This window comes from Apium graveolens, chromosome 7, assembly GCF_009905375.1.
Source record: "Apium graveolens cultivar Ventura chromosome 7, ASM990537v1, whole genome shotgun sequence".
In the NCBI taxonomy this organism is placed as follows: domain Eukaryota; kingdom Viridiplantae; phylum Streptophyta; class Magnoliopsida; order Apiales; family Apiaceae; genus Apium; species Apium graveolens.
Window position 1 is genome coordinate 8,352,765 of NC_133653.1, and position 62,914 is coordinate 8,415,678.

Consider the following 62,914-nt stretch of genomic DNA (forward strand, 5'->3'; position numbering starts at 1 on the left):
AAGAATTTACATTAAGCGTACCTGCCACGACATCCGTATCCTGGATCGCATCCTTCACCGACATATCAAAAACTCTAGCCCTCGGAGTCTCATTCACTGTTGGGGTAGATCCCATAATCCTTAATGCATTACTGACTGGGGTTGGTGTCTTGCAATCCCTGGCCATATGTCCTGGCTTTCCACAGTTGAAGCATGTAAATCCAATGGCTGGAACCTTCACTGCTGGATTTCGGATAGGTTGATCCTTATTTGCTGGCTCTCTTGCTGGCTGATTTCGGCACTCCCTCGAGTAATGCCCTTTCTGGTTGCATTTAAAACATACCACATTCAACTTGTTACAAACTCCTCCATGCTTCTTTCCACATACTTGACAATCTGGAAAAGTTAATCTCAACTGATTCGGCTGATTCACATTAGCTGGACGATTGCCCTGGCCTGCCTCCTGCATTTTGTCTCCTGAAATTAAAATTTCTCCCTGGCTGAAACTTGCCCTTCTTAAAATTTGGAAACTTCCCTGTTTGTGACTGACCCTCACTTCCCTCAACTTTCCTTTTCTTACTTTCCTTATCTTTCTGGAACATCTCACTCTCTGTCTCTGCGATCATAGCCTTATGTACAACCCCGACATAGGTATCCAATTCAAAAATAGCTTCATTCCCTCTGATCCATGGCTTCAAGCCTTGCTGGAATCTCTTAGCTTTCTTTCTATCAGTATCAACATACGACGGCACATACCTTGACAATTCCTCAAACTTCCCCTCATAATCTGTTACCGACATGTTCCCTTGCTTTAATTCTAAAAACTTCAGCTCCATTTGATCCTGAACAAACTGAGGAAAATACTTCTCTAAAAACAATTCCTTAAACCTTTCCCAAGTAATAACATCTGTGCTTTCCAATGTCTTCACCATCTCCCACCAATAGGTGGCCTCATTCTTCAGATAGTAACTTGCAAATTCAACCTTCTGCTCCTCTTTCACTTTTACCAAGGCAAATGCCTTCTCTATTTCCTTTAACCACACATTTGCTTCAATTGGCTCTAAGGAACCCTTGAATTCTGGTGGGTTTACTGCCTGAAAAGTTTTGAAAGTTACCTGGAGATTGGTCTGTCTCTGCTGTTGTTGTGCCAGGTGAACTGTTTGTTGGGCCAAGATTTGAAGAATCTGGGCTATTGCTGGGTCCATGGGTCCTGGGTTCACATTCTGGTTTGTATCATCTTGGTTGTTATTGTTGTTGTTGTTTGGTTTCTTCATTCTGGGTGTTGGTGCGGGTATTTCTTCTAGGAGGCATTTTCTGTAAAGAATCAATCAATTTATTTAGCTTTTGAATCAAATCTTTGTATAAAAGAAAAGTTTTGTAAAATAGGAATATCTCCTTTGAAAACAGTTGTAACTAAGTAAATTGCATGCTTCTTTACAGAATATAAACAGTTATGGAAAATAGGGTATACTGGTGCAATAAAGTAAATGACAGTGTTGGAAAGGAAAAAGGTAATGATATATAGATCAAAAGTTTTAGGTAGTACAAGCGTAAAGACGCTTCGAAAGTAAAAGCAAAAAGGGTACAACCACCTACTCACTAGTCAGCATCGCTAGTCTATAAATATAACTCAAAAGTCTACTGATACACACTACACATTACTGTACATACTACATAATCATAACAACACTGCTCAACATCTCCATCTCAGAATCTCTAACTCAGCTCCAAGGAAACTCTGTTCATGCCAGCCTCTCAAAGTCCTCCATCACCTCAGTAGCCCAGCCCAGCAGTGCATCAGGGCCTCTGCCAGGTAGTGTAGCTCCATGTAGCCTAGCCTCAAGAACCCTCTGTGTCACATGAATCTCCTCTCGAAGCTCCCTCACACCACGATCAACATCTGTAGTCCTGATGATATGCTGTAACTCTCTAATCTGAGCCAACAAGGAATCACGCTTCAATAGAAGAGCCTCATACCGGTAATAAGGAACTGGGGGCAATGTAGACTGGAATGGGGCACTCGCTACTGAATGCTCAATGGAATCTGAATCAGCTGGTGGGGGTCCTCTGACAGGTGGCCTCATGCCTGGAGGTGGAATTGCTTGCAATGGTACGGGCTGCAACACCGGTGGAGGTAGAATAGCCAATGCTGGTGGAATAACAGGACGTGGATCCGATGCTGGTGCTCCAACTGAAGGCTCTGAGTGATCAGCTAATACGGGAATAAAAAAGTCGGCCATCTCTGCTATCTGAAATCATGTCGTAATATAAGAATCTCATACCACGACGTAAACTATACTAATACCGGTTATACCATAACACTCAACCTCTCGACGTTCTATCATCCTATACCTTACTTCTAATCATATCCCTCTACCCATTCCCATCAACCTAGGCTTGTGTCAGTGACTTATAACCTGTAGCTCTGATACCAAACCTGTAGCGCCCTCCAAACCCGGGTCAGAAGTTTGGGGTCCACACACACACCTTAATTATAACCTGCTTATAACAATAATAAAGATAATAATAATATATGCAGTGACCCTACTTACCAACCACCACGGACCGCAACAGGTTAAAGTATGCACACAAGCCAAACACACTAATATATTACAAACCGTTCAAATCCCAACTATTTCAAACTTAAACTGAGTATTAAACATTATTACAAACTTTTACAAACTTAAATTATCCCAAAAGAAGCCTACTAGCTCAGCTTTCTCAACCTGAACCCCTAGCTCTCGCGCTGGACTGGGGATCCTCGCTACCAATTGGTTCCTTTTTAACTGGAAAGAATATAAACAACATCGCACAAATGAGCTAACTAGCTCAGCAAGTCACAATGACAAAACTGAGAATAATGATCATCAAGTGAATATGATTATGATATCAAGTGAACATTGGATTATGATTTAGAATTGGATATTATACTTTTAATTTAAAAACCAAGGTTAGGCTGCTGATCAGTCACACACTAACCCCGAGCAAGGCACACATCATTGCTCTAACTACTGGATCCAAGGCACACATTGACCTAACTTGACCATTATATGGTCTGACCACGAATCCGGTCCACAATTTTATAAAAATAATCCAATTCTAACATAATAACAGAATATGCAATAATAAACAATAACCGAAATCATTAACAACAATAAATGTTTAACAATAAAAGGGTTTCAATCCTTGTAAGGATCAATAAGGCAATTTAAAAGCTTGGATGTTGGGTAATGAAAGAATTGGATAACAAAGAAATTAACATTTCAGGGTTTCAAAGATTTGGGCTTTCAATGCATAGGATACAATGATTGAATGTACAAGTAATTCAGTTCAGTGTTTGGGATTTTGTTTGCATGTATTTGTGGAGTAGTATCGTATACTTGAGGTTCGTGTTTGGGTATACAACAATCAATGGTCTAGAAAGAATAAGGTTCATGGCTCAAGAACAATAACTGGAATCAGAGTTTAGGTTTTAGTGCTTCAAAGCACTTGCAATATCAACAAGACTATCACGTATTACAATATTTCGAGAAAGTTCGGAATACTTGCCTGATATTAGCTTACTACACCGCACTCGCTTCCAATCACAAGCGTCTTACTCCTCAACTATCTGTTTCCCTTTCCTACGTCTTGCCTCTTCTGCTCACATATCATAAGCATCTATCAATAATTTACTCATGGAATTCTATTCAACACATACTTCTATCTACCCTTCGTTTTACCCAAATCCGATTAACGGATTGAAAGTTATGCAATAATCAAGTAAACACAGAATATATAGACCGATAGTCAATTAACAAGTCACATATAGCATATAATACATCATGTAATCAATGATATATCATTTATAAAGAAGTCCCGGGTCATAAATAGGCTTTCTGGTATTTAAAATGATTTTTAAAACATTTTTCGGAATTAAAACGGGTCGTTGGATCAATTTCGGGTTAATAAACAGGGTTCGTTTGGCCAATTCTGGCTCCGAAATAATTTTAGAATAATTATCGAGCCTTGGAAATAATTTAGAATAATATTTTAAAGCTCGAAACTATTTTTCAGAATTTTTAAATCATTTTTAAATAATTAAATCTAATTAAATAATTAATTAAAATCAATTAATAATTAATTAAATCAATTAATCAATTAATTTTCGAATTAATTGACCAATTAATCAATTAGAAATTAACTGAAATTAATTAACTAATTAATTTAGATTTATTTGTGAATTAAAAATAATTTTCAGAATTAAAATAATAATTTTTAGAATTTTCAGAAATTAAAAACGAATTTTTATAATAAAAATAAATAGGAAATATGATTTTTAAATATTTTTAAAACAGAAATCCAATTTTTGCAAAGTCTGGAAAGTACAGGGACCAAACTGCATCGTTTTCAAAACTATAGGTACTAAACTGTAATTTTCCAGGGGGTCGCCGGAAAACAGTTGGGGATGGCCGGAGAACACGTTCCCGGCGTCCTCACCCCACCAACACCTCCAGATCACATCTACAGGTTACCCGGAACACAACCATGCAATCAAAACAACCTAACAATCCCTGAGTTGGCCGGAATTTGGCCGTGAAATTTTCCAATTTCCGGCGAACATCGGAAAACTTCAAAACACAACTCCATTCTCTACAGACCTCGTTGGTTCATGAAACTTATACGACTAGATTGCAAATTTCACAGAGAACACAACCCACTATAACACAACATCAATCTATCACAGAATAAGAAACCCCCAAATTTCAATTAAGAACATTCATACGGGTTATAAACCCTAATTTTAAAATTCGAAAATCAAACTCAAATTTGAACATGTTATTGAACTCCAAATCAGACGTATGACATATGAAAATAATCAAGAAAACAAGCTCTACAACATGCAATTATCAAATCATACAAACAATCATCCGAACAAAAATTCATATTTTTAATAAAATAAATTCGAAAATAAATAAATTTTTAGAAAAATAACCTTGATTTTTGCAGGTGTATGGATTACAGAATCTGGTAGAGCTCTTCAAGACCTTCAGATTGGTTACTCGAGCTTTCCAAACCGAATTCAATAACACCTCCAAATGCTTGTTTGATTCTTAAAACTGTTTTAGGAAATTAGGGTTTTTCTCTGAAAATTCTATAATTATCTGTCTGCAATTGATTTTGATACGAAATAAAATACGGTAAAAGGCTATTTATAATTACGGAAAATTAGTATCCCGTTGGATCATTCCGGATATAAAACGGTACGTTTATTTGTAAAAACTGATCCAAACGGTATCAGTTTTCGGGATAATTATCCAAATCAGTACAATTTGTACTGCGGTCTTGGTCTCAGCGCCTGGTTACACGTATTACGAAGTGATAATTATGATAGTTTAATAAAAAGCTCCCGTTTATCGAAAATACGGGTTTTATTGATTTACCGAAACGAATATTGTATCGAAAATGTTGCGCCGGGACCCGCGCAGGACAAACCGTACGCCGGATCGAAAAAGTCGAAACATGGAAAATGCTCGGAATATTACAATTAGGTTAGGAAGGAGTTCTCGAAAGAGTTTCGGGTTCCAAAAACGTAACAACGGTTGACGTCGGTTGGTTCCCGTTTTTATAAAATAGATTTTAATTACCCGGAAAAAGATTTTAGAAATTTCAGATGATTCTTATAAATCCATAAACCAACATAAAAATAATTAGGAAGATATGACAATTATCTATATTTTATTTTGGACATATAAAAATTAAAATACTCAATTAATATTATTTTTGAATAACCAAGTACAGATAACACTTTAACAATTAACTCACATAATAGATATTGAACACATAATAATTATATAATAGCAAAAATAATTACACGATATATCCCGGATATTACACCTCTTCCCTCACGAAGTCATTTCAAACCTATTGAATGTGATCTATGATGAGGATATGCCCTCGGCTATATTTCATATGGTTTTTCAATCCCTTCTTCAGGTGTTTCAAACTATCTATCGCAGAACTTTTCGCCATGCCCGATCATGCCACATATGAAGAAGAACCTGGATACCCCCTCATACTTGAAATTCGCCCAGCACCAAACATTATCACTCTTTTTTAACTTCATCCTTCGTTTGAAGGGTATCGACAATGGTATCCGCAATCTAATTCGTAGATATTCCTTCAATACTCCCACAAAGTTATTCACATCCGACTTCACGGAGGTGCCTATGTTATTCCCAACATCCCTCTCTGACATAAAGCTTGTAGTCATGTCATGGATTTGAACCCACAATACAATTTTATTCAGCTCTATTACTCGTGGATCTTCTCCCTCTCTTAATCTATCCAATACTAGATGAAACCTCCCAAATGTCCACATACTACCTTCCAAGACACGTCTAATATCCAGTTCATGGTAAAACTGGAACAGGTATTTGCCTCCGCCTAGATCCTTGACATATAAGCCCATGTCGGGTCGCCACAAGGATACCATCTTATGCTTAATGGCTTGGAAGTTTATTGATGACTTCGTTAAAAACATGCCCACCAAACATTATCTCGTATCTATATCCAACAATTATCATGTATCTCCCTGCATAAGATATAACCCTCTCCGATCTTCCTCCTCCAATATGATATTGGCAAACTTCTCTCCCGTCTCCTTCAAAGGATCCATGAACCTCTGATGGAAACACGAAAATAATAACTACAAACAAAACCTTTTAAGGACGAAATAAAGATGTCAAAGACACCAACAAATCAAACCATGTCAGATGACAAGACTAACGAAAGTTGTTTTTAGTGTTGATAGTTGTCTTGTTAATAACGATGAGGATGGTTGGATTCTGGGATCAAATTATTTTTTTTGAAACAAATTAAAAATTTGACCAAGTTAATTCTCTAATATTAATATTTGGGAGGTAACTTTAAAATAGTTTTTTGGTTCAAAAATTAATTTTGAAAAAAATTAATTTGAGGAGTTTTTTAACTCATGTATATGAATTAGCTATTTTAACAAACAGTTTTATTAAAAACAACTAAATTTAAATCATTAGTCAAAGCAGTACCAATTTAACGGCCACGGGTAATGCCAAACATATCATAGTTTACTAATATTTTCTATAATCACACAAATTACAATTTATCAATATTTTAATTTAAAAAAATTGGAAGAATATTGGAATTATGACATAAATAATTGATATCTATAATTTTGTATCATATATAGATCAAATAATAAGCACGGTTGTCCACATAAAAGAATTTTTTATTGAAATTGAGAGGGTGTTTTGGTTTGTTTCCAGGCATTTCAATTCAATTTTAACTTTAAAAAATTAATTAAACATTTAAGTGAAAAAATTAATAACCTTATTGATAAGTGAAACCTCTTTTTAAGTGTTATTTTGGTTTCACTTATTTACACCACCTTTTGGTTTCACCTTTATGATTCATGTTATAACTTTAAGTGTATTATTTTTATCCTTTTTGATTTCTATATGACTTATAATTCTATATGTATTATTTTTACCAATTTTTTGAATTTTATAAGCCATGCTTATTTATTATTTTTATAGGTTTGAATCTTATTTTATTATGTTTTAAAATAAATGGGTTCATAATTACTTGGCCCAATTAAATAACTATCGAAAAATATAAACCACGACCAAGTAAATAGATCATGCGTTTAAAATGGAATATTTTAATTTGAAATTTTTAATTTGTTGGCGAGATTCCATTTTAATAATATGACATGGATATAATAGAAACTGTACTTTGATTTCACCTATAGAAAATAATAATATCGTTCAAACCGTAATATGATTACGATTCTATTTTCGTAGAATTCTAAATCATTTGTTGATAGGGTATTTGGTTTCATCTCATCTTAGTACGGTTACGTCGCATTTTGGTTTCACCCTAGATTTCTATTTTTCATGTAGAGTTTTATGTTGATTTTTAACAAAATATAGATTGTTAAAATCATATAATAATTAAGATATTTCTATTTTTCGTAGAATTCTTTTTTATTTTTTATTAAAATAATAAAATTGAATCATTTATACATTGTTATTAATAAGGGAAATCATCTTTTTAAGGGATATTTTGTAATTTCTAGATTCATACCTATTGAATTCTATTTTAACATCAAATGTAAATTTATACATACATAAATAATATTTTATTAAAAAAAAATATGCGATTACATACTATATAAAACACAAATCCAGCCAATAATAAGAAATATAATATGCAATTATTTAAAAATGTTGACGGGTTATCAACTAGTATAAATAAAAGCGGAAGTACATTTTCTATGCTAGACATGATAAATATGCATGTTCGAATTTAGCAAAAAAAAAAAAAAAAATATGCATGTTCGTCTTATAACGAAATGGCAATGCAATGACATTCATTAACTTAATGAAATGTTTTACTATAGTATTTTTGTTACTCTCTAACTTAAAACAGAGATTTTTCATTCTTTCATATTGTTACAGGCAACTGTAAACCGTACAAGATAAGCATAATTGTACATGCAAAATCCAAGACATAAAAACATATTACACAACCCACAGTTAGGGAGGATTTAGGAAGGGATACGGGATTTTACGTTTTTTTATCATTAAATTTTACGAAAATTTTAAAAATTACCCCCGAAAATTGAAAAATATAAAGATGTAAATATGGCCGTGTCCCCTAAGTTTAAATCCGCCCCTGGGCACGGTGACACAAGAATCTTATGAAACCCAGAGAACACTACCCCTTTCAAGGAAATGACAAACAGAGACGCTGCTGCCAGGCTTAACATGGAGAACCTGGAAGGCTATATGTTTAGGATTCCAAGACGACGTATTCAAGTGACAAATAACAGCTGCTCTAGTTTTCGATCCATCGTTTCCAACAAGTGAAACTGCAAATGCCTCAACATTGTTTAAGTTATGGCAATAAAACACGGCATATGCATAGTTTTCCTTGTGGCACACCACAGTTTTTTCTCCCAATTTTTTTATTCCAAGAATTGTGTACTTCTGCAGTTTACTTTCTTTTTCAACATCTGTTGACACTGCACTGACCTTTTTTCCCAGTTTTGAAGTTGTGAAATCGATCATATTCTCTAGCGATGTTGCACAGTACTTTTCTTCGCCTTTGTTAGCAGGCGCTTCACATTCATCAACCGTTCTCTTCATTATTTTGGATGCCAGTGTGTTCTGTTTGACGGAGAACTTGATTAAAATCTCTGGTAGTTTTTTGGACGAGAATGGAATGGAATCAGCAAGGTTTCGAGGCATGAAAGGTGTTGGAGTAGTGAACTTGGTGAAATGTATGTTCATGTTTGTTCCTTGCTGTAAATCTTTTTGTAAGAAATAGAAGACTCCATCGATCTTACTACTAGATGCAGAGGAATCATATCTTTTGTTGCCACTGCCATAATCCGTGTTGCCACTGCCATAATCCGCGTTTTGTGCATACCTGTCTGTTATGACACCGGCTGCAAAGGCACAATATTTTTTGTCGCCATAAGGTTTGTCGCAGGAAACCTTGTCTATGACACCACCAGCTGCAAAAGTATACAAATTACAAATGTACTTTTAAAATTTTATTATCTCGTGTTTTAATACAAATTAATTAAGAAATCCGAGGATTGTACTAACCAGCTGGAGATGGAAGAAGTTCACTAATGGATTTAGGCATGGGAGTGTTTGGCAAAACTGATTTCCAGTAATCTTCAGATGATACAGCTGCATTACTAACGATAAATGCTACCTGAAATATAGACATCGAAGAAAAAGTTAACAAAAAATGTCGGAATTGAGTCTCAGTTGCTCAAAACCTCTGAATGGAGTCTCAGAAGAGGAAAATAGGTTATAGTGGAACATGACTCTTCGTGTAAAGTAAATGAACCTAAATAATGTCGGAAAATGGCAATGAAGCTAAACTTACCGAAAGAAGTGCAAAGAAACGGAAGAGAATGAACTCCATTGAGACCAGAGTGTATAATTTCTTGCTGATTGAGTGTATGACAAGAAGTAAAGTGAACTCTGGTATTTATAAGCAACGGATCAGAAACTGGCGACTCCTTTAAAGGCTATTGGCTATTACTGAGTCCCACAGATAATATCCCAAGTGCAGAATGTGCAAATGGGCAGACATTTTACTTCAAGTCTGCAAGTTGGGTATGCTTGAACTTATCTACAGAAAGATTGTCTTATAGTGTTTTCGGTTTTTATTCCAAAATTGTCGTGCTTAAAGGTAATCTCAATGTCGACCAACTTCAGTTAAATTGGAGGGTGTTCAGAAAAGATAACCGGCTGCTCTCATGTATCTGGTCTAGTAATGATAGTTTATCTGAATGTCGACTTGATTTTACTACAACAGTCACCAGCATTATTGCTCCGCGAGTCTGAGCCCCAGTGACATGCCTCACAGGCTGAACCTCAAAGGCTTAAACCCAGCCACTAGATAATATCCAGCCCCACTTCAACACAATCATTCAAACTCTTTGAGGCTTATCCTACAGTCTTTCAATCGCGATCACCTTGCTAACTACCAAACAAAGAACTATATTCTGATAATGTTTCAGGCAAGTATTTAGATTTATTAATAACAAAACTACACAAGTTTCCCTCTTCACATTGAATTATTTGAATGCTACATGCTTGTTTAGAGTCCGCAAGTGAGTTGAATATGAGGACCAACTTGACAAAAAATCCAAAGTACATTTGTTCATTATGGGGTCGTTTTAACTTCTATGGTACCCTATTCACACATATTTTGACACATTTTCTTAACCTTTGAATTTGGCTGAAACGAGTAATCGATATCTTTCTGCTCTTCTACGGTAGATAGAATTATGTGTATTGAGTATTGAGCTATACATTTCAGTCAAACTTTTCAGGGTGATCTTTAACAAAAGAATTGTCTAGTTGCTCCATGGTTTATGTTATATAAACCATACTTCTGGTTTTTTTAAACGAACTACTAATAAGAATGTGCTCATTTGAAACAGGAAATCAAATGCCTGAAATATTAAGCTGCGATGAAACAAAAAGATCGCGAGAATATGAAACTTCAGAAGGAACTGGAAGGGAAGACAAGATTTCTCGGATTGGTAATCTGGCTCTGCAGTTGAAGGAAACTTAAAATCAAAACCTTCAGCTAGTTACCGTTCTTCCTGAAATGGAGACCATTGGAAAAGAGACTGTGGAAATCGAGAATCTCTTGATGCCAAAGTCAAAATATGACGACACAGAATTTAAAAATTATTCAGAGCATAAGCTCATTGAGAAGTTAGAAGTTCAATCAGGCAAGTTTCAATGGAGAAATGATAGAGTTCTTGTGATTCAGATCCGAGAAGTAGTAAGTTACATATATAGCAACATACGTTATTCTGTTATCAATCTTGTACGATAAAGATATTATTATATATATATTGAATATATAACTAATTCATAAAAACATTGCTAATTCTTAAATCACATAAGCATATAAGAATTAACAATTAAATTAGGAGAAGGGTTTGAGAAAACAAACAGAGATTGGATTTAATCTCGAGTCCAGAAAACTGTCTCCTTAAAGCAGTTTCGCCCCGCACCATCCGTGTTTAGCGACCTGCTTCCCAGGATAAAACGAGATACTAGTATAATCGATAAATCGAATATACTCTCAGCGAACTTGAACTGAGCCCAAGAACTATCACCGGAATATTGAAAAAATTTAAGACTAAAGAGACCAAGAATGAAAAAGATGACTCTTATTTTCTTGACTTAATAAAACTGGTGCCCTAAGACTCTATTTATAAAGAGAGGCTTGAAAGCACTTGTTTTTCTTTTCGATGTGGTACATGGTATTTATAAGAAAAACTAAGAAATAGGTTTGTGCTACTTTCGATGTGGTACAAAACCACTTTTCATATTAAAAGGTAAAACTTTGGAATATCAGTTCTCATTCACCTTTTACTCATTTTGAGCGTGTTAATATGCGTTGGAATCCCCTCGAAGAGAAGAATACGTTCCAATAAATACACACCACTAACACATAATGTGTCTCACTCATATAGAGTCTCAAAATGATTCACAACTTAGTCTAAAATACTAAGTTTGTCCAACAATCCCCCACAAATGAGATTGATGGTCCAGTAGCACGCACCACATAGACACCACATAGACAGACAGACGCGGAGCTTGACTTGGTGATAGTTCCGGCGGTCAGATATAGCATACGATAGGTAGAGAATGCTCCTTGAACCTTCGCTCGAATAAGTATATCGACTTTACTGGTAGACAGTATGACGCGATGTCCCTGAACTGTTCGACCGTTTGTGTAAACGATGACATACTCATCACTATATCTTTCCTGACTCATTCAGTTCTCATGATTATGTCCATTTTGGCCCTGGAACATCGTCCTGGTTCTGCAAGAGTTTCTAAAGTATTGTGCCTCGCAATTCTCCTTTGAAGCGGCCATACTTCTCTCTTACATAGGTGATCTTTATCTTATAGAGTAACCCGCGTTTACTCAACCGAATATTATGTATTCAAACTTGAAATCCTTGTATTCGTCAAAGATCATTAAAAGCATAAAGCTTAACCTCATACCTTACGGGTCTCACTGTTTCATCATCATAGAAATAGGCCAGGGGTTACCCCCACAGTGATTTAGTCATCATGATTTAGTTGTCCCATTGAACCAAGTTCTTGGGATCTCCAGTCAGCAAGGTTGGGTGTCCACCATGACGCCGTTAAGCAATAGGCAAGGCTCATTCCTCTCGATGATTTGACAACTATCTCTCGGTCTAACCAGATTCTCTTGTCTTAAACAGATTCGCTCAGTTTAACCATCTGGTTAGTGGATCCAAACATCATTTGACTTTACATAGTCAATCATGATAATTCTCGTTGAGAGTAGTTGTTTAATGGTATTATGTCCTCATCATAGATGTGAGACATACCATTTCATACACAATAATGTGATCTCCCAATTTGCATATTGATTACACGATATATGCATATTGAAGACACATTTTCCTTGTCATTTAGGAATATCCTTACAAAGTGGCTACTCAGCCTTTTAACTGCATTTATTTTATGCACCAGACTCGTATTCCATCATGAATCGAGCTAAGTTTAGGATTTCCATGACACGACTGCTAAGTGTGAAATGTATTCTCGAATGACTTTTAAGTTCTTAAAGTCAAATATCTAATTTACATACTATATTCACATAGTACAATTAGATATCTTTCGTATTGCAGTCCAAGCTCACGAGCACATATCATACACCTTAAATCTCATTGCAATCACTTCCAAGTGACCAATTTTCATTGTACTCGTGCATCTACCCAGTTTACCAACTGTGTAGCCTATGTCTAATTTTGTACAATTTTAAAAAGTACAACAGACTTGCAATCCTTCTTGAGAGATCCTTGTTCATCTACGCTTGGATAAATATAAATCCATTCCAGTTATGACAACTTTAGCTTCGTTGATCTCTTCAAAATTCACATCACCAACATGTGACATGTATCATCTAAAACTTTTAAAGTCACGAAGATTGTAATCTTCAAATTAAAACTTTTCAATCTCATCAAGATTTTCAGAGATGATCCTCTTGTCATTACTTCTCGTAATGATCAGATCACTCACATGCAATCAATTATGACTTGCATATCATGTGTAAATAACACATGCACACTTGTCAATTCTCTGATTTTGAATCAGTTTGACATCTCATATTGACATATTTCACATTTATGAAATAACTTTACTAGTTATTACTTAAGGCTTCACTTGTTATTGATATTACCAGCTTTTAGCGTCCCAAAAACCAGCAATTTCAGTTTGCATCATTACCGGGTTTAAGCGTCCTTAAACTGGCAATCCTTATTCACATAGCAACCAATTTTGAGCGTCCTCAAGATGGCAACCATGTCATTTATTTGAAGCCATTACTTATCATAGCAATATCAAATTTAATATGTCATTATTTCGTGTCAATGTTGTTTCACTCAACATGATCACCGAAAATACAGATTTTCTACTCTTGCTTTATCTAGAGCAACCCTCGGGTTCACGTAAATAGATATTTCTCCAAATATCTATTTAGAAAGACCATCTCAATGTTCATTGATGCACTTTTAAATTTCACAATACGATAATTTTAGTATCATCTTAATGAACCTTATTCTCAAAACTTGAGAATATTTCATAAATTATATAAGGTCATCACTTTCGACTGTAATATTTTTGTATCAGTCTGACCTTATACTTCCTTCAGACCCAGATATATTTTCCCAATTTAAAAATTCATTTGGGTCCTAATGCTTCTATCTCGTAAGAAGATCTATATATTTTTTAAACAAGATTCTGTCAAACAGAACCACTCTCTCTATTTCTTAACATCCTTTCCCCCACAAAGGACATAGAGAGAACATGCACAATCCATTTTCTAGTACACGTGCTAGAAAATCTTGATTTATTGACTCTTAGTAATAGTCAAATTTTCTCTTGATATATTCACTTATCAAGAAATTATACGAGAAGCGCATTGCTTCTATTAAATTTACGAGTTCACCTTCAAGCAAATTATCAAGACATTCGGGACTAGTAATTATCCAAGTCTTTTGCTCTCTGCAGGTTCATCATCACATTCATCCAATAACTCGTAAGTTCATTTAGATGACTTTTAATTACAGATCTACTAGGATCTACTAGCTTATCGCATAAGCATTCCTAAACTCTGTAATAGTATTCTTACGAATCTCAAAAATTAGATTCATATATCGGATATTATTAGACTCAACCATTGTCTATGTATCCATCCAAAATATCTCAATTGATTTTGGATCTCATGCTACCAACAGAGGTATTGGTATCAAGTTTCGAGATACCCCCACATTTCAATTATTTTCAAGAATGTTTCATTACATTCCACTATTCATAGAAAATTCAATAATTTTCTATTTTAGATACCCCCACAATTTTAATATTTTACAGAATGTCAGAAAATATTCCAAAACTAATAGGAAATTTAATTATTTCCTTATGTGGTATCATGTTTAAGGAACGATTGACCCTTCGTAACTAATATCCTCAAATTCAGTGATAGTCTGAGCTGATCACAATCGTTTTGCATCTCTCTCAGAGCGCAACTCAAGCCTGCATCTACTCCATTTATTTAATGCGAGTAAGGTGCAACGACCTCATGAATATTCACGTTGCAAACAGAATTTGCCCGGTGATTATTCATCATCAAATTTATTCACTACCATCTTAATTATCTGTATTAAGTTGGATTTACCCTTGAGTTTATAGAGCACACATCTCTCTATTTAGCTTCAATATTGACTCGACTACGAGTACGAGTGATAAATGTTTTACTATCAAACCAGACAGTAAACACGTATCGTGTCACTACCTCTCATCTGAGCAGGTTTTACGTCATTCATTAAAACCTATAAGATTTTAATATCATGTTTAAAGAACTTCCCGTGGTTCTTATCATTTAAAATTCAATTACCGAATTTCTCTAAAATATTTACATGGTTCACACGAACCTACATTTCTGGCTCACCTACTGGTACAACCATAAAAGGCCCAAGGAAGAACATAAATCTTCAATAACCCCACATTCAGTGATCCTTGATCAACTGATGCGTTAGGGTTAACAACTTTTCGGATTCTCTCCGAAATTCAGCATAACTACTGATATCAATATTTGCCGTATTAAGTATCATATGGATCACTATAATAGGCTCGTGTGTCACTGCCGTAGCAGACCGACACCAACACGTAAAATTACTATTTAACTGGAGGAAAAATCCAACCAAAAAAATATAATTTATGTGCCGACCCATAACCTGTACTCCAGGCCCATTAGGTTTTTTTAATGTGGGGAATCCTGAGCAATTGTAAATCTGGTTCACTTCAGCTGCCCACCTCGTCACATTATTTAACAATGATTAAAAAAATATTAATCACCAAATAATCAAGTTCCATCATGAAGGGTCACATTTATGTAGCCATATCATTTAATTGCATAGCAATATCATGTTATGAACTTGCAAACACGCATGTAAACTATAGCATATACGATTCTTGTATCAGTGTACTAATAATTCCAAAATCAATTCAGAATTAAGAAATCAATCACCATGTTAACAAAACATAATAAGCTATCCATTAATAGCGAAAACATGGACGAATTATAAATTTGGGTTTAATCTACCAATTTATAATGATCAACCAGAGAGAGATGTCACCAAATATGTCCACTTTAATATAAGTTGATCATAAATCAATAACCATTAAATCATCAATAGCCTTATAAGAAACCAATTATCCAACAACTTTGTGCTTACTTTTGCCTCGTACCTGTTATGCTTAAACAAAGCACCACTTAAAATCAAATTTATATTAATTTCAAGCACATGGCAACAAGTGATCAAAGAAATTAACACACTAAATTTAATTTAATTAATGAGGCAAATAATGGCCACTCATATACCCATAAATAAATCCAATTTAAACAATCAAATTGACTTCTGCGTCTACTCACAAGAAAGTATGAAAATTGAAGTAAACTGCTTTAAGATTGTTATCAATCTTGTACGATAAAGACATTATTATATATATATATTGAATATATAACTAATTCATAAGAACATTGCTAATTCTTAAATCACATAAGCATATAAGAATTAACAATTAAATTAGGAGAAGGGTTTGAGAAAACAAACAGAGATTGGATTTAATCTCGAGTCCAGAAAATTGTCTCCTTAAAGCAGTTTCGCCCCGCACCATCCGTGTTTAGCGACCTGCTTCCCAGGATAAAACGAGATACTAGTATAATCGATTGATCGAATATACTCTCAGCGAACTTGAACTGAGCCCGAGAACTATCACCGGAATATTGAAAAAATTTAAGACTAAAGAGACCAAGAATGAAAAAGATGACTCTTATTTTCTTGACTTAATAAAACTGGTGCCCTAAGACTCTATTTATAAAGAGAGGCTTGAAAGGACTTGTTTTTCTTTTCGATGTGGTACATGGTATTTATAAGAAAAACTAAGGAATAGGTTTGTGCTACTTTCGATGTGGTACAAAACCACTTTTCATATTAAAAGGTAAAACTTTGGAATATCAGTTCTCATTCACCTTTTACTCATTTTGAGCGTGTTAATATGCGTTGGAATCCCCTCGAAGAGGAATACGTTCCAATAAATACACACCACTAACACATAATGTGTCTCACTCATATAGAGTCTCAAAATGATTCACAACTTAGTCTAAAATACTAAGTTTGTCCAACATATTCATTATAAATAAACAGAGCTTAAGACACTCCAAATATTACGAAATCTAGCAGTAACTTTAGTTTGAAACCCAAATGACATGATCCTCGGGAAGAAAAAACTTCCGGGCTTGACATTGAGCAAATGAAAAGCCATGTGTTTCGGATTCCAGGACGAGGTATCCGTGTGACATATAGCTGCTGCTTTAGCTTTCGTTCCATCATTTCCAACAAGCGAAACTGAATAGGCCTTAACATTGTTTGTATTATGGCAATAAAACACAGCATATGCATAGTTTGTCTTGTGACAGATAACAGCTTTTTGTCCGAGTACTTTTAATCCAACAATTCTATACTTCTGCACTTCACTTTCTTTCTCGAATTCTGTTGACGCTGCATTGACCTTTTTACCCAATTTAGAAGTGGTGAAATCGATCATATTCTCTAATGACGTTGCACAATACTTTTCCTTTTCTCCGCCTTTGACTCCTGGTGCTTCACATTCATCGATTGTGTTCTTCATTGTCTCGGATTCCAGTGTGTTCTGTTTCACGGAGAATCTGCTTAATATTTCGGGTAGTTTGTTGGATGAGAATGGAATGGAATCAGCAACATTGCGAGGCAAGAAAGTAGTTGGACTCTTAGACTTAGTGAAATGTAGAAATATATCTTTTCCTGGGAGCACATCTTTTTCTAAGAAAAACAGGGCTGCATAGGGATTGTCATGAAGCTGAACTTCAGAGGCAGCATAACCATAGATGTTCTGGACTCCAACATAAACTGGCTTTCCTTCGTGATCTGAATCGAATACTATGCCCCCTTTGCCAACATTGACGTTTGTTCTTTTCGCGGCCTGTCCCGTACTGATTCTGAGGCCAGAAGTGCTTTTGTCATCAATCCATCCTGCTTGTCCAAGATTACTGAATCTCATCACAATCTATTCATTTTTAGAATCATTCGCTTATGTTTTTTTGGGATTTGGTTAGCTAAATAAAGTTTATCATTTGATTATCATGTTAAGTAACAAGTCCATCTAAAACCTTAATATATCAGAGAAAATCCACAACAAGATCTTATACTATTCAACAGATCGAATACCGTATGATGTACCGGGAGATGGAAGAAGTTGGCTAATGGATTTAGGCATGGGAGTGTCTGGCAAAACTGATTTCCAGTAATCTTCAGAAGAAACAGCTGCATGACTTGCCACAAATGCTACCTGCAACATAAAATTTGTTAATCGATAACGTTTGCGGTACTCGAAGATGACTATATCCGTATCTGAAAAATAATTTACTTAATAATGTAGTTCAAGCAAATGGCGAGGAACCGGAACTTACGTTAAGAAGTGCACAGAAATGGAAGAAGATGAACTCCATTAAAAATCTAAGATTCAAGATGGAGTGTAATATATAGCTAGTTGGTGATTGTATGAGAAGGCGAGGGAGTGAAGTGTTGTATTTATAAGTGGATTAGTGAACGTGTAAAATCAGAGTGCATGTTTAAGTGTACCCCCCAGGCAATTTATTGAAGCTGCTAAGGTAGTTATGAGTCACTTCTACAGTGTAAGAATCTGTTTAAATTTAAATGCATGACCACACGTCCACACACTTAAATACACACCCCATAATTACATATCTAGGCACAACAATGAAATGGAAATTCAGCTGAAAAGCCTTTCGTGAACAAAATTCGGGATCCGTTCGAATAGAACTCGGCTCGGCTCGGCTCTATTCGTTTGCAGTTCTAGTTGACAATATAATAGGTTTCACACCCTAAAATACTAACCCAACACTATTAGGATTTATATGAGTTAAAAAAGTTTAATTCCCGTTAACACGATATATTAGTTGTGAAGCTAATCGAAAAATATATAATATGCTTTTTTTAATTTACAGTTAAATCTCGATAAATAAATATCGTGAGAATCAAAATATATTTTATTTATTAATCGAGATTATTCATTTATCGAAATAAAAAATACATTATCTTTATTATGTTGGGACCAAAAAAAATATTAATTTGATGAGATTATCATTTATCGAATATTTTTTTATCGAGGTTCTACTGTACCTCAATCGCAGTAATATAATAGACTAAATGTCGCAGTAATATAATAGACTAAATAAATAGAAAAATAAGTAGATGAAAATTGAAAAGTAACATAGAAATATAAATTTATTGGGCGCTGAGCAATCACATCTTTCATTAAAGATTTTTAATATATCCTACTGCGGTTCGATTTGACTCCATGGGCCTGTCACAACCATATGTATTTCGAGCCCAAGTGCCTCACAGGCCGAACCTTGGACCCAACTAAAACAAATTTCAAGCCCACATCAACACAATCCATATAGGTTTCTCCGAGATCACAAATTAACACAATAAAGGTTTTCCGATAAATTTTTGTGACTTGCTCTCCAAGAAACACAACACATTAAATCAACCCTAATCGACGTATAATTTTTTAGTTTCTCGCAAACACAGAAGAAAATCAAACAATGAATCACTACAATGTGTTTCGTATTTGCAAGAACGCAACCAAATCAGAAACAAAAGAAGCCTTAAAAAATCTAGCCATGCAGTTTCGCAGGAACAAGCACACTGTTACTTCTAATGCTGTTAATGTTAAACACAGCGTGAACAGATCTTTTTCGGCGTCCTCGAATTCTAATAATAAGTGTTGTTGTTGCGGGAATTCTAGCAGGAACACGATTTTCGATGATTTTAAGGAGCAATTTTGGAGTACAGAACCGACTTCTACTCGTGCAGAGAAGTATTTATGCTTTGGGGGTGGAGTTGCAGCTGGTCTGGGTTTTCTTGGGGGCTTGGAAATCATGTTTAGCTAGTTATTCGTACACTGTTTTCATCGCGATACTCGTGGGAATCCGATGTAGTGCTTAGTTTGAGATGTTTTTGTTACCAGAATCAATCAATCAATTAGTACTTGTTTTTTATGATCTTCAGTTATTTATGAGGTGATTATGTATCGTTTTTCAAACATTATATCTGAAGAAAGCAATTACTTATATGATCTACTTATATGATCTCCTTTTGTGTGTGTTTTAATGTTCATGATCTCCTTTATTTGAAGTAAATTTTAGGTCATGGATATTTATATTAATTAAATTTATCTGGATTCTGATCAGGGCCGGTATAGGGGTCTAGGATTGACAGTGCATAGGTTCTGAAGTACCTGAGTAGCAGAGGTTCGTAATGGTGGAGGTGTTAAATATATGATCCTATTGGACATTCCTCTAACACCTTAAAGTTTTAGATGAGCTCATTACTAAACACGAGGTATAGGCTATTGGGCCTTCCTCTAACACGTTAAAGTTTTAGATGAGCTGTTTACTCAACACGAGGTATAAGTGTTGATCCTTAACAGTACTGTTATATACCTTGAGTTTGTTTTGGAATTTGAGTGATGACTGTAGGCATAGGAGAATCTGGCAAAACTGATTAATACAAGGCGTATCAGTATATGTAACGTTAATACTTCTATAATGTTGTTCTTGAAAGGATAACTCTCGTATAATTAGAAAATAGAAGATCTTAATACTAAAAATGATTGCTTAGGAGAAAACGTTAATGAACCTGCAGAAACACTGTGAAGAAATCGTTAATCTAAGGTAGAATGAGTTCCTATAATTTACAAAAGTGTTATCAGACCTGCAGAAAAGAAAGAAAGAGTGTGAACTCCGTTGAAAAGAAATCAATAATTTAAGAATGTGAAGCAGTTGCAGGTGCCTAGTAAGGGGTACGTGAAACAACTACTGGAATTTAAGAATGTTAAGTTGTTGACTGTTGAACTTGAGGGTTCATGTGTAGTATAAAGAAGGGTAGCTCAGTTTGATTATATCTACATGTAAACACAATATATGACGTTTGAAAGGGTTCGATGATTGTTAGAGCATACTCGTCTATCATTGATAATAGGTGGTACTCTCTATCGTTGATAATAAACGCGATAAGTTATGCTGCAACAATTATCTGTTAATAATAAACGCGATAAGATATGCTGCAACAATCATCTGTTTATAATAAACGCAATAAGATATGTTGCGTTTAGAAGGGTTCGATGATTGTTAGAGCATACTCATCTATCATTGATAATAGGTGGTACTCTTTATCGTGGATAATAAGCGTGATAAGATATACTGCAAAAATTATATGTTGATAATAAGCGTGATAAGATATCCTACAACAATAATCTGTTTATAATAAACGCGATAAAATATGCTGCAACAATTATCTGTTGACATTAAGTGCGATAAAATATGCTGCAACAATCGTCTGTTGATAATAAACGCGATAAAATATGCTGCAACAATCATCTGTAAGAAACCCGAACTTTTGTAAAAGACATGAAAACAATATATCACCAACATTTGATGGCTCTTTTAATGACTTCCAAAGGCTCCCACAAACTTATAATGGACAGACGCAAGTACTTCTTGTAGTAATTCATTATAATATAACGTTACTGGCAGGCAAGTAAAAATCTTAGTTCAATAACAGGGCCATGAATGAGTCATGAATGCCTTTTTAGCAAGTACAATTCTTATACATAAAAATGTGCAGAAACATTCTTAAGATTATAAGCAGCAGCAGGCAGCCAAGCCTGGCTCATTATTCCTTCAAGATTGTCAAACATTCGAAAGAAAAGCTTATTACACACTACACATAACAAAATCCAGCAGTAATACTTAATATGGAACCCAAACGACATGATCCTCGGGAAGAAAATGGCAAACAGGAACACTTCCAGGCTTAACATTGAGCACCTGAAACGCCAAATGTTTCGGGTTCCATGAGGAAGTATCGGTGTGACAAATAGCTGCTGCTTTCGCTTTGGTTCCATCATTTCCAACAAGGGAAACTGTGTATGCCTTGACATTGTTAGTCTTATGGCAATAAAACACAGCATATGGATACTTTTGCTTGTGACAGATCACAGCTTTTTTCCCCAGTTTTTTTAATCCAACAATTCTATAACTCTGCATTTTACTTTCTTTTTCAACAACTGTTGACACTGCATTCACTTTTTCCCCCAATTTAGAAGTCGAGAAATCGATCATATTCTCTAGTGATGTTGCACAGTACTTCTCTTCGCCTTCAATGCTTGGCGCCTCGCATTCACTGAGTGTGTTCTTTATTGTTTCAGATTCCAAAGTGTTCTGTTTCACAGAGAATTTGTGAAGTATTTCTGGTAGTTTATTCGACAAGAATGGAATGGACTCAGCAACTTTTCGAGGCAAGAAAGTTGTTGGACTCGCGTGCCTGGTAAAATGTAGATTCATGTTTGTTCCTTGGTGTAAATCTTTTTCTAAGAAAAACAAAGCTACATTGGGATTATCATGCAGCTGAGCTGCAGAGGCAGCATATTTGTAGACGAATGGGTCAGGGCCTGGTGTGACTCCAACATAAACCGGCTTCCCTTTGTTGTCTGACCTGACTATTACACCACCTTTGCCAACACCAACATCAGTCTTTTCTCCAGGTGCTCCTGCAACGACTCCGACGCCTGAACCTTTTCCGACTGCTACATTAGTCCCTGTGCCATCACTATTGCCTGTGTTGACACCTACATTGCCCTCTCCCACGTCAACAGCTGTGCTTTTGTCATCCATCCATTCTGCATATCAACATTTTCCAACATTACAACCTTTTTAAAAACATTTGTTTATAGTTTTTCATGTCAATGAAAATTGTAAGGTTATGATAAGGTGTAGAAGTGAATCAAGAAGCTTTAGAGTCAATCTTTTGTTTTCTCGACTTATAAGTCAAAATCTGTTGTCACTTATGTTGCCCGACTTATAAGTCAGAAAAAGACCTTAACATAATGGACTAACTTATAGTAGGACTAACTCATAAGTCCGCGTTTTTAATATATAAAATCGAGGAGCTTACTAACCAGGAGATTGAAGAAGTTGACTAATAGATTTAGGCATGGGAGTGTTGGGCAAAACTGATCTCCAGTAATCTGCAGAAGATTGAGCTGCATGGCTTGCCACAAATGCTACCTGCAATATACTCATAAAGAAACACAAATTAAACCCTAAAAAAAGAACAGAGTAAAGAATCTATCTTACATAAAGAATGTACTCCAAGAGAACAGGAAATAAATATAACTTACAGAAAGAATTGCAAGGAAATGAAAGACATTGAACTCCATTGCAACCACTCAACTTCAATACTCAAATAAGACTATTTTAGATAATTTATTTAGTTGATGAATGCATGAAAAGAAAGGAAGCAAGGTCCAGTATTTATAAGCAAACTAAAAAACTGTGTACAATTTAAATAATAAATTCATGATGTCTCTTTTTGTTTCTTTTGAATAATTTTCTTGGTGCTGGTTTCTTTTGAATGATTTACTAACAAGAAAAAGCAACATATTTACAGTGTCACCTGCATTTGGCAAGCAACATACTCCTGTATTAATTTATGCCAACTGCACAATGCATGGTTTATTTGGTTTCGAAACAATTCTATTCGAATAATTTTAAAAGATTTATTGAATCTGGACATGACTGGAGCTCTGTACAAAGTTTCTTGATCAATGAAACATTATATCAACTAGGCTCTACCAGAGAAAATGACAGTTTCAAGTGAAAATGGAGATTCCGTAACAAAATCAAGAAACCAGTTGAAATTGAATGCGCCGAATTTGTTTGTTAGGAATTTTCTAAATTTATGTCTGCTGATAATAAGATACCAGGACGGGAATGTACCCATCCTGGTAGCTCGGGTTCATTGACACAGTCCGGGACTTTACCATTCCAAATTCCTAGTTCGATTTCAGAAGCTCGGATTTAAGTAGTGATCATGAGCGTATAAAATTTTCCTCTTCTTGCATTGCAAAGATCATGAAATTGTAATATCAGTCTATGTAGACTTGAATAAACTAATTCACAGAATGAAAAGCTCATTTAATATGAACATATATTAAGTTAAATTTTTTTGTTTTATATCAATTTCACATCTAAATTTTAAGTTTCTTCTTGTATGAACTTCTTTAAACGAGTCGTCTTCATTATTATAACAATAATTTAGGAACATAAATATGTAAGAGTGATTGATTATGAATTGCCAACTACTAACCAGAAGCTCGGTGCTTAACTATGTTTGATAATTGTATCCCTTCTTTTAACTTTTTCCTTCATTGGGAATACTAATTATACAGTTCCAAATTAAGTTATATTAGTTAGTAAAATAGGTCAATTGATCAAGTTAGTTATAACTAACTTTCCCTCCGTTAGATAGAGTAGTCTTGTATATAAGCTTTCTCTTTTACTTAACATTTCTGCACTTTTACATTTTACTTCTTCATTAAGAAATGAGAGTACATTTTTACAGAATTAACATGGTATCAGAGCTAAACTTAGTGAAAATTAATATGGTATCAGAGCTAAACTTAGTGATAATGGCGTATCTATATTCATATCTTTGTTGATCATCATCGTCTTCATTGAGTATCATCGTCTTCTCTGTTCTTTTTTTCGTAAGTTTCGTCTGAAATTCAGGGGTTAATCGCTTCCTTATCATCCTTTTAGCTTGTTACTACGTCCATAGTTGCATAAACAGTCAAGAAACGTAGAGTTGGTTGTTGATTGATGAATGATTTGATAAATTCGTCAGTCGTGATAGATTCCTTGTTTATATCTCTACTTACATCATTTTTTTAGCTGATCTTCTTCACGAACACATTGTGTTTGATTAATTGATTAGTAGAAATTAGTCTGAGAAATTTCTACACATCTCATTCGTTATTTCATTATTCGATTCCTACAATTGATCTCTGTAACTGATCTATAAGATCTTAGATCAATTAGTTTTGTAATCAATCTTTGACATGGCTACGGATACTAATACTGCCAATACCTTCAATCACAACACTGATTCATCGAGCGTTTACTATATACATCCATCAGATGCATCTACTACTCAGTTAGTATCTGTCAAATTCAATGGATCTGGATTTCACAATTGGAAACGTTCGATCATGCTAACACTCTCTGCTAAGAACAAACTAGGGTTTGTAAATGGCTCTATTCCTGTTCCAGAACTTACTTCTGATGAGCGTAAGTATTGGGAGCGATGTAATGATCTGGTTATCTCGTGGTTATTGTTTAATCTTGAGGAACATATTGCAAAAAGTGTGTTGTTTCTCGAAACTGCTAGAGATATTTGGGAGGATTTGGAAGCACGTTTTGGATATGCCTCAACTACACAGGTCTATTCCTTGTAGTAAAGTTTGCTGGAAATCAAGCAAGGATCTGAGTTCTCACTAAGATCAAAATATTATGGGCTGGTTTGAATGATGCAAATCCACTACCTTACTGTACTTGCACCAAGTGTACCTGTAATCTTACTCAAAAGATTCAACAGAAGCAACAAGAACACATAATGTTGCAGTTTATGATGAAACTGAATGATCAATTTAGTGCTGTGAGACCTAATGTTCTAATGATGCACCCCAATCCTAATGTGTCATAAGCATACAGATTGTTTGCTCAGGAGGAGCAACATAAGGCAGTTTCTCAACTTTCTAATCAGACTGAATCTCTTGCTTTCATGGTTGACAAAAGGAAGTTTAATGACTGAACAAGAAGTCCTATATTGAAAACAACAAATCTTCAGGAACTGGTGTTAAGACTGGAAGTGCTCCAGAAAAACTGGCAAACCGGTTTACTTTTGTGATCATTGTAAGATTCCTGACCATAGCATTGAGAGATGTTTCAAGCTTAATGGATATCCACCTGGCTTCATCAAACAAGATAAGAAAGTCTTAGCTGTTGTATCTCAGACTGATGAAAATTCACACAAGGCTGATGTACCTCAAATTAACATGGATCAATACAATCAACCGATGAGCTTGCTGAATGGCTCTTCTACATATATAACTGCAGAATCTTCTTCTAAACATGCTTTAATAGCAGGTAATATGTGTCTTCTTTCACATTCTAATCCTGAATGGCTCATAGACAGTGGAGCCATAAATCATATATGTCCTGATCTACATCTATTTGAAAATTATGAGCCTATTTCTGCCGGTGAAGATTTAATTACAATTCCAGATGGTACAAAAATCAAAGTTCTTCATAAGGGGACAGTCAAGTTAAATGATGATATCATTCTTCAACATGTTTTACATGTCCCAAATTTCTATTTCAGATTGATATTTGTTTCTAGATTATGTGCTGATCTAAATTGCAAAATGATATTCACTATTAAGGATTGTTTTCTATAGGGCCTTTCTCAGAACAAGCCTCTGATCCTCTTGGTAACTCAATAAATAGATTATATAGAGATGTGTCCACTGTTGATTCAAGAATTTCTCCAATCTGCAATTTTTCTAGCACTGTTGAAGCTACTCTTAAACTCTAACATCTAAGATTTGGACATCTTCCTTTTCAGCAACTACACTTGGTGGCTCCTGTTTCATCAAATATCAAATGTCTTCAAGATACTGTTTTTCAAGTATGTCCTGCTTCTAAGCAAACTAGGAAATCCTTTGTTTCTAGTCACATTAAAACTGTTTCTACTTTCGAATTGTTACACATTGATGTATGGGGTCCCTACAAGACTAATTCTCTCTCTGGATGTAATCAATTCCTCACAATTGTAAATGATTTCTCTAGATTTACTTGGATACATCTAATCAAACATAAATCAGATGTGGCTTCTATATTGAGTGATTTTTTGAAATATGTTGAGAATCAATTTCAGACTTCTGTTAAGTTCATAAGGTCTGATAATGAGGCTTAGTTACACAGTTATATGCAGATAAATGTATTGTACATCAAACCTCATGTGTTCATACTCCATAACAGAATGGTGTTGTGGAGAGAAAACACAGGCACTTACTTGAGACTGTCAGAGCTCTGCCCTTCAGTCTAAATTACCTGATAGATTTTGGGGAGAGTCATTATTATATGCTACTTATATTATTAACAGAATGCCTCTGAAGTCTATTGGTAATTCCACACCCTACTTCAAATTGTACAAAACCGATGCTGATATCACAAATCTCACAACTTATGGTTGTTTATGCTACATTTCCACCCTTAAGGTTCACAGATCTAAACTAGATCCTAGGGCTGTAGCTGGTATTTTTATAGGGTATTCCAACACTACTAAAGGATACAAGGTCTATAATCTTAAAACTAATGCAATAGTTTTCTCCAGAGATGTTTATTTTCATGAATATCTTTTTCCCTTCAAGATTTTAAATCAGACTCATATCACTCAATCACAATTTCTAGATGATATTTTTCTGCCTTCAATTCCTTTTAAGGATGTTATTAATTATTCTTTGTCTCCCTCACATTCTGTTTCACAATCTGAGAACTTTAATTTCAATCATAACATCCTTCTCCTGACACTATTTCCAGTCCCGATTCTCCTAAAACTACTAGTAGTAGTTCTACTAATAGCGTTCCTTCACCTGACACCTTAGTGAATCTTTCAGTTATTCCTGAACCCCCTGCACCTAGACAATCTGGAAGAACAAAGAATCCTCATTCCTATCTGCAACACTATATTTGTAATCTTACTCATCAATCTGAGTCTGTAAAACCTTCCGCACATTGGTGCAATTTAGTTGATGCTTCCAGCATTCTTTCTCATTCCATTAGTTCTATTAAAGAATCATTTTCTTATAAGAATGCTTCTCTTAATCCTGTTTAGCAAGATGCAACGAAAAAAGAGTTAGATGCTTTAGCTGCTAATCAGACCTGGGATTTAGTTCCATTACCTAAAGGTAAGAAACCAATTGGGTGTAAATGGGTGTATAAGACTAAATTGCATGCTAATGGGAGTCTGGAAAGATGTAAGGCTAGGCTTGTAGCAAAAGGGTACAATCAAAAGCATGGAATTGATTATGATGAAGTTTTTTCTCCTATAGTAAAGATGGCAACTGTAAGATGTCTGATTTCTCTGGCAGCTAGTAAAAAGTGGCAGTTGCATCAACTTGATGTCAACAATGCCTTTCTTTATGGGGATTTACTAGAGGAAGTGTATATGCAAGTTCCAGAAAGCCTTGATAATCCTTTCAACCTTGTCTGCAGACTGAGAAAATTACTTTATGGTTTAAAACAAGCCTCCAGGATGTGGTTTTCTAAGCTTGCTGGAGAACTGATAAATTAGGGTTATTCTCAATCCAAGAATGATTATAGTTTGTTCATTTATAAGACTGACATTGATATTACAATTGTAGCAGTGTATGTGGATGATATCATTATCACATGGAGTAACACTAAGGAGATACACACTCTCAAAACATATTTAGATGATGTGTTTAGTATCAAGGACCTTGGACTATTGCATTATTTCATTAGGATTGAGATTACTCATGTACCAGAGGGTATTGTTTTAAGCCAAAAAAATTCACACATGATCTTCTTCAACTCAGCAATGTTGACTGTTCCAAGAAGGTTGTCACTCCTCTTCCACTTCATCTCAAATTGAAGGCTTCAGATGGTGATTTATTTTCTGATCTGGAACTTTATAGAACTTTATTGGGTAAGCTCAATTTTTTGACAAATACACGGCCTGATCTTAGCTATTCTGTTCAACCGCTTAGTAAGTTTTTGCATCAACCTCGGGTACCACATTTTGACGCCTTACTACATACATTGAGATATATAAATCATACTGCTGGTCAAGGTATTATGCTTCAGGATCAAATAATATAACTCTGCAAGCCTATTCAGACTCTGATCGGGCTGCTTGCCCAGATTCTAGACGGTCGGTTACTGGTTATGTTCTTATGCTGGGCAATTCACTTATCACTTGGAAGTCAAAAAAATAATCTACTGTTTCTAGATCAAGCTCCGAGGCTGAGTATCGTGTCATGACGTCTGCAGCCTCTGAAGTCACTTTGTTACTTCGTCTCTTGACATAATTAGGCGTTTCCAACCTCACTCCAGTCACGCTACATTGTGATAATCAATCAGCCATTCACATAGCAAAAAACCCAGTTTTTCATGAACGTACCAAACATATAAAAGTTGACTGTCATTTCACTCGAGATAAGGTGCTTGAGGGCTTGCTACAATTGACCTATATTCCCACTCAGCATCAACTTGCGGACATATTTACCAAAACTGTTCCTTCTCCCTAGATGCAATTTCTTTCCTCCAAGCTAGGGTTGTATGATCTTTCTGATCATCCTCCTCCTACCTTGAGGGGGGCTATTGGGAATACTACTTGTACAGTTTCATATTAAGTTATATTAGTTAGTAAAATAGGCCAATTGGTCAAGTTAGTTATAACTAACTTTCCCTCCATTAGATAGAGTAGTCTTGTATATAAGTTTTCTCTTTTCCATTTCTCTGTACTTAACATTTCTGCACTTGTACATTTTACTTCTTCATTAAGAAATGAGGGTACATTTTTACAGAATTAACATCCTTTGCCTAAACTCTGTTTCAAAAGGAGCACGGTTAAATAGCTAAAGTTAAGTGTTTAAGGTGCTGTGTTCGATTATCGTTCATCCCGACAATTTATGAGAAATGATACTCAATTGTAAGATTATAAGTCATACTTATAAAAAAAGAAATTATTTCAAGAAGTCATTGCGCCTCGGGCCCTGAAGTCGCACCAAGCTGATCGGCCCAAATTCTACTTATTGTAGCAGGCCCGATAATTTTTTTGAGTGGTTAATCATTTAGCCCATATAAGTTTCCATACTTTCGATAAGCAATATAAGTTTAAAGGCCCAATTATAAAACTCTCAGAACCAACGCCAAATGAGAATAATAGTAAATTGTGGGCTGGGGGTTTAAAATCATTACTATAATAATTCCTTTTGTCCAATAATTAGGTTCCGAGTAATGTTACAGTCAAAAATAAAATAATAAAATATTATAAAATGATGTGACATGGGATGATATAGCAATATAAATTAATTTAATTTAATTGGTGTTATTATGTTGTTATTAGTGTAAGTGAGTTACATTTACAGTCTACCGCCAATACAGTGTCAATTTACAACTATTTTAAAATCTAATTTTATACTCATAATATTTTTCATTAGGTTTGTACGTCTTTGGAGGATCGAATTCGGACAACAAGATTTGAACTATCTTATATACTCTACAATGAATTATGTTTAGGCCTCTTTGAGCAAAAAAAACTTATATGAATTTTAGTTTATAAAATTTGTTCTATTTTAATTTCAAAAATTATATTTATTGACTTGCCAAAATAACAAGATGTGCACCTTATTTTCTCTTACATGTTTTTAAGAGTAAATAGTGGAATTTTGATGCAAAAAAACACGAATTTGAATTTGATAGATGAATAAATAATTTGCATGCTAGTCTATAACTACCCTACTTCAATTTTAAAATCTTGAAAAGTACTTCTGATAAGCTGCAGAACTTTATGCTTTGTGACACACATAAGAAAAAGAAGAATTGTCGTGTACATGTCTAATCTAACCTTTCAACTCAAAACTTAAAATATCAAATCTTCAAAAGAATTCAATTAATTAAGTTATTATGAAATGAGTGCATGGAACCCATACATAAAAAGTAACATTCTCTCCTCTTAATAACATTTTTTATTATGGTTATGGACTTCCATTTATAATAAAGTGAGTATTTGTTTAGTGTTTTAGGATGCCTCTACATGATGCTTCAAAACTATAATACAATTGCATTTCTTTAATTAGTCTGCAGAAAGGTCGAATTTGAAATCTGAGAGGTAGCTGTTTATCAATTTAATGTCATGCGTGTTATTTGTCAACTTAAACTTAATTATAGTAACGGTTTGTCTTGTGTGCGCATGAACACATGTTAATAAAATATAATTGATGAGTTGTAAAAATTTTATTGATGCAGATTTTTGCGTAGAGAGATCCATCATTATTAATGAGATGTCCACTGCGCTACTACATGCAACACACTAAAAAAGGATTTGTATATAAGCAATTAATCCCGCACTAATGACTAAATAGAGATGCACAGAAAATCCGATTCCGAAAAGTTCGTCCAATCTGATTCGGAAAAAAATTGATAAAAATCCGATCTGAAAAAAGCCCGGCCCGACCCGATCCGGTCTGCGGGCCTTAACATGCCACATATTTTTCATAAAAATCCGGCCCGATCCGATCCGGTAAAAGCGCGAATTTAAGCCCGATCCGGATTTAGGCCGGATATGGTCAAAAGTTCGGCCCAATCCGGATAAAAACCCGATCCGGCACGATTCGGCCTTATAAAAGCACTGATTTTATGATGATTTTTAATAAATATTCGAATAAAACTTTGAAAAAATTATGTTTTATCCAAATTTATTCTATAATTGTATATAGTTTTGAATAAAAATTCTAACTTTCTAATATAATTTCGTTCAAATTCATAAATTAAATATATTAAAATCGAATTACCGAATTGTAAATTTTAAATTATAAACAAATTTAAGGTATAACATGAAGAAATTATTCCAAATTCTAATCAAGAGTACGTATATAAATAAAAGCCTAAACTTACAAATACATTCTAAAAAAAATACAAAAATTATTTATTATTACCAAAAAAGTAATATTAATAATATTAAAATTATTTAAAAAATCCGGTGGCCCGGCCCGGCCCGGCCCGATCCGGCCCGATACGCAGGTCTAAACGAACCTAGTTATTTTGAATGAAATCCGGCCCAATTTTTAAAAAGCTCAACCCGACCCAATTTTAAAAGATCCGGTTTTTTCAAAGCCCGTCACGAATCCGGTCCGATCCGATTTCTGTGCATCTCTAGACTAAGCTCATCGATTAACAAAAAAAACCAACTGTAATGTTTATGTATGAGCTTATTTAATTAAACGAATTAAATTACATATATTTAAACAAATTTTTTAATATGTGTACTTGCTGCCTACATAAAAAATTTTATCAATTAAAATAAACTAAATTTATGTGATTTCGCGCTTGACATATATACATGAGTATACACTACAATAACCAATATTTAAATTATCATGACAAATCAAGATAATGTGCGTGATATAAACTAATATATTATCACCAAATATCGCTTTATATGAACACATGAATTATGTAAATACTCAGGTAATTTTGACCAACTAAATTTTACATTGACTAAATTCGATCTTTTCTGATGAGTTAAAAAGTTACCGATAAATTTGACTAAATAATGTCGAATAGGCGTATTTTTAAATTTATTTAGTCGCTCGAATTTATGTTTATTTTCAATCAAATTTCTTGCAAAAGATTTTTTTTCTTTCTTAAACAAACAACACTACCTTGCGTGTACTTCATTTTGATCGCCCCAACTTTGTCATGTATGTGCCCTTTCATGGGGTTCAAAACTTCATACCGAAGCCACTTATTATTATTTGAATTTTCTGGAACAATGCCTCTTTTCATTCCAATAATACGCATGTCTAATTTCTTAAACAATACAAACTTGCATGGCACTTTCATTTCTCGCACTTTTTAGTTTCTTTATTATATACTCTCTCCGTCCCTCCAAATTGTAATCGTTTCTACGAGAGTGTCCGACACATATTTTAAAATAAAAAGAAAGTATAGTTATTTATTTATTTTTTTAAATTTTATTTGTCTGAATAAAAGTTTAAAACTTCTATTTTTATTTAGAAAAATGATTTTTTTTAAAAAGATTATAAAACTATACTTTCTATTCATCTTAAAATGTGTGCCGGACAATCTCCCGAAAACGATAACAATTGGGAGGGACGAAGGGAGTATAAAATTAAATATCCTCGGTCTTTTTTGGAAGTGGGACTCGCATGTATTCGGTACCACCGTGAGTGCCTGAGACTTTCTTTTGATAAGGGAGTCCACGGGGCTTTTTTCAACCATCTTAGATGTTAAAAGATCAAATCATTGTTTCTTGAACAATGTAGACTGTTCAGAAATTAGGGATAGAAATAGAACACCTCCCCAGTCGATCGCAAACAAAATGTTTTGTGTGCGCTGTTTCACTGCGATCAATTATTGACAAACCATTTATTCGTAAATAAATTTAATGAATTTGCGGAAGTGCGAAGAAGGAATGGCTAGACCACATGCATTCACGTCAAATTCTCATATAAAATCTAGACGCGATTTTTTTTGGACAAATTGGTTTACAATAATCACTTGTCATATGGATATATCAGAAATATAATTATCACGTGGGAAAACACTCAATGCACAGATGGCAACAGATCAATATATGAATCAAATAAGTATCAAATTGCACTAGCTGAAACACCAATAATATTCTCACCGATCATTATTAGGTTTCATACAGGTTATGATCAGATATATATTGTGTGGGGGAATACGCTTGCGACGTCTGCTTCTGTACGACGCAATTAGGTTGAGATGCTGTTCATAGTACTAAGTACTTGTGGTATGCGAATATATATAAAAAAAACTGTGAAATGTATTATTTGGCATTTTTGCACCTTTCGAGTACTGGTGCTCAAGGCATATGAACATGATTCTTGTGTACTTGATACAATATTTTAGGGCTTTGATATTGGTAGATGAGATACCAGTATAACATTTAATATATGAAAAGAAAAGGCAACAGTCTACAAAACGATGATAGAGCAAGTCCGAACAGAGTCCCTCCCGGACATGATGTTATACACTTTAACACAATTTACAACTGATTTAGTGTTACAAATTTGACGTAAACATTCGTGTTTGTGTATTTTTATGATATACGTACAGCGAAAGAAAGAAAGAATTAGAGACACAGTTCTTGGTTGACAATCAAGAGGGAACAATCTGCAGAATGACTTGATTACTTTGTACTGCTTAGCTTACTATTTACAGGAACTTTCACCTTGCAGACCTTTGATTTCAACATGGTAATCTTCAATCTGTGTCATGGATGTTTGACGAGATATAGAAAATATTGTAGATATTAATATTTCTTCAAAGCAATTGACAACACTATATATGTAGAATGAAGGAGGGGAAAATAACATGCAAAATTTGTTGATATGTAGTTCATCCTACTTCCTAAAACTATAGTAAAAATATCTTTTATCGTATCATGTAATAAAGTTTTAAGTCGGGAAAACCATATTTCTTGTAGTGTTATATGTATTTTAAGTTCCAAATATATTCGTTGTGAAATTAGGGTGTTACAATACCACACTTAAAATCATGACCCAGACAGATAATAGGACTCATATAGTATTTCTCTAGTTATTGTGTAATAATAATACGGGTCGGTTTAATGTCCCCCACCTCCATATCTTTATTTATTGTTTGATAGTATATCATTAGCTTTCGGGCCTCACCTCCGACAATTTGATGTGTCTGATAGTCGGTTCTGATATCATATCCAACAACCCGAATCATATTTCTGGTCTTTTATAAAAATTGGGTTAAATCGCAATTTCGAATATAAAATAAAGAGAAGTCTATTGGCTCAAATATAGTCAATTTGAACAAATCACAAATCCATCATAGGTCCCCATAAAATCATAATTTATCGGTGCAATTTGTAACATAAATTGCCTTAATTATGTTTCAAATTTACGAGAATAAGTGTTACAAGCCCCCGTCAAAAATAGAACTAGGGATGACAATCGGGTCGGATCGGATCGTGTATTGCAGAATTCGTATCCAAACCCGAAAATTGTATCCATATTCGAACCCGAAAAATACACGAAAATAATTATCCGAACCCGATCCATCGGATTTCGGATCGAATTCGGGTAATACCCGAAACTCGATTTTTTTTGAATTGGATATTCATACCCCAACCCCAAACCCGAACCCGAACCCGAATCTGAAATATGAAATTTTGTATAATTACAGATATTGCAAGTGCTTGTGGTCGAACCCACGACTTGCAGATAAATAGTTTTAACGTATCATCTTCAACTACTCCCCCACATCATTAATTGTGTTGTTAGATGTATAGCTAAAATTTAAAAAATCAACTCAATTGATACCCAACTAATTACATTTATCACTAAAAGCTGTTTTGTTAACCTTATCAACCTTATCACTGTTTAAATGATTGAATAATTATATTTCATTGAACTTTATTATTAGTTAATTTTTAACATAAATATAAAAATATACTGTATGTTCTAAAAATTATATAATAATATGTATAATTTATATTATATAAAATAATATATATAATATATTTTAATGTGTTATATATATAATTCTAATATTATATATATATATATGTAATACTTCGGGTATTTTCGGATTTCGGGTTTGGATGGAGTTTCGGATTTCGGATCGGTATACCTAATATTCAAATACAAATCCAAAAATTTTCGGGTTTAAAATCCAAAATCCAAATCCAAAAAACCGGGTTCGATAAATCCAAAATTTCGCATTTCGAATCGGGTATCCGTCAGATCGGATTATTTTGCATCCCTAAATAGAACAAATATGGCTTACACATTAATATATATAAAATTTTAAATCATACTCTTCTGACATTAATTTTATATTCTAAGTTTCTATATTAGTATAAGAAAATTTTATTTAGGTAAAGATCACCTATTAAATATTGTATGTGTGGGGACATATAGAAAGAAGCTACTATATATATATGACCCATGTTTGTTACTTCTCACTACCACTTGGCCACACACATGTACAAAGAGAGTTCACTTCAGTTCATGATCTCCTATATATGAACTCCAAGAATGAATAGCTCTTGCAATATTCACACATAAATCATTATTATTCTTTTTTTTTGTGTTGTTGAATATTGATTGAATGCTGATTTAGCCTTCCCTTGTCCGCTTATTCCTCCTCCTGGATTAACAAAAATTATTTTTAGTGTTTAAGTGGATAAGAACTATTAATCCACTCCACTATTATAGGATTTCTACATCTCTTCTAAATCTTCTTCAAGATAAGTTTGTAGACAAATTAGTTTATCCATTGTTTTATTTAATCTCCCCCTCAACTTCTCCTTATTTTTGCCTTCTTTTCTGCATCCATTTTTGACTCCTCTATCATCTTTTTTCAATGCCTCTCATTTAGATCACTCACTCAACCTAAACACAACCCTAATATAAACCATTTTTATTATATTCTCCATCTTTTTTCTAATCACTTACATATATAGTTATTGTTTTATCAAATGTTCATGGATTATTTGAAGGAAATGGAATGCAAGGAATCCAATGATCACCGGAGATGTGTTTTTGTTCCTGGTCCGGTGATCGTCGGAGCAGGACCATCCGGTTTAGCTGTGGCAGCCTGCTTGAAGCAACGTGGGATACCTAGTGTTGTTCTAGAAAGATCCAATTGTGTAGCTTCTTTATGGCAGCTCAAGAGTTATGATCGTCTTCGTCTCCATTTACCTAAACAATTTTGTGAGCTTCCTCTCATGCATTTCCCTCAAAACTTCCCTACTTACCCTACTAAGCAACAATTTGTAAGCTACTTGGAAAATTATGCAACAAAATTTGAAATCAACCCATTGTTTAGTGAGTGTGTGGAGAGAGCTGAGTTTGATTCAAGTATCGGGTTTTGGCGCGTGAGGAGCGTGGGAATGGGGAAGAATGGGGAGGAGAGGAGATGTGAGTTTGTTTGTCGATGGTTGGTGGTGGCTACCGGAGAGAATGCGGAAGCGGTTGTGCCGAAGATTCGAGGAATGGAGGAGTTTAGTGGACCAATAGTGCATACTAGTAGTTATAAAAGTGGTGATGCATTTGGAGGGAAGAAAGTTTTGGTTGTTGGATGTGGAAATTCAGGAATGGAAGTTTGTTTAGATCTTTGCAATTATAATGCTTCACCTTCTCTTGTTGTTAGAGATGCGGTAAGAAATTACATTTCAATTTTTAAGAATTTTATGTTTTTTTATTTGTTTTTAGCTATATTATGCATAATGCATGCATGTATAGTTAACCCCTGTTTTGGTTCGGTTGTTATTGTGTGGTCAGAACAAATCTTTGTTTCTTGTAGTGTTTGGTATTCTCAAGCATGCTATGCAATTACTAGAAAGTAGAAACATAGGTTTAGTATTTTTATGAGCAGTGCTAGGTTTAGAGAATTGTGTATGAAAAAAATAACATGACAAGTGATGTAAGATGTTTTAATTTGGTTTGTTGACCTAAATACATGGAATCCATTCCAATTAAAATCCAGCACATGTCATTTTATACAAAATTTTGTACGTAATTCTCTACACCAAATATTTTCTCATTTTTATACCATAACACATAGATGCATGCCTCAAATATTATATATATGGAGTGAGAGTGTTGAAGAGTATAGTGATGTTTGTGTTTCATCACTGTCATGTACTTGAAAACTGCTTTGAATCTATCTTTTTTGAGTTGTTCCTTTTTAAGTCCCAAGTCTTTTCTAAGTGACCCTTCTTTTTGAATTGATTCACCTTTGTTTAGGTACATGTTCTCCCCAGAGAGGTGCTTGGAAATTCGACTTTTGGGCTGTCAATGTGGTTGCTCAAGTGGTTTCCTGTCCGATTTGTCGATACTTTCTTGTTGATTGTTTGTAGAATCTTGATCGGAGATACTTCTAAACTTGGCCTTGTCCGGCCTTCTATCGGACCCCTAGAGCTCAAGAATTCGGCCGGTAAAACACCCGTGTTGGATGTCGGGACACTTGACAGGATTAAAAATGGAGATATCAAGGTATATACATATACCCTAGCAACATTTTCAATTTCTTCATTCTAATTAGAAATATACTCACTCTGTCCAATTAAATTCTCTACTTACTTTTTGGCACGTTTTTAAATGCTATTTTAAAGTATAGCTCCATTATATATTTTTAAATTTTTTTTTTCTGTATAAAAATTTTATGTTTAAACTTTTATTCAAAAAAAAATTAGAAAAAAATATTACGAAACTATATTTTATAGAAGTTTCGAAATGCGTGCAAATAGTAAATGTAGAGAAATCAACGGGACGGATGAAGTATATGAGAAAGTTCTTGTCCGTTATATCATTTGAATTTTTTTATGGAATCTCGCATTAAATTAGTTTTTACTAATTAATTTATGAACTATAAGAAACAAGGCATTTATCGACCGACCTGGTTTCTTGTAGTGATGGTGTACATTTTTTCTATGACGAAGGAAGTGTTTTATAATATGAAAATTTGTGAATATAGGTAGTTCCGGGGATACAAAGATTAACTCAAAAGACAGTGGAATTTGTGGATGGAGAAAAAGAAAATTTCGATGCAATAATATTAGCAACAGGTTACAAAAGCAATGTACCCTCTTGGCTAAAGGTACTAAGCTATCTTTTGATCTCTTACACTTTAATTCTATCACTTTTCTTGATTCTTAGGATACAGCTAGTTATAATGCATGGTTTCACAATAAAGTTCAAAGGAGCTCCTAAAAAGGGAAAGATACGTAGTATCATATATGGCCCTAACAAACTGTGCTTTTGTCCCCAGGAGAGGGAAATGTTTTCGGAGAAAGATGGATTGCCTAGGCGGCCATTTCCAAACGGTTGGAAAGGTGAGAGTGGGCTATACGCGGTGGGGTTCACCAAACGTGGACTCCTCGGAGCCTCCATGGATGCCAGGCAAATTGCAGACGATATCGAACGGTGTTGGAAGGCAGAGGCTAAGAATTTCTCGAATCTGTCACGGCCATTTACGTCGTGATGACATAATGTGTTTTTCTTGGAAATAGTTAGTTAAGTTTGTGTAATTAGTTTGCTAACCCTAGTTAAATTTTGTACTAAACATGGCTTAGCCGAGGTGGAGGTGCTAGAGCCTGGGAGTGGTGGAGGCTCCCGCGAATCTCAGGGTCGGCCTGGTCTGTGTACATTTACCAGCTAGAGGCTAGATTGTACACAATTGACAAGAGGGTGGGGAAGGGTAATAGGGTGAAATGCTAAGTGTACGGATGTATGGTTTGGGTTTCTGATAAGTAGAGATTAGGATTTTTAAGGCTTGTAATGAAAAGGAGATGTTGGTGATAAAAGATGACTTCTAATCAAATGAAGTAGTTTGTACATAAATGAATGAATGGATGAATGATTGTAGCAAAATTTCCCATCTTTTTCGCATAATCACATGACCATTTCGTTGCTAATTAAGTAATATCTCCGTTTGACTGTTAATATTATTTAATTTTTTCTTACATAATTTAAATAATATTAACAATTCAATATTCATCATTAAAATGGGACCAGGTCCTTAATAATAAAGCACATATAAACTTATATATATGTTATTTAATTTCAATATTTGTCATTAAAATGGATCAGATCCTTAATAATAAAGCGCATATAAGCTATATAAGCTTATATGTATGTTGCTTACATACCATGAATGTAGATGAACCTACAGAAGTTGCAAATGTATGGCTTTTTCTAGTAAAATAGAACATATATGATTTGTTAAAAAGGTATGAATAATTAGAGTACTTTCGAACTTAACAAGTACTTAACCAAGCATAACATTTGCGGTCTAAAATTGCGTTGGCATGTTAGTTACTCTGAGAGAGAATGTTCATAGAATATTCATAAAACAAACCCCACAGCTACAAAAGCAAATCAATGTAGATGTTTATACATCTAAATACAAAGAAACAAATACAAGTTTTTAGCTTTAAGTGTTCGAACATTACTGAAAGCCAATTGTCATACCCAAAATTTGGTATTGGATTGATGCGGGTCAAACGCGGACCGATTACGGTCACACTCGGTTTTGCGTTGTAAAAGGTGAGGACGCGCCAACGAAAGCAGGACGCGCCCACCTTTGAAGAAGTGTTTACAAATAAAGGTTTTGTGATAAAGCTTGAGAGCACATCCTAAAGTAGGACGTGTCCAAAGGCGCCCTGGAGTTTTAGACGCGTCCAATGTGGTGGAAACATTTGACAGTTATCTTTATCTGGCAACGAGGGTTGTGTGACGTGCTCAGGGAGAAAGGACGCGTCCTAATATGCTGGATGTCAGGGAAGGTAGTTGCTGGAAGAACAAATATAAGTTTCATGAGAGTCAGGACGCGTCCTATGGGTGGTAAATGTTTTCTCAAGGGTGACCCCAGGACAAAGCATGCATGGAAACGAGCAATGGAGATTATTTTCACTAACGTATTTGTTGCAGGTACTCTTTTAGAAATTCCCTTCTTGAGACGGTCAAGGAGGGGGATGTCTGTGAAAATCTTGAAGGCCTCCAGGGGTATGCCTGATGATTGAAAGCCTCCTCCTGTATTCAACGGGTGTCCTCGTTGGGGATGCGGGGTTAACTTTGGTGTGTGCTTTGGGAACTCTGTTCTTGTATTCAACGGGTGTCCTCGTTGGAGAACTTTGGAGTCATCCTGCACTTTGCACCCAAGAGCTTGGGATCACCTATCCTGCTATCTGGTGGGTTATCCTCATTCGGGGGACAGGGACGCGTCCGGCATTTGGGGTGAACCGTGGCTATACCTGCGTCCGTAAAATCAAGGGAGATAGCTGTAGCGGTGTGTTATCCTTGCGCAGGGAGATGCACTATCCGTGAAGTCCTACGATTACAGACGAGCCTTGGTCCTTTGCGGTTGGGCCTCATAGTTGGACATTGCTAGAGCTAGCAGAAGACGGATTCTGGATGGGTTTCTGTCGGGCCTAGGAATAAGAAGTCTAAGCCCATTAGATTTCTTGTTCCCCAAGAACTACGTCAGACTTGATCCCTATATAAAGTGTACGTAGACATGTAATATCCGGGAAAATTATGTGAATATTTGATGTTAAATAAATAAATATTATGTGTTTATATAATTTAAAATGTTTATTGTCATAAGATTACATGTTTTAAATGCTATTTGTGTTTTCGTGCGGATCAGAAATTTTTTCGATTAATTATGATGTGTTTAAACTACAATTATATGAATCGGTCTGCAATTTGAACTCGTATTTAATTACGTCTTTATCAAGGTACCTGTTTTATCTTGATGTATGTGCATTTGATTCTATTTTACGTGTTTTTGAAATTTTCCAGTTAATTTAAGTATCGTTTTGTTTTCGAAAACGAGCTGACCGGGACCCCACCGGGACGTTAAAGTCCATAAAATTCGTGTCTTTATTTTTATAAAATTATTCATATTTCAAATACCCTTTATTTTTGTATTTTTGAATTATTCGCAATTTTGGGGAATTTTGACATTAATTTTTGTATTTTATCATTTTTAAAATTATTCCCCCGTAATTATTATTTTTGGGCCCTAATTATGATAATTAGGGGATAAAAATACCCTTAAATGATTTTAGAGTATTGATTTTTCAGATAATATAAATAGTGGAAACTGATTTTTATTCATTTTATTTTATTAAAATTTCAGAAAAAAATAGAATAATTTAAGAACAAATCTTTGGGGGTGAGATTTCTTCTTCAACTTCAATCCTTGTTTTTAATCGATTTAGCAAACCAAATCGGGCGCTCTGATAGTCAAAATCATCCCCGTGATAAGAGCTTTTCATTGATACCAGAATCGTGACCCGAGATTTAATAGTGGTAAAAATCAATTTTTTTTGTTTTGTTCTTGAAATTCGATTTTGATTTTTAAGGATTTTTGAATGATTCTGATATTACCAATAGTTTTAGATGATGATTTCCAGTCGATTTGATTATAAATTTGCATTGTTTGATTTCCGAAATGTTAAAGTCGAGTTCTAAGTTTTTTTTATTTTTCAAATTGATTTTTATGATTATTGTGATGTTCTTGATGATTGTTGAGGATATAGATAGTTTATAATTGTTCAGGGCTTTGATTTCGGATATAAATAGCGAGTTTTGGTTGTGGTTTGATTGATTTCGTGTTTCGCCGGAAAGCTCCGAGTTTCGCCAGTTTTAATGGCAACTCGGTCGGCGGTTGGCTTCTGGGACTCATGTCCGACAGTTGAGACCGTAGTGGACAGTAGGAGTATTTAGGAATCGTTTAACATCAAATCTGGACTGAAATCGTGATGTTTCGAGCAAGAACGCGTCGGCCGGAACTTTTTCCGATGGCCGGAAAGTTCGCCGGGTTCTGAGTTCTTCGCGACCCCGAACCGTTCATGCCCGACCCGTTTGATTCCTGTCCTGACCCGGTTTCAATCTTTATTCCCAAAAACCAAATTCTGAAAATCTGTTTGTAGCATTTTCTTTTATAAATAAACCAAAATTCAATTTTATTTTCTAAAATTCTTTTCATTTAATTTTAAAAATCATTTATCTTATTTCAAAAATCATTTACTTATTATTTTAAATACCAAAAATTATTTTCTTAATTATTTTAAATTCCTAAAATTATTTTCTTTTATTATTTTCAAAACTCAATTTGATTTAATTATTTAAAATTTATTTTAGTAATTTATTTATGAGTTTAATTAATTGGTTAATTCATTTAATCAATTAATTTTATTTATAAATAGTTAAATATATGTAAATTATTTATAATTAATTCAAATAATTCCTAAAAATTATTTTTAAGCTTTTAAAAATTATATTTTGGTATTTAAAAATCAATTAATATTATTATTAATTGATTTAATTCTATTTATTTCTTATTTTATTCATAATAGTTAAACCGTTCATCCGTTTAATACGAAACGAACGCGTATAGACTCAGAAAAATATTACGCTTTCAATAAAAATACTTTTAAGACCTAATTTATTTTGTATTGCAATGCCATTTGATTTGTTAATCCTTTTGAGTCAGTATCTGATCGGTAAACGCTAATATTGACCTGATTTTAATTCTGAACGTACTGAAACCTATGTTTTGACAACCTGATTTATGTGCTACATGAAATATGTGATTACGTGATATATAAATGATATGATTACGTGTTACGTGATATGCATGCTATTTGTTTACAGTTTTAAAATACTAAGATTAGTTATAAACGATCGGGTAGATGTCAAGACGTATAGTTACGTCGATTGAGTTTGGTTCTGTCAATTAAGATAGTCCTTTTGTTTATAGAATCGAGTATCAAGGAGTGCGGTCAAGTGTTAGACGGAGATAGTAGCCTGCAGCTATACGCCAGAATTATAGTAAGAAGTTATTGAGCATACCAGGCAAGTACCCCTACCTTCACTTATCATTCAAGTGACGTTTATTTCGAATCATATTATGCAAGTATTTATATCTTCACTTATCATTCAAGTGATATTGACTCTGAAATTTATTCTTTCAATTTCCAAACTATTCTAAGTTCAGAATAGTTAAATGTTTTTACATTCCGCTACAAATTACTCTATACAGTGAAGCTTTGAATTGAGATTAGCGAATAACTAATTATTCTGGTTATTTCGCCATTGGTTGTTGAGATAACTCTGGACCAAGAGAAATGGGGAGTTATGTGGTTAAGGATGTCATTTGATTCGACTCCATTGACAGAAAATTATTTTTTATGGGTTGGATGGTTGCGTAAGAGGCCGTGACGGTGGTCCAGCGTGAGCTATGTGTTATACAGGATATAACACCTTGCTAGGACGATATGTGCCATGGGTACCTTTTATTTAGTTGGATATGCTTCGGCATACTGGTGTTGCTCCGCGGCTGATCACCGTCGGCAACACACCGTCGTTCGAGGATTCCAATCCCAAAACAAAATACATATGCAAATATTGTTTATTCTCAAAAAGTATATCAGTTTTTTTATACTGTTCAGGTATTGTGGTTTGGTTTTGTTCATCAGATATATTGTTGTTGTTGTTCTAAATCATAAGCTATATACTGCTTGCTGAGCATTTCTTTCACTCATACTTGTTTCATATCCTGATTCTTTCAGCTAGGCCAAGGCAAGCTTGAGTTCCAGGTCTGACCAGAAGTTGTGTGCTTGTAGATAGTTTGGTGTGTTCTCCAGGTAGACAGTTTGGGACGCTTAAATAGTCTAGAGGTTTGTAATAAAATTTGAATAAGTTGTAAAACTAATTAGACTTATGGTTTGTGATAACAGTTGGTTTGTATTAGTGTTTGTTTCATACTATAACCTGTGATCGATCCAGTTGCATGCAAGGGGTCATATGTATTATTATTCCGTTGTGATTATTTTATTATGGTTTATTGGCTAGTGATCCCCAAATCTAGACCCCGGGTTTGGAGGGCGTCACAGGTACGTAGGCACATTGAGAGGGGTAAGAAGTTGAGAGCTGATAAGGGAGCCACCACTTACTCTGATCAATCTCAGCTCAAACAACCACAAACCACCACACACCGCTTGATTTTCCGGCGAAGAACCACCGTCATAGATCTTAATTCCGGCGAGAAAGATCAATCTTTGTTGTTATCAGATTCCTCCATCAACAAATTGGCGCTAGAAGGAGGGGTGCTGATTAAGATCATAATCTTGGGAGGAAAAGATGTCTTACAATCATGATGGAAGTTTTTATGATGGAAGTGATAGCAGATCTGAAGGAGAAGGCGAGGGAGACTACACTCGCCACAAACCCTACGTGCCCAAAAACATGGCAGATTCCCCGAGAGCTCCAGATGTGGGAGGAACACCTCCAGTTCTCATCAGCAACACTGACATTTTAGAGCAGTTGTACCGTATGGGGGATACGCTTAACAGTTTTCAGTCAAGGCTGAATACGGTGGAGCGTCGCAGGACGAGGAGAGGTCGTCGTTTACCCCGTCGTGGCCACAATGTGGGAAAAGCACCCGTAGTTGAGGGGGATGCCCAGGCCAGCGGAGAAAACCCGCGAATCACTCCGCGGCGTTTGGAATATTCTAATGATGTAGAACCTATTGTGGAGCTTGTCGATGAGGACACGGACGGTAGAGCAAGGCCTCGTCCCGGTAATCAAGATACACCATATCCATACAGGTCTGGACGTATGATGGACGAGCGTCATCGTGCAGAACATATTCAAAACCCAGGTGATGAAAGAAGAGATTTTTCGACCTTGAAGAGAAGGCTTGGCATAAGGTTGAGAGACGATGATTTGAGAATGCTGCTGATAAAATGGCAGAAAGAAAGAAATGCTGGAGACACGAGGCCCTGTGATACAACGCGTGTGCCCCGTACAGACCCAAGAGATGATAGGGTGCGGCACCGCGTGCATGAGCGTGCCCCTCCACGAGGAAGGTTTGGAAACTATGGTCGAGGCTATCAGGGGAATGGACGAGGAAGGATGAGATACCATCATGGATGGGCGCCATATAATGGAAGAAGAGATGGTACGCCCTCTATTGGAGAACCCCTCATCATTGTTCATGTACCTTCCCACAGTGCTACGGGCAATGGAACCAGGACGTGCCCTCATGACCGGGACGTCGCGCGAGGTCAAGAAAGGTTGCAAAACAATGAGGAAATATCGCGACACGGTCATGAGGAACCTCATGCGCAAGGGAATGCTCAAAATCAAGATGGAAACATACCACAGCCGCAGCCTCAGGGTGAGGGGCGGCAAGATCCACCGGTACACTCGGGGGGTAACCCAGGGGAACGACCCAACGTCCAAACCATTCCTGGGGTAGGGACTTTCAACGTGAATGATCTTAAGAGGTTGCTCAACCATCTTGAAGGAGGTAGGGTAACAACAACTGTGCAGGCTCCATCCCCTTTTGTTGCTGTTGTGAGGGAAGCGCAGCTGCGTGCAGGATATAGGAACACAACCAATGACTTGCGTTTTTATGGGAACTCCGACCCCGTGGAATTCCTGGGGCGTTTCAATATTAAAATGGATGTGTATCAAGTACCTGACTTGGCACGATGCCCTCTCCTGGCGGCCACCTTCAGAGAAGGTGCTCAACAATGGTTCCAAAAACTTGGTCCAGGGGTGATCACATCTTGGGAATAGATGAAAACCTTACTTCTAACTCAGTTCCAGGCTGCAGTAAAATATACGCCACCGGTTACCACGCTGGCCAATGTGAAACAGAAAGAAAGGGAATGCCTGACCTCATACTTTAAAAAGTTCAATGCAGAGTCTACTCTAGTGAGGGGCGCAACTGTTGAGACACTGAAAATACTCCTTATAGCTGGTCTGCGTGTATGAACGGATTTCTGGAGACACTTGCAAGGAAAGGATCCTGTGTCATTAGCTGATGCACTTGCGCATGCGGAATTCTTCAAAGTAATTGAACAGTCGCTTGCTGAAACAAAGAAGAATGATAATACCCACAATCCCAAAGGGCGAGCTAAGAGGAGAGACAGGTCCGTAAGCCCAGATTACCGGCGAAATGCCCGAAGCACTAACAGGGTAAACACCGTGAGCACGCGGAGAGAATGGAGTCCACCATCAAACTATGAAAAGAGGGTGAGCAATTACACTCCGATGGTGGCATCTATTGATCACATCTTTGAGGTGAATAAGGACAGAGAAATCTTCAAGAAACCAGATCGTTTGACTTCATGGCAGAGTAGAGACAAGAAGAAGTATTGTGATTACCATGAGTCCACCGGTCATGACACCCACAAGTGTTATCACCTAAAAGATAAAATCGAAGAATTGATCAAGGCAGGATACCTGGGAGAATGGATTGACAAGGTAAAACGACGCAGGGCAAATGATGACAAGGGGAAAGATGTAAGGCAGCCCCCGTGGGCGGAAGACGCTGAAAAGACAGTGAAGGTCAAGTTCCAAAGAGCTGATAGTATCAAGGCAATTTTTGGAGGACACCCTTTTGTCGGTGATAGTAATCGGGCGTTGGAAAGAAATATAAGAGAGGCACGACACCCTCCGCTCATTAACATTCATAGCTTGGAAGATAGACCTCAGAAAATATTCAAAGGGGAGTCTGCTGATATTACATTCAGGAAAAGAGAGTCAAGGTGGGTGCATCATCCCCATAACGATGCGCTGGTGATTATTTTGCTTATTGGGGAAATGAACGTACATCGAGTTTTCTTGGATAATGGGAGCTCTGCTAATATCCTGTATTACAGCACGTATAAAAAATTGGGTTTCCCGGATAGCGACATGTATTTTGAAGATGCACACGTCTATAGTTTTACTGGGGAAGCAGTGAGAGTTATGGGTTCGGTTAGGATTCCTGTCACACTTGGGGAAGGAGCTCTGTCTGTCACTCAAATGATAGACTTCAAATTACTGGATCAGGACTCCGTGCACAACGTATTAGTTGGCAGACCCTGTTGAGAGCATTCAGAGTGATAACCCTGATACATCACTTGATGATAAAGTTCCCAACACCTAACGGAGTGGGAAGTCTAAGAGGGTCGCAATATGAGTCACGCGACTGCTATCACAAGGCTGTTAAAGAATTTCGCATGAGAAGATATGAGGGAAAAGGTCTTCCATTTGAAGATGCAGATGACATTCAGACAAAACTAAGTGGAGAAGTTTATGCCCATTATTTTGTGGAAGGTCCCGAGGAAGAAGAAACTCGTGTTATCGAGACCCTTGTTTTGACGTTGGGGGTTGTTTCGAGGATCCGTAGTGTGGGAGAAGTTGTGGTGAACCATGTGGAAGAGATCATACAAAAGGAGGTTAATGGAGAAAAGTGAGAAGGAAGAAGTGAGATTTTACAAAGTCTCGATAGTAGCCTCAAGGTTGATGCTCCTCAAAAAGAGGACGCGCCCTTGAAGAATGAAAATAGAATTGAGGTTGATGCTCCTCAAAACGAGGACGCACCCTCCATATTTGCAGTGCATAAAGCCACGCCTTGTCTTGAGGTAGAAGCTCCCGCACATGGGGACGCGCCCTTGGATGCAAGAATGGAGGTCGAGCACCCCCGAGACTTTGATTTTGATCCGGATCCCGGAAACCCTATGCCTGCCGAGAAAACGGGGCCAGCCGAAGACACAATATCTGTTCCGGTCAACAAAGATGACCCAAGCAAGGTTTTGAAGGTGGGATCTCAGCTAAGTGATGAAATGAAGGAAATACTTACCTGTTTATTGATTACAAATCTCGATGTCTTCGCATGGAGTCATTCAGACATGGTGGGAATTGACCCAAGTATAATGTGTCATCGGTTGAACATCTTCCCTAATTGCACGGGCATACGACAAAGCGCCTCCCAGTGAGTGGGGAAAGGGCAATAGCATTAAAGGAAGAGGTAGACCGACTGTTAGAAGTGGGATTGATCAAAGAATCCTTCTACCCCGAGTGGCTCGCAAATCCAGTTCTTGTGAAAAAGCCGAACGAGAAGTGGAGGACGTGTGTAGATTTCACAGATCTCAACAAGGCCTGTCCAAAGGATAGTTTCCCGCTCCCACGAATTGATCAGTTGGTTGATACAACGGCGGGACATGCATTGCTAAGTTTCATGGATGCATACTCTAGTTACAATCAAATTTCTATGTATGGTCCCGATCAGTAGCATACATCCTTTATCACTGATAGGGGGCTACACTGCTACATAGGGATGTAATTTGGATTGATCAACGCTGGCGCGACCTACTAGCGGTTGGTAAACATGATGTTCAAAAACCAGATTAGGAGAATCATGGAGGTGTATGTGGATGATATGTTAGTAAAGTCCAAGGAGGCAAATGACCATATCAAGCACTTGAAGGAAATGTTTGACATTCTGAGGGAGTTTCACATGAAGTTGAATCCACAAAAGTGTGTATTCGGCATGGAGTCGGGCAAGTTTCTTGGGTTCATCATCAACCATAGGGGAATTGAAGCCAATCCCGCAAAGATCAAGGCACTGTTGGATATGAAATCACCCACCAATATGAAACAAGTGCAAAGTTTAACTAGGAGGATCGCCGCATTGAATCGATTTGTTTCCAAATCGTCTGACAGATACAAGAAATTCTTTAAGGAAATTAAGTTGGCAGGGAAAGACTTCGTATGGACACCAGAATGTGAAGAGGCTTTTAGAAGGATCAAGGAACACCTGGGAAACCCTCCCATGTTGTCAAAACCGTTAGATGGAGAATCTCTAATACTGTACCTCGCAGTGTCTGAGTATTCAATCAACGCTGTTCTGGTAAAAGAGGAAGATGGGCAACAGTCGCCAGTGTATTATGTGAGCAAGCGATTGCACGATGTTGAGACTCACTACACAAGCATGGAGAAGCTGGTTTATGCTTTGATCCTTGCGTCAAGGAAGTTACGACCATACTTCCAGGCCCATAGAATTGAAGTTCGTACAACATATTCGCAACGACAAGTCCTTCACAAACCAGAATCATCGGGGAGAATGTTGAAATGGGCTATGGAGTTGGGACAGTTTGACTTGGAATACATGCCCCAGACAACAATTAAAGGGCAAGCCCTAGCCGATTTCTTGTTGGAATTTGATTCTGTTATTGATGATAAGGCTTTGGTAGTGCTCCATCCCCATAATAATGAGGAATCTCTAGAAGAGTTCCCATATCCCTGGTGGATCTTGCATGTAGATGGGGCAGTTCACAATGGAGGAGCAGGAGCGGGCATAGTACTCATGTCTCCGGAAGGCCATCATCTGATGAGTGCAATTCACTTCAAGTTTTATGCAACGAATAATGATGCGGAGTATAAAGCATTGATTAATGGCCTAAAGATCGCTTTGGAAATGGGAGTGCGAAGCCTAATTGCGAGGAGTGACTCGGAGCTGGTGGTAATTAGGTGAATGAGGGGTTTCAAGCTCGAGGACCGCGGACAGAACTGTACTTGAGATGTACGCAGCGCCTGATTGGAAAGTTCAAAGAGGTGAGGTTGGAATGTGTACCGCGGGAGAAGAACAGCAACGCGGATGCCCTGGAGAAAATGGGGTCACAGCAGGAAGCTGTGTTGTTGGGATCTATACCCCTAGAATTTCAGGAGATTCCTAGTATCCCGGAGGTGGAGATGATGCAAGTGGATGATGCACCCAAGGAAATATGGATGACGCCCATTCTCGCTTATATCCACGAGGGAATACTCCCCGAGGATAAGTACAAGGCTCGACGACTCCGCTACCAGGCTGCAAGGTATGTGATGTATGATGAAGTTCTGTATAAGAGAGGGTTCAATCAACCGCTGCTTAAATGTGTTGATGAAGAAGACGCGTCCTCCAGCTGAAAAAAGAAGGAAGAAAATCTTGAGGACGCGCCCATGTTCAAAATAAAAGAAGGCATTAGAAATTTATGTGAAAAAGCAAAATTGAAAGAAGAGGGATGTGGTGAGAAGACGTGTCCTAAGAAATCTATCGCAGGAAACGTAGTATGAAGACGCGTCCTAGACTGACGACGCGTCTATTCGATTCTAGACTAAAATAACTAAATGAAAATTAATGCAGGACGCGCCCTAGGAGGTAGACATGTCCACAATGTTGGGAGCACAGCCGAATTTGAATCGCTATAATCAGTTTGGGGAGATGTAATTAAAACCCTAGAAACATGCAATTACAAAATCAAATAGGAAAAATATGATGCTTTGATAGATATATACACATATACATACAAAATAAAATGAAGAACAGTTAAAGTAAAAATGAAGCATATGAACGGTTTTTTGCTTATTGAGGTTGGATTACTCGACCAAATGAAGAGTTAAAAGAGGATTTACATACCGTGTGAATTGGGGGTTGGATTAAGCTAGAGAAATCGGATAATGGACAACGGGATTGTCGGAATATTGAGCTTGAAGCTTGGAGGCAGCAGCGATGGCGGTTGCTGAGAGAAAATAAAGTGTTGATGGGGGTTGTGTTTTGGGATATTTATAGAAAGAAGGATGATGACGTGTACAACAGCTGTCATGCAATAGTCATTATTGAATGTCTAAAGGTTTGACGCGTCCAGGAAACAGGACGCGTCCTCATGTATTACAAATGGGTCAATCCAAATTTTGTTTGTGGCCTTCGAATAAAAATTCCAGTCTTGTTTTCAACTGCAAATGGAATTTTGGGGGTATTTGTTAAACCCAAAATTTGGCATTGGATTGATGTGGGTCAAACGCGGGATGATTACGGTCAAACTCGGTGTTGCATTGTAAAAGGTGAGGACACGCCAAGGAAAGCAGGACGCACCCACCATTGAAGAAGTGTTTACAAATGAAGGTTTTCCAATAAAGCTTGAGAGCACATGCCTAAAGTAGGATGCGCCCTGGAGTTTTGGACGCGTCCAATGTGGTGGAAATATTTGACAGTTATGTTTATCTGGCAATGAGGGTTGTGTGACGCGCTCAGGGAGAAAGGACGCATCCTGATATGCTGGATGTTAGGGAAGGTAGTTGCTGGAAGAACAAATATAAGTTTCATGAGAGTCAGGACGCGTCTGATGTCTCAGGACGCATCTGATGTCTCAGGACGCGTCCTATACGTGGTAAATGCTTTCTCAAGGGTGGCCCTAGGACAAAGCATGCACGGAAAGGAGCAATGGAGATTATTTTCACTAACGTATTTGTTGCAGGTACTCTTTGAAAAATTCCCTTCTTGAGACGGTCAAGGAGGGGGATGTCCGTGAAAAGCTTGAAGACCTCCAGGGATATGCCTGATGATTGAAGGCCTCATCCTGTATTCAACGGGTGTCCTCGTTGGGGATGCAGGGTGAACTTTGGTGTGTGCTTTGGGAACTCTGTTCTTGTATTCAACGGGTGTCCTCGTTGGAGAACTTTGAAGTCATCTTGTACTTTGCACCCAAGAGCTTGGGATCACCTGTCCTGCTATCTGGTGGGTTATCCTCATTCAGGGGACAGGGACGCGTCCGGCATTTGGGGTGAACCGTGGCTATACCTGCGTCCATAAATCAAGGGAGATAGCTGTAGTGGAGTGTTATCCTTGCGCTGGGAGATGCACTATCCGTGAAGTCCTACGATTATGGACAAGCCTTGGGCCTTTACGGTTGGGCCTCATAGTTGGACATTCCTAAAGCTAGCGGAAGACGAATTCTGGATGGGCTTCTGTCGGGCCTAGGAATAAGAAGTATAAGCCCATTAGATTTCGTGTTCCCCAAGAACTATGTCAGGCTTGATCCCTATAAAAAGGGTACATAGGCACATTGAGAGGGGTAAGAAGTTGAGAGCTGATAAGGGAGCCACCACTTACTCTGATCAATCTCAGCCCAAAACAACCACAAACCACCACACACCGCTTGATTTACCGCGAAGAACCACCGTCATAGATCTTAATTCCGCCGAGAAACCTCAATCTTTGTTATTACCAGATTCCTCCGTCAACACCAATCAATCAACAGAATATCTAGTAGTGAATCTAATTTATGCCAAGTGCATGTAAATTAATTAATACGGATTTGCCCAAACACACACTAGTCCCTCACTTTCATACACTATTGTTGAGTTGATCACTTTTTTTATTAATTAAACAGTGTTTTCTTGCATAGAGGTGACCGATTATTATTAAGAAGTGTGCCTTGGGAAATGGTATACAATAGAATATTCGAATTAATATAAATGTATTTTACTAATCAATTCATTATTTCTAAAATTTTTCAGCATAAAATAAAGTTCATACCTTTGGTTTTTAGGTCATTTTCCAGAGGCTAATTAAAGCCTTTTCATCACCAATTAAATTATAATTAGAGCATCTCCAACCCCTTAGCTAAAAATCATTAATACCTACTATAAATAGAAAATATAGATATTATGTAAAAAATAAATACATCTCCAATGGTACATTCCCCTTATTTATAAATATAACCAACCTCTTGATGTTGGCTATATTTTTTATTGAACCACTACAGACCTGTAAGAAATATGTAAAAAAATTAATCATTTATTACCATATTGAAGTGATATATTCTATTTATAACATTAAATTTTAATAACTACTATTTTTAAAATATAGCTAACCAATATAGCTAATACCATCGAAGTACAATACCTTACATGTTCAACAAATTTTACAAATTGTCATGCAGGTCCAATTTAGCCAACCAATTAATAGCTAATATCATTGGAGATGCTCTTAGTGAGTATTTTAGTGTGTAAATAGTGAAAGAGAGATCGAACATTAGTGTTAATTAATATTGTGTTTTATTAACATTTTAGGGTTAAAGCAAACATAGCAGGCCAATAATAATAAAATTAGGGAAATTTTATTTCCAAAGCTCTTTTTTTGTTTTCAGAGAAAAAAATTACGAAAAGACCAAATTACCCTTATATTCATATTTTCAGGGCTTTGATTGTAAATGCAGGGAGGGCAGTTTTGTCTTTTTACACTAATGTTGCTCTGAAAATAAAAAAAAGCTCTGGAAATAACATTTTCCTAAAATTAGTGGTGTAACAAAAGTCCAGAGCACTACATTAAACTACACATTTAGTTGACTCTGCACATTATCCTCTTCTTTGTGTTTTTCGACATGTCTTTTGTTGTCATTGATGTACATTAGTTTGGTCAACTAAATAATTAGTAGTAGAAGATTGTTACTCCATAGTAAATTGATTATTTTTTTAATCAAGAATAACTACAAAATTTAGTCACAGCGGTCTAGTTTAAAGCTTGTACATCTTGTGTTAAACATTTCCTTAACCGAAAGAAGGAAAAATAATTATTTTTAGATGACAATTAACAAAAATAATAATTTTAAAAAGAATTGATTAATTTTAACAATTGAGATACTCAATTGGAGAATAGATATTTTACTTATGTAAGATACCTAATTGGCAAATGGGTATTACATGGTCAAGACCCGTAAATGTCAATGACCAAAATGCACGTTTTTGAGTTTCAGTAGTTGATGTGCTCGTAAGGGCGAACTTGGAAGGGTAAAAGCGGAATTAAACCATATAATTGGTGTGTTGGAACCATTTTTTTGCTTGAATAGTCTTTGTCTACCTATCCTTCGCTCGGCCTGCAAAGAGAATAATGTGAGTGATTGTCCCCTTAATTCATCTTCGGTGCGAGAATAAGTTAACTAGTACGGTGAGTAATAATGAATACGAGATATTTTTCAGAGTCTGTGAGTACGTGTGTGTAACTAATGAATTATGTTCGTGCATATAAACCTGTCACCAGGCTAATGTTGCATACCCTACTTCTTTGGACGATTGAGACAGTCCAAGAACGTGTCCGTTGGAGCCTGTAGGACTACGTCCATGCCTTTATCTCTAACGGGGTAGATCGTGTCTGATATTGGATGACCACCTTGCGACCCACATAATCCTCTTTTGTCATCGACCCAAATACGTATGGTGGGCCTAAGAGATGTGGCTTCTAACATGTTCCTGAGTTTCGGCTGAGAGATAATTCTCAGGTGAAGTCCAACCTCTTCAGCCCAGTGACGAAACAATACAAGAGCCCTAATATCCGGGACAATGAAAGCCGACGTAGCAAGCGTCGCTTGGGAATTGTGGTTGTTTAATGATTACAACTATCATATCTCGAGATCATAATTGACATCCTACCTTTAAATCCCAATCGTTTTTTATCTCAACTAGGGGTGTGCATTCGGTTCGGTTAACCGATAACCGTACCGAATAACCGAAATAATTTCGGTCCGGTTAACCAAACTTTATATTTCGGTTCGGTTTTCGGTAGAATAATTTGCAAAATTCGGTTGTTCGGCAATTCGGTTATTAACCGCGGTTAACTGAAAAACCGAATTATTTATAAAATATAAATATATATTTTATTATAATAATAATATTAGGATAAAATATATACTTGTTGAAATTGATGAGAGACAAAACAGATAGTCTGGGGTTGAGGATATACACACAGGACAGTAAATATATACACAGAGCACACATAAACCAAATTAGTATTCTCGGCTCTTTGGCCCTTGCTGCAGCAACGGAATTAATGGTCAGGTAATGGAGCAGCAGGCCAGTAGCACAGTGTCAGCAGAGCAGCATTTCCCTCTTTCTGCAGTTTATGATTTTTTTTGCAACTTTCAACATTTTTTCTGAAATTCGGTTTTAAATTTTATTTTTCGGTTATAACCGAATTATTTAGTTCGGTTTCGGTTTAAAACCGAATATATTTCGATTCGGTTTTCGGTAGGGTTTTTCCCCTATTTCAGTTTCGGTTAACCGAAAAAAAAATCGGTTTCAGTTTCGGTTAACCGAATGCACACCCCTAATCTCAACCGTTGGTTTTAAAACCAACGTCTCTTAGACCAAGTAACACATAGGTCGCGTCTCCACACGTCGATATATATATATATATATATATATATATATAGACACCTCTTTCTTGTCATTTCATAACTTTTCATCTTCACAAACACAAAATACTCTCTCCAGTTCCATTCTTCTATAAGCATCAAGCGACGAGTAACTTAAAGTCCCAATTTTTCAGGCAACCTTACAGTGCATCTGCTTTTCTTCAAAATAGTAAGTTCTTGATATCTTGCAATATTTTTGACTCCTGATATGTAACCTTACTGCTGTGTATGATACGTGTTATACTCGTAAATTTATATGGGCTCTAAACAGGCCCATAACAAGAATTGTTATTATTATTGTGTTAAAATAATTGGATCCAAAAATAAAGTTGAACTCTCATACCAGTATATTTACTAGAGACCATATATCGCTTTGTTGACCAAGACATCACTAGCTGACATGTGGGGATATATCAATAAGAGGAATCGTGCCATTATATTATCTGGTGCAACGGGTTGCCTCCCCATCAACAGTAGGGTAGCCCTACCCCCATATCAACAGGAGGGGAGTCATCACCTCATATTTTAAAGAGGCTTGAAGAGACAAGTCGAAGTCCTTACTCATATGTCAACAACACATGAGATATAATTACAACAGTATATGCCTATGTGACCCTATTGGGACACATCATGGAAATTTTGCGGGACTATATTATGCTTGGAAGGACCTCATCGAGGTAAGCACTAGTTACATATTTCTGGGACCACATCACATGATCAGACTCCAAGGGGTCGCATATGAGGCCTCAGGTGTTCTCGTGCTTCACCAACAAGATATCTTCGCCTAATGCCATGAAAGCATATTACAGCCTAGTTAGGCTTGGGCCATGGACTAATATGAGCTTTTCTACAAACTACCCAACGGTCAACGAACCTGGGCCTTGATGGACCGGACCAAACCCTAGCCCCTCTATGTAACTTGTCCTCTAAGAATTATGTGTGGCTTGAACCCTATAAAACGGTACGTAAGCCTCTTGTATAGGGATGATCAATAGTCTGAAATAAGAAAGAGAAACATTTTCTCTCTAGCTTTTTTCGAATCAACGAACAAGATCAGTTACAACATTCATCAAAATCCATTTTGTGTTCTTCGCATTCTTAGCAAAATAATTATATTTTGCTCTGTGATTTTAGAAAACCTCCAAAATATTGTTAAACCAAATTCTCCCTATAACAATACGCTTTGCTAGTGGGTTTTCTGGGTTTTTATGTCGTTTAATTGTAGAGTAGATCTCCTTTCTTTTTGACCTGGGGTTTGTCACGGGTTTTCTGGGCATAATGTTTTTTGACATACTACCCTTAATTCATTTTCTCTTCCGGGGAGTTTGTGGGGATTTAAAGATGGCATTTAGGTGTGTTGTGGGTCTTGAAGATTCTTCGTATAGTTCAAGCCCTTGAACACACTTCGAGAGCCGATCCCTAAACTCCTTGTGAACTGATCCTTAACCCCTCTTTTCTTCGGATCGATCAGGCATGTTGTACTCGACCTTCTTTTTTTCTTTTTCTTCTTATTGATTCAGTCCGAGTACACGGATCAGGCTTTCTCATTTTTGGATGAAGGGATATGGATCGGTCCAGCCAGGACGTCGGTCGTCCAGCAAGGCTCAGCTTCCTTTCGGCCCTGCCCACTTCAACGATATAGCTTCTTTCCCGGTCACAAATAACCCAAACCAACTTAAAAAGAAAGAAATAGAGTTATTTTATTCAAAATATCACATACACATGGGCCATTATCACCTATATATGACAAATAACTCTGATATAATCTTCAATACTCCCCTGTCCCGACGGACTTTGGCGACGGTGCAGTGGGAATTTCTAAAGCTGCTTTCAAATTTGGTTTCCCTGTCCCTCTGCTGAAACTTATAAAGAAGCTTTTCCGTGAGATGAAAATCGCCTTCGCTCAGATGGACCCTAATGGGTTCATCCACATAAATAATTTCCACTTTAATTGCCAAGAGGCAAAGGTTTAGCCTTCGGTCAGACTGTTCTTATTTTACTATGACTTCCGTAAGAACCAAAAGACTAACAGCTTCTTTACTATTAGCCGAAGAGTTGGTCGGGGAGATTGGTGTGCCACCAACCTCAGTAATAAAAAGAGTCACACACACAATGATGCTACATAGCTGGCATCTATCAAGCTGAGTTTGGCGTCTGGAGTAATGTTGACCCTTCCTCAATATTGATGCCAGCGCTGGAGGTCAAAGATTCTGAGAATTAACATAAACTGGTGAACCTCAATCTTTCTAAACTGCCTTTGACCCGTAAACGGGATGTTGACCGATTGTTCGCCCAATGGGGTAGTGGTAACATTTTCCTTTTTCTCCTTTGTGTTAATTTCACATTCTGTTACTTTTGCTTGCATAACTGAACTGCCTTATTTACGTATTTTTGCTTCAGATGTTTAATATTTTCCTAGTGTTTTGTCACCGCAGTGTCTACCCGTCAGATTGTCTTAGAAAGGAAGAGAATGAAGGCTGAGGAGAAACTTGCTCAGCAGAAAGCGATCAAAGAAAACTCTCGGCTCGAGGGTGCTGATGTTCGAATCACTCTCCCACTCCTTCTTTGGAGCTTATCGACGAGAATAGGTCGGATCCTTCAGACTAGCTTGTTGATCCTCGCAAAAGGATTCGTGCTCAAGATAGAGAAGTCATAAAGACATACGCTCTGAAGTGGAGGGGGGTGCTTTCTTCGGACTCTATAGTTTTCCGAGCTTCAGCGGCTTTATGAGAGGTCAGACTTGATATTTTCCGAGGTCTTATGCTTCCGAAAGACCAGCCTGTGTATGCAACCGTCGACCCATCGGGTGCCTGCACTGAGCTGATGGTTTGGCTTTCTTTAGTATTCTTTTTTCTTAGCTTTTTATTATATATTTTTTCCCTATCTTTTTGTTGCAGTTACTTTTATTAATTTTTGCCTTATAATTTTTTCAGGCTGATCCTTGGGTGGGTGATGTGGCTAATAAGGTCCAGGACATGCAAGCCAGGATGAAGGTTGTTACGCAGGTAGAGGTCAGGGCGCCCGGAGCCGAAGAGGAGCTTGGCCAAGCACATAAAGCGATGGAAGTCTCTGAGGGACATTATTTCAATTTGTTCAAGGATAAAGAGCGCTTGGAGGAAGACATGTCCCGGTTCCAGAGGAAATTAGATCGAAGAGCAGCCCAGGCGAAAGCGTCTCGGAAGCAGCTGTATAGGAGAAGAAGAAGTTAGAGCTTACTGAAGAACGCTGCTTCCAGATGGGGTATGATAAGTGATCGTTCATGCTCACGGGCTCGGCTGGGATCATAGGCTTTTGCTGGACACTGCTTGGAAGATTCGGTCAATCGAAAGGATGCCGACGAGCCTCTTGTTATTTCTTCTGGTCCCGATGAAGACCTTTTGGACCAATATATTTGTTAAATTTATAAAATTTATTGCCTTTAGGTGTTGAATTTATGCCTTCGGGCTTTAACTTTATGCCTCCAGGCTTTATATTATTGCCTACGGGCCTAACCCTTTGTTACCTCCGTGCCTTTATTATTTTAATTTACATGTCTTTTTATGCGTCTTTGGGGCTTGATTTAACTTAGCATAACTTTGCATTTTCAGTTAGTATATTTTTACTTTTTCGGTCCCTTTTGGGCCTTAGTAAATTTTTGAAAATATTTACTTTTTCAGCCTCATTTGGGCCTTAGTAAATTTTTGAAAATATTTACTTCTTCGGAACTTTTGGGCCTTAGTTAATTTTTGAAAACATTTACTTCTTCGGCCTCATTTGGGCCTTAGTAATTTTTTGAAAATATTTACTTTTTCGGCCACATTGGACCTGAGTAAATTTCTTGAAACATTTACTTTATCGGTCTCATTTTGGCCTTAGTAATTTTTTTTAAAAATATTTCCTTCTTTTGCCCTTTTGGGTCTTAGTAATTTTTTGAAAATATTTACTTCTTTGGCCCTTTTGGGTCTTAGTAAATTTTTGAAAATATTTACTTCTTCGGCCCTTTGGGGCCATAACAAATATTTTGAAAACATTTACTTCTTCGGCCTGATTTGGGTCTTAGTAAATTTTTTTAAATATTTACTTATTCGGCCTCATTTGGGCCTAATAAATTTTTTAGATTTTCGCCTTCATGTCCTTGTGTATTAAAGGAATCAAGTAGGTATCTTCGGATGTCTAATGTATAGGCTAATTCATTGCCCCTATCCGAAGATCCGCATTCGTGCCTTTAAAATTTATCGCTAAGGCTAGACTACTCATGAAATAGTTGGAGACAAATTACTATCTTGGTTACCATTAGACTTTAAATATTAAGTCATATTTTATTTTATTTTTTTGTCGAGTTAGGCATTTATCATGCAATGCTAATTGAAAATAAAATAGGGGAAACATGTAAATTTCATTGATAATGGAAATTCATACAATTTCATACATGTTTCACCTTTAGGGAATTCAAATTGCAATACTGAAGTAAATGAATGAGTTACATAATATGAAATAAATAACTAGGAAGGCTTCGGGCAATCTTACTGGAAAAAATTCCTGAGTCTGGTAGCATGCCAAGTATTTTTGACAGGTTCTTCTTCCAAAGTCTTCATCTTATACGTTCCCGGCCTAATAACTTCGGCTACAGAGTATGGATCTTCCCAATTCGTCTAGAGTTGTCCTTGTTTAATGGGCATCGGAGTTGCTAATAATTTCAGTACCAGGTTATCGACGAAGAAGGTGCATTTCTTAGTGCCTGAATCATAATATTGGGCAGCCTAAAGCTGGTACTTGAGGTTCCTCTAGTGGGATGTACCCTTTCCTCTTCAAGGAAGTCTACATTTGCTCTTAAGCCGAACTTATTACTTTCCACATTAAATACTTCGGTGCGGTAAGAGTCTAGGTCAACCTCAACATGAAAGTTATTAAATACTTCCATAAGCCAATCTGAAAGGCGTTCGCCTGTGGATGACCTTGGTATTGTCTGCTAAGCCCACAAGACCCGGGGTAATTCTTCAGCCCATAAACCATTTGCTTCGCCCAATCTCTTTTTGATCCCATCAAAAATAATCTTATTTGCAGCTTTTATTACCCCATTGTCGTGGGGATGACCAACTGAGTTGAATTTCTACTAGATCCCGAAGTGGTGCAGGAAAGTTCTGGACTTGTTTCCAATGAACTGGGTGCCATTTTCGGAGACGTAAACCTGGGGAATTCCGAATCTCAATATCACTTGCTCCAACATGAACTTCTTTATGACCTCTTCGGTGATGGTGGCCAATGGTCGTGCTTCGACCCACTTGGTCATGTAGTCAATAGCCACAATGTGGTACTTCGCCTGTTTGGTGCTGGTTGGCAGAATTCCCACAATTATCTACTGCCCACATGGCGTAAGGGATGAGACTAAAAATCGAAGCCATCTCCTCTAGGGGTTGCTTCGGGATAGTGCCGAACAACTGACATTGCTTATATTTAACATCGGCCAGTAGAACCCTTGTCTAAGGATCTTGAAGGCGAGAGCTCGGCCAACGAGGTGTTCGCCACAGATGCCCACATGGACCGTCCCCTACGCTAATCTTTGCTCTCCAATGTTCAGGCATCGAAGAGAGGGTGGCAAGGCTGATCTCGATAGAGTTTGCCATTGATGATTGTATAACTGACCGCCCTGTATATGACCTTATGTGCTTCTTTTTCTCCTAACGGTAATGTTCCCTTTTCCAGGAAAGCCCGAATTGGTGTCATCCATATTACCACTTGGTGGATTTTCATACATTTCTTCTTATCAATTGAAGGAGCTTTGACTTCGGTTAGGTAAATCAAAACGGTGAGGCTCTGTGTTTCGGCCGACGCTAGACGAGATAAGGCATCTGTTTCGGGCCTTGTAATAATCTTTTTGAGTGGTTGGTCAGTCACAACTTGCATTTTTCGTCCTTAAAAATAATGTCGCAATTTCCGAGTGGCCATAACCGGCCCATAGGCAAACTTCTCAGTGTTGGGGTACCTAGTTTTATCATCTTTGAGCATATGTAATATGTAAAAAATAGGATGTTATTTACCTTCGTGCTCTTTTACCAAGACTTCCCTAAGAGTTCGGTCGGACACGGCTAGGTAGTGCTGAAGCGTCTCATTTGGATATGGTCTAATCAAGAGAGGGGCCTTAGTAAGGTATTCCTCAACTTGCTCAAAGGTTGTCTGATATTCAGGTCCCCATTCAAAACTTTTTGATCCTTTCAACACAGAGAAAAAAAGAAGTGCTTTTTCAGATGACCTTGATATAAAACGCCAAAGCACTGCTAGTGGGACTGTTAGATCTGAATATCCCTAATACACTTCAGGGATTCTATATCTAATGTCGCTTGAATTTTCTACGGATTGGCTTCGATGCCTCTTTCACTGACCATATAACCCCGGAATTTCCTGCTCACCACTCCGAACGTGCACTTATTTGTATAGATTTTCATGTTGTTCCTCTTTAGGTTTCAAAACACTCCTGAAGATCTTCTGAATGATTCTCGAAATTGGATTTGACGATCATCTCGTTCACATAGCATTTTATATTCCTGCCAATCTACTTCCTAAAGACCTTATTGACCATGTGCTGAAAGGCCGAAGGGCATTTTGATGTAGGCATATGTTCCTTTCGGCGTGATGAAGGCAGTCTTCGTGATATCTGCAGCGTTCATAACAATATGATAATAGCCGGAGAAGGCATTAATGAAGCTAAGAACCTGATCCGGCTGTAGCATCTATCAATTGGTCAATGCTTGGCAGTGGATAATGGTCCTTCACACAGGCTTTATTTAGGTCGGTGTAGTCTATGCACATTTTCCACTTGTTGTTTGCCTTTTTGATTACAACCACATTAGCAAGCCAATCAAGATATTCGATTTCCTCGATAAACTTGGCCTGCAGTAATTTTTCAACTTTGGCCTCAGTGACCTTTGGTTGCTTTAATTCAAAGGTTCTCTTCTTCTGCTTTACAGGTTTGGCCTAGACTTCACATTAAGACAATGCTTAGGCATTTCGGATCCATCCCATGCATATCTTCGGGCCGCCATGCCAAGACGTCATGGTATTGCCTCACCACGGATATAACTTTCTCTTTCAGGCCAGGCTCCATATTTTCCCTATACAGACCCTCTTTCCTGAACATCTAGCATAAAACTCAATTTCGTCCACTTCGGTTGCGGGATCAACAATTGGGCGGGATAGGTAGGCCCCAAACTGCTTGAGTTCAATGTTAAACAATTGTTTGTTACCACTTGGTTAAGCTTCTGAATGCTTCCTTTTGCCATGAGTATAGTTCTCCTCGTACTCCTGATCTTTATCAAGATCTTTCAACATTATAATTCTGGATATATTTTGATCTCCCCTCATTTCTCCAACCTCATTTTCAGTTGGAAATTTCAGTTTGAGATGGAAAATTGACTCTATGGCTTAGAACGTGGACAAAAAAGTCTTTCGAGAATTATATTGTAGGGGCTTTCGACCCTCCCAATGTAGAATTTCACTTATTTTTCAGCAGTATAAGGCATTTTACCAATAAGGACGGGCAAAGTAGTCGTACCTTCACAAGGTATATGCTGTCCACCGAAGGCTTAGAAGGGAGCCTTGTGTATGGTTCCATATGTTCTCCAGTCAGGTTTATCTTGGTATATGTTCGGTGGAATAAGATGTTGGCCGAATTACCTCCATCCACCAATACTTTCCAGATCTTATTTTCTCTGATAACGGGGTGAATGATCAGTGGGTCTTTTTGGGAATATATGACATCCA

General features: G+C 36.7%; 4 protein-coding genes and 1 pseudogene across 4 annotated transcripts; 2 read left to right on the forward strand and 3 right to left on the reverse strand.

The window, feature by feature from the left end:
- Positions 1-8,417: 8,417 nt before the first annotated feature.
- Positions 8,418-10,059, reverse strand: LOC141675019 (BURP domain-containing protein 6-like). The gene is made up of 3 exons (XM_074481727.1): positions 9,904-10,059; positions 9,615-9,726; positions 8,418-9,520 (listed from the first exon to the last, which is right to left on the reverse strand). The coding sequence occupies exons 1-3, from the start codon at positions 9,940-9,942 to the stop codon at positions 8,700-8,702; spliced, it is 972 nt and encodes a 323-aa protein (XP_074337828.1). The 5' UTR covers positions 9,943-10,059; the 3' UTR covers positions 8,418-8,699.
- Positions 10,060-17,230: 7,171 nt separating this feature from the next.
- On the reverse strand, positions 17,231-18,711 carry LOC141672041 (BURP domain protein RD22-like; annotated as a pseudogene).
- Positions 18,712-21,738: 3,027 nt separating this feature from the next.
- Positions 21,739-23,549, reverse strand: LOC141671444 (BURP domain protein RD22-like). The gene is made up of 3 exons (XM_074477695.1): positions 23,391-23,549; positions 23,169-23,277; positions 21,739-22,889 (listed from the first exon to the last, which is right to left on the reverse strand). Exons 1-3 carry the CDS (start codon positions 23,427-23,429, stop codon positions 21,961-21,963), a joined length of 1,077 nt encoding a protein of 358 aa, XP_074333796.1. The 5' UTR covers positions 23,430-23,549; the 3' UTR covers positions 21,739-21,960.
- Positions 23,550-35,875: 12,326 nt separating this feature from the next.
- LOC141672247 (indole-3-pyruvate monooxygenase YUCCA6-like) lies at positions 35,876-39,229 on the forward strand. Its single transcript, XM_074478803.1, has 4 exons — positions 35,876-37,039; positions 37,629-37,877; positions 38,359-38,481; positions 38,653-39,229. Exons 1-4 carry the CDS (start codon positions 36,359-36,361, stop codon positions 38,863-38,865), a joined length of 1,266 nt encoding a protein of 421 aa, XP_074334904.1. The 5' UTR covers positions 35,876-36,358; the 3' UTR covers positions 38,866-39,229.
- A 6,748-nt stretch (positions 39,230-45,977) lies between these two features.
- On the forward strand, positions 45,978-47,644 carry LOC141673207 (uncharacterized). The gene is made up of 3 exons (XM_074479940.1): positions 45,978-46,169; positions 46,266-47,252; positions 47,321-47,644. The coding sequence occupies exons 1-3, from the start codon at positions 45,978-45,980 to the stop codon at positions 47,642-47,644; spliced, it is 1,503 nt and encodes a 500-aa protein (XP_074336041.1).
- The last annotated feature ends 15,270 nt before the right edge of the window (positions 47,645-62,914 follow it).

Bases quoted from the DNA above. Each gene is read 5' to 3' on its own strand.
- LOC141672247 (XM_074478803.1), top strand. From the start codon at position 36,359: ATGTTCATGGATTATTTGAAGGAAATGGAATGCAAGGAATCCAATGAT. The intron at 37,040-37,628 runs GTAAGAAATTAC...ACCTTTGTTTAG, and splicing joins CTCTTGTTGTTAGAGATGCG to GTACATGTTCTCCCCAGAGA. The intron at 37,878-38,358 runs GTATATACATAT...TTGTGAATATAG, and splicing joins TTAAAAATGGAGATATCAAG to GTAGTTCCGGGGATACAAAG.
- LOC141675019 (XM_074481727.1), bottom strand. From the start codon at position 9,942: ATGGAGTTCATTCTCTTCCGTTTCTTTGCACTTCTTTCG. The intron at 9,727-9,903 runs GTAAGTTTAGCT...TCTATATTTCAG, and splicing joins GTTTCTTTGCACTTCTTTCG to GTAGCATTTATCGTTAGTAA. The intron at 9,521-9,614 runs GTTAGTACAATC...ATACTTTTGCAG, and splicing joins ACTTCTTCCATCTCCAGCTG to CTGGTGGTGTCATAGACAAG.
- LOC141673207 (XM_074479940.1), top strand. From the start codon at position 45,978: ATGAAAACCTTACTTCTAACTCAGTTCCAGGCTGCAGTAAAATATACG. The intron at 46,170-46,265 runs GTATGAACGGAT...GTAATTGAACAG, and splicing joins TCCTTATAGCTGGTCTGCGT to TCGCTTGCTGAAACAAAGAA. The intron at 47,253-47,320 runs GTATTAGTTGGC...TTGATGATAAAG, and splicing joins ATCAGGACTCCGTGCACAAC to TTCCCAACACCTAACGGAGT.
- LOC141671444 (XM_074477695.1), bottom strand. From the start codon at position 23,429: ATGGAGTTCAATGTCTTTCATTTCCTTGCAATTCTTTCT. The intron at 23,278-23,390 runs GTAAGTTATATT...AGTATATTGCAG, and splicing joins ATTTCCTTGCAATTCTTTCT to GTAGCATTTGTGGCAAGCCA. The intron at 22,890-23,168 runs GTTAGTAAGCTC...GTTGATATGCAG, and splicing joins TCAACTTCTTCAATCTCCTG to AATGGATGGATGACAAAAGC.